Source organism: Chiloscyllium punctatum, chromosome 38, assembly GCF_047496795.1.
Source record: "Chiloscyllium punctatum isolate Juve2018m chromosome 38, sChiPun1.3, whole genome shotgun sequence".
NCBI lineage: Eukaryota > Metazoa > Chordata > Chondrichthyes > Orectolobiformes > Hemiscylliidae > Chiloscyllium > Chiloscyllium punctatum.
In genome coordinates, this window is record NC_092776.1 from 9,129,561 (window position 1) to 9,201,649 (window position 72,089).

The window sequence follows — 72,089 nt, forward strand, 5'->3', positions numbered from 1 at the left end:
GCACCATGCAGTGATGTTCTGACACAGATGCAAAGCTCAGATCAAAGTCACTGCATTATACCTGGAGGACTTTGTAGCAGCAGGGGAAGATTAGGAAGAGTCAGAATAATTAGACAGGGTGGGTGCAATAGCTTAAGATGCTGTACTCTTGCCTCCAGGATGAGATAAAAAAATTATGAAATGCTGCACATCTGGAGCTGCGTAACAGACCAATCAGTATCAGGCGGATGAAAGTTAGAGCATTCCTTCATCAGAAACAGGATAGCTAGACTTCCATCTGCATTGACAGGTTGCATTGAGGAGGCATGAGAGGATGGTGGTGAACTGCAGTTGGTAGACCCATAATTCTCTTCTTAGGGAGAGAATTCCAGGATTTTGACCCATCATTTTATCCTGATGAGCGCTGTTAGTAAACTGAGGAAACTGGATTTTTTGGTCTGCTTCATTGCCACCCAATTTCTTTTTATTAATTCAGGGATGTAGCTTCACTGGCTGGGCCAACATTTATCACCCATTCTGAATTGACCTTGAGGAAGTGGTGGTGAGCTGCTTTCTCTTCGGTGCAGATACACCCATGATGCCAGATGGAGGGACTATAGGATTTTGACTCAGCGACACTAAAGGAATTTCCTTCACTCTGGGACTTTTTAAACTTGAGAGGCTATTTCAGAGGGTAGTTATAAATGAACCATTGTTGCTATGGATATGGAGTCACATGGTAAGGGGATTTTTTTTAACCTCCTGAAGTACATTAGTGAACAAGATGGGTTTTCATGACAACCGTCATATGGTACCCACCAGTTTTTGTTTTAAGGTTTTATTTGAACTCAAATTTCACTATTTGCTATGGTAGAGAGGGTGTGAATCTAGGCCCCCAAGATTACTAGCCAAATGACAATACCATCACAGCAACCTTTCTGTTTCCTGTTTTGCAGGGTTAAGATGACTTGCTGGAGAATCTTTTTATAATGTTAGAAAAGGACACTCGGTGAAAATTGAGATCTGTCTGATTTCTTGCCCACTGGGTTCTATTGATAAATTCAACACTACATTTAGAACAGTCTGAAATGATTGCCAACACAAAGGGAATAGTAATTTAACAAACCAAACGTGTAAAAGGTATCCACCCTAGATAGCAAGAGAAAATGAAAAAGGGGGAATGGTTTAGCTCAGGCCTTATCGAAAAAAATTGATATTCCTAGAAAACAATTATTTCTCTAAAGTATTAGCAACATCAGAATTAACCACATTAATTCAGATCCAGAAATTGTTAGAGAAACTCAGCAGGTCTGGCAGTATCGGGGGAGAGAAAGCAGAGTCAACATTTCGAGTCCAGTGACCTTCCTTCAGAATAGAGATGCTGCCAGATCTGCTGAGTTTATCCAGCAATTTCTGTTTTTCTTCTGATCCTTAGCATCCACAGTTCTTTGTTTTGTTACATTAATTTGGGTAATAGCTTACAAATTATTGATATTAATGGCCAATGATAGCAGCAACACACCATTGGCCTAATGTTTAATAAATTGCTTGGTGTACCAACTCACTTTTCTCACCTTTGCCCTACGTCCCTTGACACCTTCATGCGATAAAGATTTATTCACCTCAATCTTGAAAGTTCCAATTGTCCTAGTGTACACAGCCTTTGAGAGAGTCAGTGCTAGATTTTTATTACCTTTTTTGTGAACAAGTGCTTCCTGATTTTGCTCTTGAATGGTTTAATTCTAATTTTTAAATAACTACTTCATCTGATCCTTCACTACTTCACCTGAGGAAATAGGTTCAGTTTATCAACTCTGCCAAATAATTCTAACATCTCAAACACCTTGATCAGATCTGCTGGCAACAATCTATACTTAAAACACTAAGAAAGAACATTATAATTTGAGAACAAATATAAACAAGCCAAGTCTCTGCAACTTGTTCTTGTAATTCAACCTGTTAAACCCTGGTAGTGTTATATTAAACCTACACTGCATCCTCTCCACTGTATTCTTCCTGAGGCGTGGTGTCCAAAACTGAGCAGAGTATTTCGGATGGGATCTGTTTAAATTTCCGTCTACCCAAATCTTTGCCAAGGAGCATTTAGGATAATGATAGCAATCTTCAGGATTGTACTACCATTGGAAAGTGGCAGACAGTAATCAGGCACTTCATAGCCTTCTAGACTCAACACGGATTTCAGAGTTTCCAATTCTTCCCACAGTTCACATCGTATTAAAGATTCTAATATTATTATGTACACCTCTCCAGACATATCCATTGTGTATTTACTTGTCCCAAAACCATCCCTTTTCTCTTGCACCATCACTTCTGCTCTTACTTCATCTCTCCTCTGTACCATCATATCAAAGATCTTCTCTTACACCCTCTTTCTTCCTTGTCCTGTTTTTTCTTGCCTCTGTAATTGCTTCTATTTATCACACCTTTTATTGTGCAACACAAATGCAAGATTGGTCAGTTGTCTCACTCAATTCTGTTTTGAAGTACAACAGGGCTATCACCCTGAACACTTCCTCACCAGTGTCCAGAGCTAAGGTGGGAAGTAGATTGGAGTGAGCACCCTTTGCTTCTCAATCAATGGTTTTGGATAAATCTTTGGCCAGGTAGGCAAGATTTCAAAGTGTTGCACAACTCCTTTGGAATTCTACCTCACCCAGGACAAATGAATCAACTCCACACTCTGAATTTTGAGCTGCACTAAAGGGACCTCAGTTGACAATATTGGTGCTCCTATATTAAATCCCTATTTCTGACCAATGTGCCCATCAAACACAATTTCTCATTGAAGTGTAAGATTTGGTGAATATAGCCCGGGCGGAGAAAACCCAGAAAACAAGCGCTTTTCCCAGAGCCAAATAAAGATTATAGCCATCTCTACACTATCTAGACACCACTGCAAGTACATCTAGCATCTACATGGAAGGACTAACCATAAAGTCAATTTCTATTAGACCTGATGGGACATAAATTTGTCTTGGGTATCACAGGCATTGATTGTGGTTTGATGTTCCATTTTCATTTCAAATCTCATCTCAATCCCAATTCCATTATACTCCCAGATAATCCATGTTGGTTTGCAAACCGACTTCTCACCAACTTCCCGGCTTGCAGCAGGGTCGATCTCACAGAAAAAAGTATTCTACATCCAAGAAATCAGTTTGTAAACTGGAGCCTTGGCTGCAGATGGAATTTAATTTAGATAAATGCGAGGTGCTGCATTTTGGGAAAGCAAATCTTAGCAGGACTTATACATTTAATGATAAGTTCCTAGTGAGTACTGCTGAACAAAGAGACCTTGGAGTGCAGGTTCATAGCTCCTGGAAAGTGGAGCCGCAGGTAAATAGGATAGTGAAGAAGGCGTTTGGTATCCTTTCCTTTATTGGTCAGAGTATTGAGTACAGGAGTTGGGAGGTCATGTTGCGGCTATACAGGACATTGGTTCGGCCACATTTGGAATATTGTGTGCAATTCTGTTCTCCTTCCTATCGGAAGGATATTGTGAAACTTGAAAAGGTTCAGAAAAGATTTACAAGGATAGTGCCAGGGTTGGAGGATTTGAGCTATAGGGAGAGGTTGAATAGGCTAAGGCTGTTTTCCCTGGAGGGCCAGAGGCTGAGGGGTGACCTTATAGAGGTTTATAAAATCTTGAGGGGCATGGATGGGATAAATAGACAAGGTCTCTTCCCTGGGGTGGGAGAGTCCAGGGCATAGGTTTAGTGTGAGAAAGGAAAGATATAAAAGTGGCATAAGGGGCAACCTTTTCATGCAGAGGGCGGTATGGGTATGGAATGAGCTGCCAGAGGAAGTGGTGGAGGTTAGTACGATTGCAACATATAGAAGGCATTTGGATGGGTATATGAATAGGAAGGGTTTGGAGGAATATGGGTCGGGTACTGACAGGTGGGACTAGATTGGGTTAGGATATCTGGTCGGCATTGATGAGTTGGACCGAAGGGTCTGTTTCTGTGCTGTACATTTCTATGACTCTATGACTGTGTTGTTGGTTGATTGGGTCATGATTTGCCCAGCTAAAAGGAGCCAAATGGGACAAAAAAAATGTATCTGCTTGCCCAGTAGCTGTTACTATATGTGTGTGGTCTCTGGAGAGATTGTGCAATGGTTTGAGGATATAAATAGACACAAACATTTTGAATCATGTTTGACTGTTCTTCACAACTGGCAGAAGATTTAAAAAGTTAACTCTGTTTCTCTCTCCACAGGTGTTGCCAGGCCTGCTGAGTTTCTCCAACATTCTGTGCATTTGTTTCAGATCGCCAGCATCTGTAGTATTTTGCTTTTATTCGGCTGGAAGAAGAGCAGGCTTGACAATCCTGTCAGTGAAGCCTTGTCCATCATGAGCTGACAGTTCCGGGGAAGACACTGCATCCATAGAACATAGAACATAGAACATAGAACAATACAGCACAGAACAGGCCCTTCGGCCCACGATGTTGTGCCGAACTTCTATCCTAGATTAAGCACCCATCCATGTACCTATCCAAATGCTGCTTAAAGGTCGCCAATGATTCTGACTCTACCACTCCCACGGGTAGCGCATTCCATGCCCCCACCACTCTCTGGGTAAAGAACCTACCCCTGACATCCCTCCTATACCTTCCACCCTTCACCTTAAATTTATGTCCCCTTGTAACACTCTGTTGTACCCGGGGAAAAAGTTTCTGACTGTCTACTCTATCTATTCCTCTGATCATCTTATAAACCTCTATCAAGTCACCCCTCATCCTTCGCCGTTCCAACAAGAAAAGGCCGAGAACTCTCAACCTACCCTCGTACGATCTATTCTCCATTCCAGGCAACATCCTGGTAAATCTTCTCTGCACCCTCTCCAAAGCTTCCACATCTTTCCTAAAGTGAGCAGGAGCAGGAGAATCGACGTTTCGGGCATGAGCCCTTGCCCGAAATGTCAATTCTCCTGCTCACTGCGTCCATTCAGCACAGCACCCCAACTTGATGAATCAGGGTGCCTTATCATGTATGTTGTGATGGCCCAGTGGCATTATCGCCGGAATGTTAATTCAGTGACCCAGGTAGTGTTCTGGGGACCTGAGTTTGAATTCCACCATGGCAGGTAGTGTAATTTGAATTCAATACAAAAGCACCTGGAATTATGAGTCTAACCATGAATTCACTGCTGATTGTTGGGGGAAAATCCATCTTAGGTTCACTAAACCTCTTTAGGGAAGGAAACTGCCATCCTTACCTGGTCTGGCCTACGTGTGACTTCAGACCCACAATGATGTTTTGACTCTCAACTGTCCTCTGGGCAATGAGGGATGGGCAATGAATGTTTGTCCAGCCAGCGATGCCACATCCCATGAATGAATTTTTTAAAACTCATCATTTTCCCCCAAAAGGTCATTGAGCTGCAATGATAACTCTGTTTCTTTCTCTATAGATGCTGTCTCGCCTGCTGACTATTTCCAATCTTATTTCTTGTTTTTTTTCTCTGGATTTCCAGCAGCCACATTATTTTGCTTCTGCATTTTATCTTGTTTGTTTTAACAGGGAGCATGAACGTGATAATTGTATCCCATTCAGCAAGAGGAAGTGGTGCTTTTAATGGTTCTGTTGTGGAATGTAAATTAAGAAAGATATTTGCGAGTTCAAACACTGCCAATGATTTTACATCCACAAATATTGACACAAATGCCTATAGTTTTGTGAAGTTTTAGAGGATGGGAAGAGACATTACTGTTTCAAAACAGAAATGCAACAAACAGTCGTTTAGTTTTTTTTGAAATATGATAAAATGAAACCCAAAAGAAAGCTGAAACATTTTCAAGGTCTAAGTAAAGGATTAGTGCTCACACTTTGCAACTGTGTAGAGAAGTTGTGCCGACTTTCACGCTGACTCATTGCACAATTTTTGTAACATTGTTCGGCACTCTCAGTTAATAGGACCCAGAAGAATCTCTCCTAGTTCCCTGGAACATTACATGCCAGAGGCTTGATAAAGGCGTCTTGCTAAATGCCTGATTGCTTGGGATTTTTGCATGAACAATAGAAAAGAAAAAAAATGTCAATCACACTGTAATTTGGCTCTTCAAATGACTACTAACACCCACACTACTCAACATTTAAGTGCATACTGTAATTTAATATCACTTAGATTGTACCATAAGTACTCACATATAAAGTTAAGTCTTTTCACAATATATAAGAAATAGGAAGACGAGCAGAGTATTTGGCCCCTTGTTCTGCCACGTAGTAAGATCAAAGCTGGTATTCAGCTATACCTTCTTGCACTATCACCAAATTGTTTAATCCACTCAGTATCTAAATATGTATCTCCCTCTATCTTGCATATATTCACTGACTTCACATTCCCAACAGTTTGCGGTAGAAGATTCCAAAGATTCACAATACTTTGAGCAAATGTATTTCTCTGCATCTTAATTCTAAATGGCTTGTCCCATGCTCTGATACTGAAATCTAGTGTTTTACCTCTCTCAATCAGGGAAACAAATGAAATAAGAATGGACTTGCAGTGATATATCACCTTTCATGCCCTTCAGATGGCCCAAGATATTTCACTGTCAATTACTAACCTGCAAAATACAGAGCAAGATCCCATTAAAAAGTGTTAAATAGCCAGTTCATCTGATCTAATAATCATGTATTCTGGAGATAGAGTCATAGAGTCACAGAGTCATATGGCATGGAAACAGACTATTCAGTTCAACCAGTCCATGCTGAACATAATCTCACAAAAATTATTCCCATCAGCCTGCTCCTGGCCCATATCCCTCCCAACGTTTCCTATTCATGTATCCATCCAAATGTCTTTTAAATGTTGTAATTGTAATCACATCCACCACTTCCTCAGGAAGTTCATTCAACACGTGAATCACCCTCTGTGTAGCAAATTTGCCTCTTATGTTTTTTTAAAATCTCCCTCCTCTCACCTTAAATATGTGCTCCCAGTCTTGAAGTTCCCTATCTTACGGAAAAGACAACTACCATCAACTATATCGATACCTCTCATTATTTTATAAACTTCTATCAGATTGCCTCTCAACCTCCTACGCTCCAGTGAAAAAAGTCCCAGCCTGTCCAGCCTTTCTTTATAACTCAAACCCTCCATATCTGGCAACATCCTGGTAAAACTCTTCTGTACCCTCTCCAGCTTAATAATATCCTTTCTATAACTGGTTGACTTAAACTGGATACAGTATTCCAGAAAAGGCCTTACCAATGTCCTGTACAACTTCAACATGACTTCCCAACTCCTATACTCAAAGGACTGAGCAATGAAGGCAAGCGTGCTAAATGCCTTTTTAACCACCCTATCCATATGTAAGGCAAAGTATAAAGATTTATGTTCCAGCACCCCTAGGTCTCTCTGTTCCACAACACCACCCAAGGCTCGACTACTAATTAGATAAGCCCTACCTTTGTTTGTTGTACCAAAATGATGCTTGCTGGCAGGACTCCTGCTGACTTTAGCAACACCACAAATACAAATAGACTCTCAGTTCGAATTCTTGAACCTGCAACCTTCCTAATGGAAGCTCAGGGTGCTATTAGTAAACAGTAACACAATATAAGCCAGTCACCTTACATCCAGCATAGAAACAGCTCACCACGTCTATGCCAACCAACAAACACCAAACTACACTAATCCCATTTACCTGCACTTGGTCCACAGCCTACAATTCCCTTACATTTTACGTGATCATCCAGATACTTCTTAAGTGTTCCGTACGTACTTGCCTCCACCACCGTCTCAGGCAACACATTTCATATTTCCACCAACAACTCAGATCTCCTCTGAACCACTTATTCCTCATCTTAAAACTCTCATCTTAGACATGTCTGCCATGGGGAGGAGATTCTCACAATTTAAATTACTTACTTTCAGTTTAGACTTTGTTCAGGTCTTGGAGGCAGGTGGAGAGGTCACGACGTGACATATTTGAGTGGTTGCTTTACCCGAAAAACTACTCAGGTAATGTCTCCCACCCATCCTCCTCCTCTAACCAAAAAAAATGCTCTGTGCATCAGTCAGTAAGTGACAAATGGTTTCTTTTGTGTTTCATTTTTTTCAGCAGTCTATTTGCGACTTTAGAATAGTGTGAATGGAGGTCAGGGCAGTTGAATGCTCCTCCTGCAGTGTGTGGGAGGTAAGGGTCACCTCTAGTGTCCCTGCTGACCTCATTTGTGGGAAGTGTACCCAACTCCAGCTCCTCGAGAACTGTGTTAGGGAACTGGAGCTGGAGCTGAATGAACTTCGGATCATTCGGGAGGCAGAGGGGGTTATTGAGAGGAATTACAGGGAGGTAGTCACTCCACAGCCACATAAAGAAGGTAGGTTACCATCAGAGTAGGAAAGGGAACCAGCAGGCAGTGCAGGGATCTCCTGTGGTGATTCCCCTCAACAAGTAGAGCGTTTTGGATACTGCTGGGGGGGATGACTTACCAGGGGTAAGCAATGGGGCACAGGTCTCTGGCGCAGAGTCTGTCCCTGTCGCTCAGAGGGGAAGGGGGAAGAGGAGCAGAGCTTTAGTCACTGGGGACTCCATAGTAAGGGGGACAGACAGGAGATCTTATGAGAACGAGAGAGATTCATGATTGGTGTGTTGCCTCCCAGGTGCCAGGGTTTGTGATGTCTCTGATCGTGTTTTTGGGAGCCTTGAAGGGGAGGGAGAGCAGCCCCAAGCCATGGTCCACATAGGCACCAACGACATAAGTAGGAAGAAAGGTGGGGATTTAAGGCGGAAATTCAGGGAGCTAGGGTGGAAGCTTAGAGCTAGAACATACAGAGTTGTTATCTCTGGTTTGTTGCCCGTGCCATGTGCTGGTGAAGTGAGGGACAGGGAGGGAGCGGAGCTGAACACGTAGCTGCAGGGATGGTCCAGGAGGGAGGGTTTTGGATTCTTGGATAATTGGAACTCTTTCTGGGGAAGGTGGGACCTCTACAAACAGGATGGTCTTCACCTGAACCAGAAGGATACCAATATTCTGAGGAGGGGAAATTTGCTATTGCTCTCCAGGGGGGGTTTAAATTAATGCAGCAGGGGGATAGGAACCTGAATTGTAGTTCCAGTGTACAGGAGGTTGAGAGTAGTGAGATCAGGAATAGGTTTATAACGTCGTGAGAGGGCACCGGCAATCAGGGTTTTGGTTTGAAATGTGTGTACTTCAATGCCAGGAGCATCCAGAATAAGGTGGGTGAACTTGCAGCATGGGTTTGTATCTGAGATTTTGATGTTGTGGCCATTTCAGAGATATGGCTGTAGGAGGGACAGGAATGGTTGTTGCAAATTCCAGGATTTTGATGTTTCAGTAAGAACAGAGAAGATGGTAAGGGGGGGGTGGGGGTGGCATTGTTAATCAAGGTAGTATCACAATATCTGAGATAACGTTTGAGGACTCATCTACTGATGTCGTTTGGGCTGAGGTTAGAAACAGGAAAGGAGAGGTCACCCTATTGGGAGCTTTCTCTAGGCCTCTGAATTATTCCAGGGATGAGGAAAGGATAGCAAAGATAATTCTCGATAGGAGCGAGAATAATAGGGTAGTTGTTATGAGGGACTTTAATTCCCAAACATTGACTGGGGATACTATAGTTCAAGAAGTTTAGATGGATCAGTTTTTTGTTCAATGGGTGACAGGCCAACAAGGGGCAATGCCATATTGGATTTGGTACTGGAGAATGAACCCAGCCAGGTGTTAGATTTGGAGGTAGGTGAGCACTTTGGCGATAGTGACCACGATTTGCTTACGTTTACAGTAGCAATGGGCAGAGATAGGTATATACCACAGGGAAAGAGGTATAACTGGGGGAAAGGCAATTATGATGTGATTAAGCAAGATTTAGGATGCATAGAATGGGGAAGGAAACTGCAGGGGATCGACACACTTGAAATGTGGCGCTTATTCAAGGAAAGCTACTGCGGGTCCTTGATAAGTATATACCTATCAGGCAGGGAGGTAGTTGTCGAGAGAGGGAGCCATGGTTTATTAAAGAAATTGAAGCTCGTGTCAAGAGGAAGAGGAAAGCTTATGTGAGGATGAGGTGTGAAGGCTCAGTTAGAGAGCTTGAGAGTTATAAGTTAGCCAGAAAATATCTAAAGAGAGGGCTAAGAAGAACCAGGAGGGGACATGAGAAGTTGTTGGCGGATAGGATCAAGGAAAACCCTAAGGCCTTCTATAGGTATATCAGGAATAAAAGAATAGCTACATTAAGATTAGGGCCAATCAAAGATAGTAGTGGAAAGTTGTGTGTGGAATCTGAGGACAATAGGGGAAGAGCTTAATGAATACTTTTCGTCAGTATTCAGATTGGAAAAGGGCAATGTTATTGACAATACAGAGATACAGGCTACATATTAGATGGGATTGCAGTTGACAACGAGGAGGTTTGAGCAATTTTGGAAGATCTGAAAATAGATAAGACTCCTGGGCCAGATGGGATTTATCCTCGGATTTTCTGGGAAGCCAGGGAGGAGATTGCATAGCTTTTGGCTTTGACCTTTATGCCATCATTGTTGACAAGAGTAATGCCAGAGACTGGAGGATAGCAAATGTTGTTCCCTTGTTTAAGAAGGGGACTCAGGACAATCCTGGTAATTATAGGTCAGTGAGCCTTACTTCGGTTGTGGGTAGGGTGTTGGAAAAGGTTATAAGAGATAGGATTTATAATCATCTGGAAAGAAATAATTTGATTAGAGATAGTCAACACAGGTTTGTGATGGATAGGTCATGCCTAACTAACCTTATTGAATTCTTCGAGAAGGTGACGAAACAGGTGGATGAGGGTAAAGTGGTTGATGTGGTGTATATGGGCTTCAGTAAGGCTTTTGATCAGGTTCCACACAGTAGGCCATTGCACAAAGTACAGAGTTTCAGGATTGAAAGTGATTTAGCGACTTGGATCAGAAATTTTCTAGCTGAAAGAAGACGGAGGGTGATGGTTGATGGGAAATGTTCTTCCTAGAGCTAAATTACCAGCGGTACGCTGCAAGGACCTGTTTTAGGGCCACTGTTGTTTGTCATTTTTATAAATGATCTGGATGTGGGAGTAGAAGGATAGGTTAGTAAATTTGCAGATGGCACTAAGGTAGGCAGAGTTGTGGATTGTGCCAAAGGATGTTGTGGGTTACAGAGGAACATAGATAAGATGCAGAGCTGGGCTGAGAAGTGGCAAATGGAGCTTAATGCGGAAAAGTGTGAGATAGTCCACTTTGAAGAAATAACAGGAATGCAGAATACTGGGCTAATGGTAAAATTCCTGGCAGTATAGATGAACAGAGAGATCTTGTTGTCCAGGTGCATCCCTGAAAGTTGCCATTCAGGTTGATAGGGTTGTTAAGAAGGCATATAGTGTGTTGGTGTTTATTGATATGGGGATTGAGTTTCAGAGCCACGAGGTCATGCTTCAGCTGTACATGACACTGGTAAGGCCGAACCTGGAGTATTGCGGGCAGTTCTGGTCACAGCATTATAGGAAGGATGTGGAAGCTTTGGAAAGGGTTCGGAGGAGATTTACTAGGATATTGCCTGGTATGGAAGGAAGGTCTTACAAGGAAAGGCTGAGGGAACTGAGGCTGTTTTTGTTGGAGAGAAGAAGGTTGAGAGGCAGCTTAATCGAGATGTATAAGATAATCAGAGGGTTAGACAGGGTGGACAGTGAGAGCCTTTTTCCTTGGATGGTGATGGCTATATACGAGGGGACATAGCTTTAAATTGAGGGGTGGTAGATTTAGGACAAATATTAGGGGTCGTTTCTTTACTCAGAGAGTAGTAGGGGCATGGAGTGGCCTGCTTGCTCACCGATGTCAAGGGCACTTACATGGGCATTGGACACACATGTGGATAATAACGGAACAGTGTAGGTTAGCTGGGTAACAGATTAATTTCACAGGTCAGCACAACATTGAGGGCCAAAGGGCCTGTACTGCGCTGTAACGTTCTACGTTCTATGTATACTGTCTATGTATATCTCAATCAGATCCCCTCTCTGCCTCCTCTGCTCCAAGGAAAACAAACCCAGTCTCTTCTTGTAACTGCGATTTTTCATCCCAGACAACATCCTAGTGAATCTCTTCTGCACCCGATTCAGTGCAATCACAACCTTCCTATAGTGTGGGGACCAGAACAGCACACAGTATTCCAGCTGTGGCCTTACCAATGTTCTGTAAAGTTTCACATAGAAGGTATAGACCCCTCACAGCATTCATCACAAGTGCAATTGGCAAACCTATCTTCAACCATCATTTATTGCATTGCTCTATTTGATCCAGCAGCATTTATATTTGGAACGGAGGTAGAGGAGTCATTGTCTATGTTAGTCACAGGACAGCCATGTGATTAACAAATTGAGTCATTTACTGAGTAACTTCACCAGGTGAAATAGAGTTATAGAACCATAGACGTGTTGGACCTGGAGGCAGGATTATGTAGGATTTGGCAGCTAACAACTTTGGCACGGTACCAACTTTGTCTTAATTAAGTTCTGGGCGTGAAGGCTCAAACTCTGTCTCCCTGCCCGACTGCCAATGAAAGCCCTTAAGTAGTTGATGAATGACCACTTAAGGGTTTTATCCCACCTTAACTGCAATCACTTCAAACTATGGAAGCCAACCCATTTGGTTAACTAATGTGGGAATGTTATCAGTTGGGTTTGGGTAGGGTGACACTCAGGAGTGCACGATTGAGGAATTGGACATGGTATAGGAGAGTAGCCACTGAGAGTTCACGTTTTCAACTCCCACTCCACTCAACACCCAACCCCAGAAACAGCCACCCACCTGAATCTCTCCTCAGTGACATTTACCTTTCCTGTGGACAGTCCTTCAAGCTGGGAGTCTGGAGGGTGTTGTACTGGCAGTAGCCACAACTTCACTGCGGCACTGCTGAGCTCTGAAGCTGCTGGATTTCTGATTGGCTGGTAGCTCTTGGCAGCCAGGTTTATTTTGTGTCTGGTCCTGATTCCAGTAGAAAGCCCGGTGGCAGCTAATCAGTTGCCTGATTGCTAGAAGATCTAGTTGGATTTTCCAACTTCATTGGCCTTGGGTTTCCCTCCTCCAAACTCTATGAATAGAGGACAATGCTGCCTACAATCTTTACCTTTCCATTACTCTTCCTTCCATTCTGAAAGAGATTGACACATGTTCCATTCATGCTGAGATCCTCTTACATAAAACACTCTAATGGTGATCCTATATATGGGAGCTTTGGAGTGGGGTCCAAGAAACTACTCAATGAGCATCAGAGACCAACAACAAAAACTTGGATTTATATCACACCTTTAATCGAATAAAGCATTGCACTACACTTCATAAATCATAATGTGACACCAAATCACAAAAGGAGATATTGACACACTTAACCAAAAACGTTGTCGAAGAGGGAGGTTTTACGGACTGTCTTAAATAAAGGAAGAGAAGTAAGGGCAAAGGGATTTAAGGACAGAATTACAGAACCACAGGTGGTGCACCCCTCAAATGTGAAGTGATTAAAGTATGAGCTGCTCAAGAAGTCAGGAGTGCAAACATTTCAGATGACTGTGGGTGAATTACAGAGAAACATGAAGGCAAGATGATGGAGGGGTTTAAAAATACAGATGTGTACACACATACATATACCACATAGACACAGACACATACACAGACACACGCACAGTAGAAAGTGACGACTGCAGATGCTTGAGGTCAGAGTTGAGAGTGCGGTGCTGAAAAAGCACAGCAGGTCAGGCAGCTTCTGAGGATCAGGAGAATCAACGCCTCGGGCATAAGCCCTTCATCAGGAAACATCGATTCTCCTGCTGTTTGGATGCTGCCTGACCTGCTGTGCTTTTCCAGCACCACAGTCCACACACGCACGCACGCACACACACACACACACACTGCAGGAGAAAGGAATACTGGCTCAATTTCTTCTTTCTTAACCAAAGAATGTCGAATCCAGTTGTACTGCTCTGACTGTGTTGAGCTACCGAACATATAATAGGCATCAAAACTGCAACCTCCCTCGTCTGAACAACTCAGAAACAGCACTGAACTTCAGAGAGCACAATCTCACATCAAGCAATTCATTCACAGTTTATAGAGATTAGGATATGATAGGAATATGTGGGCGTTGGTGAGCTGAGTAGCAATGTTGGGTGAGATGCTTGGCAAGGCCTATCCCAATGTAGGGAATAACTCACTGTTCTGTTCTTGCTGAATGTGAGGCACATTTCCTGTGGGCAGTGGGGAATTGTCAATTAAAGGTGATTATTGATGCTAAATGTCTTATTAATGTTGTGACTCACCTTCCTGACATTCAGCTTCCTATCTTACTGAACACACTGAACAAGTAAGACATGGAGAATTCTCCACCTGAAAGTGGCAGCAGATTCCTGATGAGGTCAGCTCATCATGGGTTGTGAGGAGCACCCATGTTGCTCAGCAGCAAACAGCATCTATTGGCACGGTCCATGGGCACCAGCCACATATACTCCTCATCCATGGGCACTGGCTTCAGACATTTGCCAACTCCTCACAATCCTCATGATAATGCCTCTCTGAGCTCCGTCACCCTCCAACAGCATGCTGAGGAAGTACAGACCCATATTACAGGATGCATCAGTAACCAGCTAGATGGCCACTCCACACAGGGTCAGGCCCCCAATTCATGGACTGAGCCAGGCTGCAACTCAGGGCTGCTTGCTGACTCCCTTAGTGCTCTCTTCTTGCACCAACTGCTAGCTGGCAGCATTCTTGCCTTGCCATCCCATCCCACGCCTGTTAGTCAGAGCCAAGGGCTGTCAGTATTGTCATATGGCCATGCTCTTTATTGCAGCCACACAGAGAGGTTACTTGTCATTAGGGATGTGGCTGGGGCTGGGGGAATGAGTGGAAGGAGCTGTTTTTATGAACAGCACACCGAGACATCGATCTAACACCTACAGCATGTGCCAGCTGACTGTGCGGCAAACACACCAAACACATGTATTCAAACACAAGGCCCTGTCGGAAAGTGGATGGGAGCCAGTCCTCAGTCCACTCAAGAGAGGGGGTGCTGCTGTCTGTAAGGGGGTCCCGGTGCCATCAGTCACAGGCACAATCCATACACAGTCCAAGGGGTTGGACTATGTTGTCCACTTGGACCATTTACAGCCAGGGGATCTGTCCAAGCACAGTCCGGGCAGTGGTCAGTCCTGTACAGCCAGTGTTGACAATCTAGGGAGTGATGTGTCATCAATGAGGGAGCTGCAAACACAGCGGTCTGGTCCATCATGTGTGGGGGCTGCTTGTCGAACTCAATCAGAGAGCTGGGGACAAGTACACTGTGTCTGTTCATTGTTCAAGAAGGTGTAAAGGGCTGCTTTATAGGCAGCAGGTGATTGAGAGGAGTGAAGGCTAGGGGTCAAAATAGAGGCATTTGTAGAGGTGGTGTCAAGCACAGTGATGAGGAAAATTCTAGAGAGTGTGGGGCAGGAGGAACAGCAATGCTAGGCTTCAGCAGGGGATGCTATTGGCAGTGACCACAGCTGTGCTCCCAACAAGGAGAACATGGAGGAGCAAGCTGGGCATTATTAAGGTAGAATGTCGGAGTTCAGGGGGCAGTGAGGACAGAAGGAGGTGAGGGTCAATGAGGTGAGTCTCTGAATGGAGGAGAATGGGTGCAAATGGTCCACAGGAGTTGTATGAGGTTGCCAAGAAGCGGGGGCGTTACATGGCAACCAGGCAGGGACTAGCACTGAAAACGTATACCATGAGTTTCATTCCATGCATCACTTCCTATTGTCTAAAAGTGAAATATGTCTGGGAAATGACAGGGACAGTGCCCAGGCTGAGCAGGGTCAGTGTCACATTGATGGGTGAATGAGTGGGATCCACATCTCTCTGGCACATTGAAGGGAAAGGGGCAAAATACCTGAAGCAGACTCTAGCTCCATTTTATTTGTAACCATTTCATCAGGGAGAATAAACATCTTAAGATTCAAATGCTGGTCAAAGGAAATTTTCACTACACCACTGGGGCTTGCAAATTGAACACTGGCATCTCAATGATGCTGAAGTTAGCAGTAATGATGCACAATGAGGACAATATTGGCCAGAAGTGACTCATTACTTAATGCAGCTTCCACGAGTATTGTAGGAAATGGAGATCATCATCTGTCATTGATGGTCTGTTCTGAATGATGTGTGTTTGAGGTGAGAAAGGATTTGCTGCATAGCAGATACTCTGATCTTAATGGAATGAGCTGGCCTCTCCGCCAATGCAGCTCCTTCATCAAGTTAGTGCCCATGCTGAGGCTGAAGCCAAATGAATGAGAAGGCATGGCTCCTGTTATTGGAGCCCAGCATGTCACACTGTGTGGAGGAACGTGTGCAGTCCCCATCAGTAGGCGATGCCACCTCTGACTGATCTGCCACTTCTGCTCTCCTCATGTTCCCAACAGAGGTCATTTCCAGCTGGGAGTCTTGCACACAGACGTGGTGGGGTGACGGGGTGGGGGGTGGGGGGGGCGGGGGGGGGGGGTGGGGAGGTGGGGTGTGGGATGTTGGCTATTGTGGCTGCTTTCCTCCAGATGTAGGAGGATCTGGTCCAACAGCAAGCCCAGGAGCAGCAGCAGACCGCTGAGGACCACCCAGCTGAGAGAGTTGGCACAGTAATATGGCCCTTGAGGATCCACAGTAGGACCAGAGCTTCTCATCCCCAACTCTGGATCAGGAAGCTTCATTGTTGACATAGACTCCGTGCATCCTGGGACAATGTGATGGAACTGTGGTAGATGCTGGAGGAGGACGTGGAATCTGTAAGAGTGGGAGGCCATCTTCTCCCAGTGGCTGTGGAGGTGACAGTTGTTCTGAATCTCTTCTGACTCCTTCCAGGGAGTGATGGGTGACCTGTGTGGGATCTCTCAGTCATAAACCCACAGATGAATGAGCACTGAGAGGGCCATGGCACAACATTGCGGGATTTGTTAATAGTAAGGATTCAGTTCGGTTATTGTGCACATGATCTGGCATCACTATTACCACTTCCTCAAGGTGTGCACCCACTACCTTAGCAGTAGCGAGACCTCCTATGTCCAGGAGTATTCTTGTGTACCTGTTATGTTTGAAGGTGCCTTACAAGGCTGGTTACTGGGGTACAAGGGCTGCCCACTGTGACCATGGCTCATGACTCCACTGTGTAATCCCTTAATTAGTTCAGATCACAGATACAGTGCTGTCCAGGCCTTGACCATGACTGTGGTGGAGCATAAGAAAGGCCTGGTGAAGATACAGACTGGTCTGGGGAAGGGATCTCCAATCCGGACACCATGTGCTGCAGCATCCCTGTGCTCTACCCAAATGGGACAGGCATCAAGGTGGTGTGGCTGATACCAAGGATCTTCAGGATCAGTCTTTAGAGGAGGAGGATGTGGACACTGAGGAAGATGAGGAGGAAACTCTCCTTGTTTGTGATGGAGCTCAACTGTGTTGAGCACTACAAAGCAGACAGGACCTGATTGACACTCAGTTCCAGTCAATGATAGCAGATGTCACTGAATGTTAAATTGCCTTTGGTCACCTTTATGTGATTACCTTTACAGGACAAGGATTGTCCAATGGGAACTAGGGGAAGAGTAATGGTTACTTAGTGATTATACCATGATAGGCTGTCGCTACAGAAAAGGTTAAACTCTGTGGCCCAGTGATTTTACAGTGACAAATGTGAGAGAATGGGGTTGTATTTGTGAGGGAGTGTCAGCCATGTTGGCTATGTGCCGTGGGCAGTGTGGCTTTGTGGCTGCTGTGGTGACAATGCCATGATATTGCCAGCGAGGGCCAACACTGGACTGCCAACACTTTTCTGGGCGCACAGCTGCCATTCAAATATGGCACAGTCAGAATTAATGGTCATGATTTGGAGATGCTGGTGTTGAACTGGGGTGTACAAAGTTAAAAATCACACAACACCAGGTTATAGTCCAACAGGTTTAATTGGAAGCACACTAGCTTCGGAGCATCGCTCCTTCATCAGGTGATTGATGGTGGTCTTTCAATGGATGTCCACAGATTGGCAAGTTGTTCTGATAATGGAGTGTGGTAGATTCAGGATCGAAGTGAATGAGAGAGACATCATGGAGGCAGCATAGGTCATTAATGCTGATCCTGGGCAAGATGATGTCCTGTCCATGCATTATTATATCCACCAGAACCACCAGGTGCCTGCCCAGAAAACAGGGCACCGATTTCTCTGAGTGCCACATCTGGGGAAAATGCCAGGAATGATGCAGTGCAATCTGGATTGCCAGTGCTTGTCCCAGTACATTGGGCTTCAAAACATAGCACAGCCGCAAGGTGACACTAGTTTTTCAGTGGCAAGTGGTTAAGGGAATGATGTCTGGTAAAATGGATTAGACTTGGACAAGAGGTAGTTAATGAGGTGAGTTTGGAAAGATATGCCAAGAAATCTCACTGGAATGCTGGAAAGATCTCCAAAAAACCCAAAGCAACTCTCCCTTAGCTAAAAACAAATATGATTTGTCTATTTTCCTACAGACAATGTTACAATAGAAGTGATCAAGCTTTGGTGAACAGTGTAGTTTATCTCCAGGGTGGGGATTGGACACTCTAAATGTTGGGTCTCCTTTATATGAAAGCATTTCTTGTTTGTCCTGCATCATGCTTATAGGAAGATAGACTGTCCAGTCTTCTCCCTGTATCAATAATAAGTTTGAAACAATGAGGGTATGCCCAATGACAACTCTCCTTTATTTTCATCATTTATTTGGGAAGGTGCCTGCCCTCCATTAGTTTCTCATGCCTCCCACAGATAAACAATGTCTTTAAAAATAAAATCACTCATCTTTGCTCATCTTGGAGTGTTTTCCTCATAACAATTGAAAGTCTAATATGCTGAGATGAGGTCAAACAAAAGTTCGCTGGATTAAATCCCGGGATGAGAGAATTGTGTTCTGAGAAGGAGGGACTGACCAGAATGGACCAATATTCTCTGACATTTAGAAGAATCAGAGACGATTTCATTGAAACTTATGTCAATCTTAGAAGGCTTGTCAGGGTGGATGCTGAGAGTTTGTTTCCCCTGGGCAGAGACTCCTTCAGAACTAAGGGGAATTGTCTCACATTAAAAGAGAAAGTGAGGTCTGCAGATGCTGGAGATCAGAGTCGAGAGTGTGGTGCTAGAAAAGCACAGCAGGTCAGGCAGCATCCAAGTGGCAGGTTCTCCTGATCCTCAGATGCTGCCTGACCTGCTTTGCTTTTCCAGCACCACACGCTTGACTCACGTTAAAGAATCAGAAGTTTCTGACAGAAGGAAGGAAAAATCCCTTCATTTAGAGGGTTCAAGTCTTTAGAAGTCTGTCATCCTGTCTAGTTATTGAATATATTCACGACTAAGGATGCTTTTACACTAATGTAATCTCAGCATGTGAAGAACAGATATGAACTTGTTGAGGTTGAAGATAAACTATGAACTTGTTAAATCATAGAATCCCTACAGTGTGCAAACAGGCCATTCGGCCCAACAAGTTCACACCGACCCTCCGAAGAGTAACCCACCCAGACCAATTCCTCAACTCTACCACTGTACATTTCCACTGACTAATGCACTTAACCTACACATCCCTGAACACTATGGGCAATTTAGCATGGCCAATTCACCTAACCTGCACACTTTTGGATTGTGGGAGAAAACAGGAGCACCCAGAGGAAACCCACACGGACGCGGGGTGAATGAGCAAACTCCACACAGAATGTCACCCGAGGCTGGAATCGAATCACTGTGAGACAGCAGTACTAACCACTGAGCTACTATGCCACCTGGTGATATGTTATAGCCATTTGACCTACTCTTGCTTCCCTTTCATACACTCATATGAAGATCCTACTGCTGATTTGTGTTTCCTGGTCAATTTCCATTGCTTACCCCTGGAAACAATGAACAGTCTTCAATCTGTGCTCAAGGCATAAGACTGCGAACACAGTAGTCTAAGCAATGCAAGTTATAATTCATGCCACACTCCTCAATATTCCTGCACATCATAGTGCCAGCTTAGCTCACTTGGAAACATTGTCACCTTTAGGTCACAAGGTTATGGGTTTAAGCCACAGTCTAGCACTTGAGCACATTTGTCAGATAATGCTGGATGACTGGTAGTCTTGTCCTTCAAATGAAATGCTAAACTGAGGCCCCATCCAACTGTTTCCAATGTCTGGAGACCATCTCAAGGTTTGACTTGAAGAGCAGGAAGGTTACCTGGTGAACAATACTTCCAATCAAATGTTGATCAAAATTTGTTTAATCCATTAAATGACACGCTCGAGGTAAGTACTTTTTAGCCAATGGACATTTTTGAAATACAGCCTCCTTTGTATAGTGGAAAAACACAACAGCCATATTGGAAGACACATTAAATTGAGGATCTAACTGTCCCCTGCTTGTTGTAGCACTGTTTGAATAATAGGTGTGTTTTCCTTGTGACCTAAACAATAGTTATTTCTCTTTTTTTTATTCACTCATGGAACCTGGGCATCTCTGGCTGGGTCACTATTTATTGCTCATTCATTGATGCCCAGAGGGCAGTTGAGAGTCAACCACTTTGTTATGGGTCTGGAGTCACATATAGGCCAGACCAGGTAAGGATGACCCATTTTGGTCCCTCAAGGATATTCGTTAACCAGACAGGTTTTTCTGACAGTTGACAATGGTTTCATGGTCACCATTAGACCCCTAATTCCAAATTCTTTTTATTGAATTCAAAATCCACCATCTGCTACAGCAGAATTTGAACTCAGGTCCACAGAACATTAACTGAGTTTCTGGATTAATAATCTAGTGATAATACCATTAGGCCACTGCTGTTCCATTAAAAAATGCCTCCTCATCCAAAATCAATTATTTCTGTATGTGGTACCTTACAAATTGCCACTTACCCTGCATTGCAGTTGTGATTAAGATTTTAAAAAGATACTTCACTAGCCTGTGAAGGGTTTTGTGATATCTTGAGATGGTGTAAGGAGCTGTATAAATACATATCATCTTCTCTGTATACCAGATACTGAACTAGGGCTTGACTGCAAAGCTTTCTAGCTCAGAAATGAGGTGATCATTTAGACATTCAGTGGCAATCCTTTCAATGTTCTCTGGAATAGAAAGCCATGAGGTTGTTTTAAAAAAAAAATCCGAATCAGTGGCAGACTTGCTATACCAGATATTCCACCAGTAACATGCCCCGTCAAAGACACACAATGCCCTTTCAAAACAAAAGTAGCCATGCAGATTATTCACTAAGGTGATAATTTTTGGACTGACTGTTTTTCCTTTTTTTTATTTTCATTTTATAGTCTGTGTGCAGGCAGTACACCACCCTCAAAGAATGAAATTGTAAACCTTTACTGTCTCTGCATTGATTATAACATTCTTGTACTGGCCTGCCTAGTGACGCTGTAATTATAACGCATTCATGCTGTTAACTGCAATTTAAGGAGCCAACTTGTTCTCCTAGCGAGCTGCATTAATCCCTGCAATCTTCTTTCTCAAAGCTTTTGAAGAGTTTTTAAAATTATATTTCTGTAATCACACTTGGTTTTTTTTTCATTAAAACTAAAACATCTAACTGTATGTATACAGAGATAATGACGTGTTGCCTTGCAGGAATCAGCTGCGGCTCATTGTTCAATGGTGATCACATCGATTGCGGTGAGACAGAGTAGCTATCTTTTACAAAATCAAAAATCGAGATCCTGTTAGAATTTCACTGTGCTCTCAATTTTCTCCTGATCACACCTAAAGGTATTGACTTCTGCTGGCCTTGACAGTCTCTTTTGCTATCTCATCCAATTTGCAATCTGTGAGCCTGACCAGGCAGCAGCTGGCAACTATTTGACTGGAGGAGTCATCACAGTGAAGTCAAATTCTATTCTCATCTGAATCCCAGCAGTTGTTTGAGGTGTGAAATAATAATGTTGTGATCTGTGAAGTGTCTGTCTATCTCTTTCGTGAGCTTGTATTAGTTTATGGGAACATTGCAATCATTAAATCCGAGCTCTATTAAATTGTAGGGCTGTTTTGCAATTGTTTTCCTCCTTGCTACCAATGTGCACCCACACCATTCCCTCCTCCCAAACAGGAATGACAACAAAAAGCTTTTGTGTTGATTGGGGCTCTAGCAACAAGGCTAAGAAAGCTACAATTTCACCATCCTCAGAGGAGAAGGAAGATTCCAGCCCAAAGTTACAGACAGGTTCAGCAAGCTGCAAGTATGGTGGACATCATTTAGCATAAGCTGAAAGCTACAAATGAAAACAGGAAAATTAGATGTATTTTTGTGTTCTTATCTGGTCTGACATTCCAAGCCTCATGCTAAAGAATTGCTGCAATGCCGGAGTTGTCACCTTTCTAATGGGTCACTAGACGAAGGTGACAATAAGATCAGGTTTGAAGGATAATAAGAGAGCTGTCCTCTGTGTCTTGGCAGATATTTATGCCTCAGTCAACAACTCTGGAACAGATAAACTGGTAGCTAATCAACTTGCTGTCTATGGGAGTTTACTCTGCACATATTAGAATCATAGAGTCATAGAGATGTATAACATGGAAACAGACCCGCCAGTCCAACTTGTCAACGCCGACCAGATATCCTAAGTTAATCTAGTCCCATTTACCAGCAGTTGGCCCATATCCCTCTAAACCCTTCCCATTCTATACCCATCCAGATGCTTTTTAAATGTTGTAATTGTAACAGCCTCCACTACTTCCGCTTGCAGCTCATTCCACACATGAACCACCTTCTGTGTGAAAACATTGTTCCTCAGGTCCCTTTTAAATCTTTCCCCTCTCACTTTAACATATGCCCTCTAGTTTTGGACTCCTCTACCCTGGGGAAAAGACCTTGATTATTCACCCTATCCATGCCCCTCATGATTTTATAAACATCTATAAGGTCACCCCTCAGCCTCCAACGCTCCAGGGAAAATAGTTACAGCCTCTCCCTATAGCTCAAACCCTCCAACCCTGGCAACATCCTTGTAATTTCTGAGCCCTTTTACATTTCACAACATCCTTCCCATAGGAAGGAGACAAGCTGGCACATCTCCCTATAATGCAACAGTACCTTCCATAACATCTCATTGGTTGTAAAGCGATTTGGGACATGTCGTGGTATTGGAAGTGCATAATATCGATTCAAATTCCAAAGAGAGCTTTAGGACCTTGTTGGGTTGTTTAGTTAATTGGCTAGAACCTGGTGCAGAAGGAAACCAAAGTGCGGGTTCAATTCTTGTTAGGTACTGTATAGCCATTCATGGAGGTCTGCTTCTTCACACTATCCTATGTTTGATGTGGAGCAGTGTCCCTCACCTATACAATAACTTGTCTCTAACAGAGAGCACACCATGGCTTTGAGATCTTTGCAGGAAAATGCAAATGTTGAGCACATTTAAGAGTAAAGTCACCACAGTCCTATTGGACAACAGGGCTGCTCTCTCATTAGAAAGAGCTGACTGGTGGTGGTTTAACCTGAGGGTTACCATGTCTCAGGCGAGGGAAGAGGTTGAGAAGGAGAGTCCCTTCATGGTAACCTCAGCTGGTGCAGGAATTGAACTCACACTGCTGGTGGTATTCCTTATCACAAACCAGCACCCACCTAACTGACCCCCCCTACTGATGCCTGTGGAGGGTTCCATAGTCAAATTGTTTTAGGTTTGTACATGAAGAGTGGATTTTAGTGGAGGTGTAAGCAGAAGAGATGCCAACGCCGCAAGAACAATCTCTTCAACTGGGGAGAGGGTTAAAATAAGACTGATTTCACAATGATGCTTTTACACACCCATTTTTTTGGTGAAATAATTCCATAATGAAACATTTAGCAGTGCAGCACTCTCCATTTTTATGTTCATTATCTACAAACTTGGCATGTTTTTCAGCAACTCACAAATAAACATTTAATACTGTGCTCGCCTTTGTTGGAGAATTATCTAGAAGCTCGATATAAAACTAATCTTTTGTTTGGAATTAAACCGTGACCGAAAGAGATACATCAAGCCAACTGTTACATTGTTGACTTCCAGCAAGATGCAATATTTAAAAGAATCTAGGATTAAGAGCTCTACAGTGCAGTGAGTAATCACATATAGATTACACCAGCATTTACACAAATATCGCAACTTGTGAAGAAACAAGATTGCTTGCACAGGCCTTGATTCCAAACAAGAAGACATTTATAAAGGTACATTTTTTTGAACACATCAAAACCTTATCAGACATATCTTGTTGAAACTTGAGGGAAAAGAAACAGAGAGATTGCAGAAGAATTGCATCAGGTGATGAGGTTAAAAGAATCTGCGAGAGTCAAGGTTCAGTTATGTCACAGACCCCCAGTGCTAGTACATTCCATCACTGTACTCTCCCCACATCAACAATCTCCTTCAAATTAAGTTCGTTTTGACTCAATCTGGTAAAAGATCAAGGATTGAATTTTCATTCATATAGCACCAAGTATCGTCTTTGGACCTCCCAGAACATTTTATAAGCAATGAATGTTTGAAGTGTTGTCGCTGTTATAATGTAAAAAAAATGCAGCAGTTAATTTGCACACAAATTTCCCAAAAAGAGCAATGAAATAAATAATGGGAATAGGTAAACAGATAATAAATAGTGAAATAAATAGCCAAAATTAGTGATGTTGATTAAAGATAGATATTTGTCCAGGCTCCAGGGAGAGCTTCCTGATCTTCTTCAAAATAGTGCCATGGGATCTTCAGAGAGCAGATGGGATTGAGACAAGGACTGGTATTTCCAAAAGACGGTGCATCTGATAGTACAGCACTCACTCAGTTCTTCACTGGAATGTCAGCCTTGATTTTGCACTCTAGATTCTGGAGTATGATTTGAACCCATGACCTACTAGGTTCCAAGGCAAGAGTGCTACCTGATGAACACATGACTGGTAGAGTGAGGCTCTCTTTCGCATTAGCAACACTGGTCACAAGGGACAAAGAACAACCAACAGCAACACTGAAAGTATTTAAGAAATGTTGCTTGTCCTTGTGAGCATCAAAGCATTACCCCTGAGACAGCTCCCAATGGAAATTGTTTTGCTTTATTTACACTATCAAAATCTCTCATATCTTTATTATACCTCCCCTTCAATTTCAAAACTTTTGACAAAAAAAATCCATTCTCCACACAGAAGTGAGTTTTCTCATCCGTGGGACCATTCTAGTAAATCGTTTCTACTTCTCCAAGGCCTTGACATCCTTCCTAAAGGGTGGTGCCCAGAATGGAACTCAATACTCCAGCTGAGAGCGAATCGTAGTTCCTCATTCAAGAAATAATTTCTGATCTGCACCTTCCAAAGTGCATTAAATGGAAGGTAGGAGAGGATTTATTTTGCAACAGATTGACTTTATTAAATATTAACCCAAGTTGAGACTTGTCTACCACAGGAGGTCAAAGGGTTTGTTTATTCAGAAAACTGTGGAGTCCAGATTCTATGTCACCATGGGGAATTCGCTCTGAATTGATCTCTAGCCTTCAATCCCCAGTGTTAGTATTATGAGTCCTATTCTTCTCCTCTGGCTCTTCCTCATCTCTCCAGCCACCACCGGCAATGTAATCCACTGCCAAACTCAGAAACCAGCATGCTACACTCTCCATTTCCTGGCAGAGTGGAACAGCTTTTCTTTTCCAAAGCAATATCCAATGTACAGACCTCCAGCCCAGTGGTCAATGCTTTTCGGTGAGTCCTGGTTTTTTTGTTGTATTCTTGATCTAAACATCCCTCAGTTTATTTGGACAATGAAACTCTTACTGCAGAAACCAAGTGAGTTGTGTCAATCCAATCAGTTGATGATGAATGAAAAGGACTTGAAGAGAGAACCATATTTTCTCTGAATCCACTGGACGTTTTTCGAGTGCAAGGTGAGTGTCTGCCTTTACAATGGCAAGGTTTGGGTGAATCACCTCACTGCACTCCATAGTATGGCTGTCTGCTGTATTCATTCAGGCCAAAAGGGAGGTGCCCAAAGCCCTTGCATACACCAGACACGGGTATGGCTGCCTGTCCCTAATACCTGTTGAAGCCTCTTTGAAAATGTGAGATTCCCTGAAAGCAAACAGTGGCATCTGGAAAACCTGGCTCCCCATTCCAAAGGGACCGACATGTTGGAACATGAGTTCTAATTGTATTAATTCAATTTGAGTTTAACTCGGGGCGGCACAGTGCCTCAGTGGTTAGTCCTGCTGCCTCACAGCGCCAGGGACGTCGGTTCGATCCCACCCTCAGGCGACTGTTTGTGTGGAGTTTGCACGTTCTTCCCGTGTCTGCGTGGGATTCCTCTGGGTGCTCCGGTTTCCTCCCACAGTCCAAAGATGTGCAAGCAAGTTAGGTGGATTGGCCATGCTAAGTTGCCTCTAGTGTCCAGGATGTACAGGCTGGGTGGGTTAGCCATGGGAAATACAGGATAACAGTGGTGGGCTAAGTCTGCTCGAGTCTTCGGAGGATCGGCGTGGACTTGATGGACTGAATGGCCTGCTTCCACGCTGTAGGGATGCTATGAAGTAAAACCCTGTTGTCAGTAAAATGACCATGAAGCTATTGGATCAGTCTCAATGATTCACAAATGTGTTGCTGGGAACCAAAATGTTGTCCTCAACAATACGCACTCCAGTCTAATACTGATACTGCTCTCTGAAGTGTACTAGCAAACCACTCAGTTAAATAAGACCAATAACAGTGGCTGATGAACAAGGCTCTATACCTCCATGTGCAATGAAGGGTGGGCATTAAAAAGCTGGCCCTTTCAGGAATACACACTTTCTAAAAAGGATTGTTAAAAAAAAAAGAACATTGTAATTAAAAGCACTGAGTGCAACGATATAAGTACTGCATCATGGCAAACCAGAAACATAGTTGTGCAGTGTAATACCACCTTGAATTTAATAACTACAAGTATACATTCTTCTTTGATAACACCATAATGTTTCAAAGTCTTTACTGTTTGTGTCTGTGGTACTCTCAAGCCTCAGTGGTTCTGAGAATTAAATGACTCAACTCAAACTGTTTACACTTTGGGAAACTCTGCCGTGACAATTTATTTAGAAAAAGAGAATAGGAAATTGTACTGCAAAAAAAATGTTAGTCATCCTTTATTCTGAATTGTTGCTAAGTCACCCAATTAAATAAAGGAATGCATTGTATTAGTGGGATTTGAAAAGAATGGCATCATAAGAAGGGATGGAAACAGATACCGTTCTCAGGATTAAATAACATGAAGAAATGCCACCTAATTGTTTTGATTTTATAGGTATGGTGACAGTTTGAGGTGCTGATGCTGAGCTCCACTGTGGTTGATGTCAAGGGGTAAATACTGAAGAAACATAATGAGAGGCCGTTTGAATGCATGATGCCAAATCTACAAACTCTCCCATGATGCTTCATTCTTGACATTTTGTTCTTACAGGTTGTGTCCATAACTATGACTTCACTCTGTGGGCCGAAGGGGCCATGGCATCCTCTGGCATTAAAATGTTTGCAGAGGATGGAAAGCACAGTCTCCTGCTGGAAGAAGTGAATGCTACACAGGGGTCTGTGCAGAGCTGCTTTCACAGTAATCCTATCACAGCAGGAGAAGGGAATTCCACCACCGCGTTCACTATCACTCCCTCACACCCTCTTGTAAGTTACAAAGCTGTTTTTTTTTCACTTGTCACACATTTTCATACCTCTTTAGGGAGATGGTGTACAGTTTAGCCCCTCTTCACTTTTCAACAATTCTCCTACAGTTTTTAAAGAAGTGAGTCTTGCTGGTGTATGGCCAATCGATGCAATATCATTAGCCAGTCCTCTTCCATGGGGCTTGATTGTAAGGCACTCAAGAACTCCACAGCCAATAGTTTCAACGAACAAAACAAAGAAACTACTTCATGAAGAGTTCATCTTCTGATCAAATTGGAGTCTCAAGCACAGCTTCAGGGTTTCTGCAAGGTATTCCGATCCTCAAGGAGCCCCACAACTCTGGGAACTGCAACGTCAATGTTGGTGCTGAAATGAGTGAAAATTCTAACACCCTGCAAGTGTACTTTGTGTTTGATTGATTGACATGGAAGCATGTCTGGGAGGATACACTGCACTTACCTAAACCCAGAAAACACGGGCACAGATTAGATTAGATTGTCTACAGTGTGGAAACAGGCCCTTCAGCCCATTCTGAGAAATCCACCCAAACTCATTCCCCCACCCTATATTTACCCCTGACTAACACACCTAACACTGTGGGCAATTTAGCATGGCCAATTCGCCAGACCTGTAGGTTAGGACAGATCAAAGTTTAGAGTCATTCACAACCTTTGCTGTCCTGTCTCACCCCACACCATCACTTCCATGAGCAGCAATGGCCCTGTCCAACAATACCTCCTTTTAAATATATTCATGCTTGTTTTCAAAGTCTCCATGGTCTTGCATTTCACTGTCTCTGTAATGTTGTCCAACTCTCTGAGATCTCTATGCAAGTCCTCCTCTGGCCTCTTATGCCTTCGCTATTTTCAACATTACAGCAATGACAGCTGTGTGATTGAATAACTTCCTGTTGCCTTTTTGCCCTCAATAACCCGATCTCTCCCCAGGTGAGGAACTTGGATTTTACAAGCAGCTGCCATTCCCAAGAAACTTCCCTCTGGAACTAACCTTGGGATATCCTTACTTAGGCTAGTTCCCCACAAGAATTCCCCAAACCAAGGCCAGCATTGAGCAACTGTGATTAAATTAGACTTGTGTCTCAGCTTTTAAGTATGACAATTATCCTCCAAACAGCCAATCTGTGATAATGCCACAGGAGATCAGTTAGATTATTAAAGTGTGATTAGCAAATTGTCAAAGATGGCAGAGTATATTGAGAAATTGTTTGAAAAGCAATAAGGATCATTGGCTTTATAAATGGAGGCATAAGAATACTGAAGCAAGAAAATTGGATGAACATTTATAAAGTTTATTATTTGTTTGTTGAATTTATTTGTTCATCCTCAAATAGAATTTTGTGTCCAATATATGGACACCACATTTCAGGAAGAAGTGAATGTCTTGGAGAGAGCCCAAAAAAGATTTACAAGAATGTTTTCAGGGGTGAGGACTTCAGCTGAGTGATGGATTGGAGAAACTGGTATCATTCTTCCTAAGGAAGACCAGAGTGAGTGGAGATTTGATCAAATTGTCTGAAATCATAAGATGTTCAGGCAGAGTAAATAGAGAGAAATTGTTTCGATTGGTAGAAAGGTTGAGAACCAGACAGTCACCCATTGGATGTGAATTCTACAAAAAGAGGAGGGGAAAGCGATATGGTTTGCCTCAGGGAGAAGTTAGGTTAGGTTTTGGAGAGCACAGCTTGAGATCATGATGGAGATGGGTTCAAGGGAACTTTTAAAAGAGAATTAGATAACCAACTGAAACAAGTAATTGTTCAAAGTTACAGGGAAAGCACTTGGAGTAGATCAAACTTGCAAGTATTCTTGCAGAGAGCCAGTGGGATACAATGGACTGAATGGCTTCCTTTCTGTGCTCAGATCTTTCCATAATTCTATATTTGTTCTCATTCTTTATTGCGACATTAGCATCATGGGCAAGGTCAATATTTTTTGCCCATTCCTACATGTCCTATATGGTGGTGACCCAACTTCTTGAACTGCTGCAGTCCAAGTGGTGTAGGTACACCCACAGCTTTGATGGCCCATTTTGACCCAGGGACAGTGAAAGAACAGTGAAAGTGTGGAAAACAGTTGGTGTGGGGCTTAGAGGGAACTTGCAGTTAGTGCTACCCCCATGCTCCTTCTGTGTGTGTTCTCTTTGGTGGCAAAGGCTGCAGTTACCTTGGAGGGCTGGTTTGCCATGTTGAATAGCACTAGCCGCATGGATTCAGTTTCTGCACTGGCTGAGATTACCATGCAGGACTCTCCTTCTTAACCTCCCATCCTCACCTGAGGTGTGGTGACTCTTAGGCTAAAGTACCACCAGTCATCTCTCTCTAATTGGAGAGTAGAACTCTAAGACTTCACTTCAGAGGTTGCAGGTTTGGAAAGTGGTGTTGAAGGAACCTTGGTAAGTTACTGTAGTGCATCTTGTTACACACACTGCTGCCATTATTTGTTTGCGGTGGAGGGAGTAAATACTTCGGTCGGTGGTTGGGGTTTGAGCTAGTATTTAGTCTGGACATTGTTGAGCATCATTATAGTTGGGCTATTCTCATCCAGGAAAGATAAGAATATTTGAGTACACCCCTGTGTTCTACCTCACAGCTGGCGGGTAGCTTTTGAAGTATAAAAGATGAGTTATTCACTCCGATTTTGCAATATTTATGTGGTTGGCCTCTTGAATTTCTGCTCAATGGTAGGATGTTGATAGTGAGAGAAATTCAGTGATGGTAAGATTATTAGACATAGGAGCAGGCCTAGGATTGTCAATCCATTGATTCTGCTCTGCCAAATGTTATTGAATGTCAAGGAAAGATTCTCTTTTGTTAGTGATGCTCATAGCCAGGCATGTGTGTGGTATGAATGACCTATGCCACTTATTAGCCCCAGGCACAATGTTGTCCAAGCTTTGCTTTGTATAGATGCAGATTGCTTCAGTATCTGAGAAGCTGCTCATCATATTGAATGTTAAACTTTACACATAGCACAAATGTGGACTTGTTGTTATACTTTACTTGAAAGATAAACACAGAATTGAATGCTCTTAGACTAACATCTTGAGTGGGGGTGGAGCTGTAAGTTTAGTCTCTCTGATGTGGCAGTCGGCCATGTTGAATGTGGTCTTACACTTTCTACAAACAAGGAGATAAAACGGGAGAAAGAACCAATAATAATTTTTTTACCTTCACTGGCATGTTTGAAATGTCAGAAAAATGTGCCAATTTAGCAAATGTCGAAAGACAATGAACTCCATAGATGCACTGTGTCTGCATTTTCTCACGCGTCTGCTGTGGAATTAGGAAGGGTATTTATGAGATGAATGACCTGGTTCAAAGGTTATGGTTTTATCATAAGATTGAGGTAAGGTCACATAACTCAGGAGTACTTATCACAAACATCATCTGATAAGAAGCTTCAAATCAACTGTGGTCTTGTTCTTGTCCTTGATATTTTTCTGTTATTCAAGGTAAGAAATATGTCAGTATTCGAAGTGAACACTTCCCACATTTTGCATCTAGGATCACTAGTAAGCATATTTTTGTCACAGACTTGACATAGTTTTGACCAGCACTTGACATGCCCACAAAGGTAAATTTTGTCAGGTCTGATGTCACTGATAAGGACCCACGTGTGTCAGTCTTGTAACGTTCTAGCTGGCTGGAAAGTTACAGAAAATGTGTAAGGCTCAAATGGCAGCCTCACTATCTTTAGCTGCTAATGCATTCATTTTTTAATTTCTCAGCGGCTGTGGGGTTCTGCCTGTGGAGAATAAAACAGAAAAACTCAATGCAGTTCCCTGTAAATTTTATCGTCCTAGGTTATCTCCATACTTAGCTATCTATATTGGGCAAACAGTGCTAACGATTTACTTGTACCATCAGCAATAGGCACTACTTAAAAGAAACATTGCCGTTTTGTGCAGTTCAATGCCTACAAGCTTACTTTTTCAGACCAATTCAAAATTTCTTTTTGCCTAACTAACATCTCACTTTACAATGTAAACAGAAGGATGTTTGAAGCAGTGGGAAACAGAAAAACAGGAAGATACAGATAGACCACAGATGTTGCTGAAAAGGCTTGCCTGATAGTATTCTAAATGCATCAGCCAACAGAAGTTGCCCAGAATCTCCCTTAACAATTCAGATGGTGAATAAAGGGGAACAACAATAAGTGTTCAAACCAACCTCTACTTCAACAACTTGTATTTATATGGCACTCTTAACATGCTAATACACTTTCCAGACTGCTATCAAACAATATTTAATTCTGAACCACATAAGTAGATATTAGACAGCTGTTAAAGAAATAAGCTGTAAGAAGAGAGGGTGGGAGAGGTTGAATGGTTTAGCCAGGCAATGCAGAGCTTATGCTACGGATTGCAATTCCTGCCTAGGTTTTTAAGCTCTGCAACTGCCTCCCTAAATCTGCTCACAGTGATGCTGGTTGAGGAATAAATCTTGGCTGGAACCCAAGGGCAGTCAGTTCTTCTTTGAAAGAATGCCTTTGGCATCGCTTACATCAAGCTGAAAGGGTAGGCAGGGCTCCCGTTTAAATTCTCATCCAAAAGATGGCACTCCCTCAGAAATGTAATGGAAGGGTCCACCTGTATTCTGTGCTTGAGTCTTTGGAACAAGACTGAATCCATAGCCTTCTGATTCAGAGGTGAGTCACACTCACTGATCTGTGCAGGTTTTTAACCTTGAAAACATGGTTATGGTTGTGGAAAGAAAACTGCATTTAAATAGCCTCTTTCACAAACCCAGGATATCCCAAACAGCTTTATAGCGAGGAAAGTAGGGTGGCACAGTGGTTCAGGGTGGCATGGTGACTCAGTGGTTAGCACTGCTGCCTCACAGCATCAGGGTCCTAGGTTCGATTCCAGCCTTGGGTGACTGTCCGTGTGGAGTTTGCACATTCTCCCTGTGTCTGTGTGGGTTTCCTCCGGGTGCTCCGGTTTCCTCCCACAGTCCAAAAATGTGCAGGTCAGGTGAATTGGCCTTGCTAAATTGCCCGTAGTGTTAGATGCATTATTCAGAGGGAAAATGGGTCGAGGTGGGTTAATCTTTGGAGGGTCAGTGGGGACTGGTTGGGCTGAAGGGCCTATTTCCACACTGTAAGGAATCTAATGTAAGTACTTTGAAAGAATCGTCACTGCTGTGATAGAGAAAATGCTGTTCAGTTTACATGATGTTCTTTAGTTTATCACTCCTGTGGGAACTTCAAATAGAGTCATAGAGTTATACAGCGTGGAAACTGACCCACTGGTCCAACTCGTCCATGCTGACCAGATATCCGAAACAGATCTAGTCCCGTTTGTCAGCATTTGGCCCATTGAGAAAGAGAGAGAGTGAGAGAGGGACTGAAAACGAGAATGAGAGAAAGAGGCAGAGAGAGAGAGTGAGAGAGAGAGAAAGCTGCACCAAGATTTAACATTTTTACTAATTTCTTCTAATCTTCAACATCAATCAAATATCAGAATATATATAGGGAGCAGAATTATTGAGATCAGATATGAAACTAGCCAACTGCCAAAAGCCAGTCCCTTTAAACTGTCCCATTCATTCTGTTATCCAGGCCAGGTTTTTCTATTGATAGTTCCCACTTGTTCAGAAATTTCTTGAATTCTGTTTTATTTTAATGAAAAAAGGAAAGTTACCTGGTTAATCTCCCCATCTCCTTTGAAATTCAGACATAAATACTGATGTCAAGCCCAGTCAATCAGAACCGTGCATTCCAAGTATCAGACATGAATCTTATTTTTACTTTTAAGATTACATATTTTGACAGTAGTCATGCATGCCCAACAGTGACATTCCACTAAGAGGATAAAGGCATGATGGAACCTCTACTGATACAGTGGTTGTCAAGAGCAAATGAAAACATGTTACCTTAAAACCACACATCGCTTGCACTTATTATAATATACAAAATTTCACAAAATTATTCTTCCATGGAATGCAAACACAGCAATCATTGACAACAATATTATCCCCAAATCAACATTAAGATCAATGGCCAATGAAGTTGTTTTTAATGGTGTTGGTTAGCTGAGGGAAAATTGGCCAAGATACCACAGAAACCACTACTTCAGTGCCTTAAAATCTTCATAAATGTGAGGTTATTCACTTTGGTAGCAAAAACGGGAAGGCAGATTATTACCTGAATGGCGATAGATTGGGAAAGGGGGAGGTGCAACGAAATCTAGGTGTCCTTGCTCAAGTTGCTGAGGGTAAGAATGCAGGTGAAAAAGGCAAATGGTATGCCTGCTTCATAGTGAGAGGATTTGAGTACATGAGCAGGGATATCTTGCTGCAACTTACAGGTCCTTTGTAAAACCACATCTGGAGTATTGTGTGCAGTTTTGGTTTCCTTATCTGAGGAATGTGCTGGCCATGGAGGGAGTGTAACAAAGGTTTACCAGTCTGATTCCTTGGATGGAAGGCCTGACAAATGAAGAAAGACTGCATAGGTTAAGACTATTTTTATTGGAATTTAGAAGAATGAAAGAGAATCTCAAAGAATTCTGTAACATTTTAAAGAGGGTTAAGTGCAGGAAGGATATTCCCGATGACTGGGTAGTTCAGAAGCAGGGATCACAGTCTCAGGATACACGGTAAACTATTTAGGACTGAGAGAAGGAGAAACTTCTTCATCCAGAGAGTGGCAAGCCCGTGGAATTCTCTGCCACAGAAGGTGGTTGAAGTCAAAACATTGAATGTTTTCTGGAAGAAGTTAGATAATAGTTCTTAGGGTTAAGGGATCTCAGAGTATGGGGAGAAAGTAGGAACGGGGGACAAATTTGATGATCAGCCATGATCATATTGAATGGTGGAGTGGGCTTGAAAGGTTTGAATGGCTTAATCCTGCTGCTATTTTCTATGTTTCTATGTTTTCTATCTGGTCAATCCCCTAAATAATCAGATAATCCAGACTCGTAAAAAATTGCTCTTGTGACTTTGCAACAGTCCTTCAAGACTGCTCTGCCATGTCAGTTTAGAAACTACAGTCAAAACCTTACACAGCAATTTAGAATCATATCAACTGGCTCAGGTTGTTACCATAATTTACAATTATTTAAATTTTACAACTAAAGTATATGCTTAAAAACTTTAATTATAAAATCTGCTTTATTAGCAAGCTATTATTTGTACATTGTGAATCTTTGGACTTTTGTATAAGTGGAATTGAAGACCCCATATTGAATGATGGAACAGACTCAGCAGACTATCTTGTCTACTCTTGTTTACAAAATCACAGACCCTTCAGCCCATTAAGTCTGCACCAACATATCTACACTCATCCCACCTTCCAGCACTTGGATCCAGCCTTGAATGTTATGACGTTTCAAATGCTGATCCAGGGACTATAAAATTTTGTGAGGTTTCCCATTTCTGCTACCCTCTCAGACAGCACTTTCCAGGTTCCCACCATCCCCTGAGAGAAAAAGTTCTTTTAAAATCCACTCTAAATCTTCAGCCCTTGACATTAAAATTATGCCCCATCATACTTGATCCTTCAACTATCTGTACCCACTTTAGAAGTGCTCCCTTTACTTTGTATTTCCTCATTCTTCCTCCCAAAATGTAAAACTTCACACTTCTCATTGTCAAATTTCATCTACAATGAGTTTGTGACACACACAAACACACACACACACATACACACACTCCCCCAACTATTACGGAAGGAGAGCTGAACCACTTTTACAGTCAGACAGGACAGGTGCTGGGATGAGCAGGGGCAAGATCAAATCGGCAATAGGTTGGAGGATGTTTGTGGCCGCTTGAGGTAACAACTCTTGCTATTTCTGATTCCACACAAGCTCTGAAGGTTTAATCTTTTTAATAAGGAAAGCCAATGAGGGTAATGCAGTTGCTATTGTTTATGTGGCATTTCAAAAGGCATTTGATGAAATGCCACATAATAGGCTTGCCAGCAAAAGTGAAGCTGGTGGAATAAAAGAGACAGTCGTAGCAGGGATATAAAGTTGGCAGAATGACAAGAAACAGAGAGTGGTGATGAACTGTTGTTTATTGGTCTGGAGTGGGGTTATAAAGCAGAGTTCCCCAGAGATCAATATTAGGATCACTGCTTTTTATGGTCTATATTAATAAGATAGACTTGAGTGTATGGGATAGAATTGTGAATGTATTGATAGCATAAGGCTTCTTAGTATTGTGAACTGTCAGTCATACAGTGAATGACTTCAACAGAACACAGAGGGACTGGTGGAATGCACAAACTCATTGCAGATGAAATTTAACAATGAGAAGTGTGAAGTTTTACATTTTGGGAGGAAGAATGAGGAAATACAAAGTAAAGGGAGCACTTCTAAAGTGGGTGCAGAAACAGAGAGACTGGGAGTACATGTCGTAGTCGTACAACCTACACATTACAACAGTGACTACACTCCAGAAATACAGTGAGATATCCAGTGGTCATGAGAAGTATAATATAAATGCAAATTTTCTTTTTCTCAATCTGTCTTCTCAAAACATTGAAGGTGACAGGGCAGATTGAGAAAGTGCTTAAAAGGATATAAAAATTCCTGGGCTTTAGAAATAAAGACATGGAGTAAAAGCAAAGAAGCCATGATGCACTTTCATAAACTCAGAGTCAGCCTCAGTTCGAGTACCGTGGACAATTCTGGGCATTGCATTTTAGGGAGGCTTTCGAAAGGGTACAAAAGTTAGGAGATTGGTTCCAAATAGACACAACTTCAGTTACAAAGGTATGTGAGAGAAACAAGGATTGTTCTCCTTCAGAAGGTTAAGAACAGCTTTAATAGAGCTGGTAAAATGAAGAGGGTCTTGACAGGGTAGAGAAACAAAAAGCTTTTCTCCTTGGTAGTGGTGTCAAGAACCACAGAACATTGATATAAAACAAATGACAAAAGAATCAATGGCAACATGAGGAAAACCTCTTCACACAGCAAGTTGTTAAGATCAGGAATGCACTGCCTGAGAGTATGGTGGAGATAGTTACAAGTTGGGCTTATGAAAAGCTGTTGAATAAGCACCCGCAGAGAGCAGGTTCCAGAGCAGCACAGAAACAACAGGAGCTCAAAGGGAGTAACTGAGTTGGTCTTGCAAAGAACTGGTTCAAACTTAACAGGCTACACTAAAACAAATCAATAATTCTATATGATAACCCCAAAAGGAGACCCAGTCAAGATATTTAAAAATTATGATGGGCTTTGTAGGGAAAAACATTTTCATCTTGATTGCATGGTCAGTAAGCTGAGGTCATAAGTTTTAAATTATTGTTAAATTAGGGGAAATGAAGAAATAGTTTCTACTACTAACACCCCCACTGAGGGTAGTTAATACATGATAACGTAATAGGATCAGATTCCATACTACTTTGCAAACAGTACTGGGATATATTCAAAGTGGGCTAGTTTGCAGGATTATGGGGAGGGACGTGTGTGACAAACTGGACAGTTTTTTTCACAGAGTCGACAAGGTCATGATGGGCCAAACAGCTTTCTACAATTCTTCTCTAAATTCTAGTCATAAATCCTAGTTCCTAGCTTTAGATTATGCAGTGTCAATAGCACTTCGCAAAGCTGGCCAATTAATAGCTTCCCATCATCTCAAATGGCAGTTCTGGTAAATATGTCTATATAACAATTTAGAAAGAGAAATTTAAAAAAAATACTTATGAAAGAAGTCAGGGAAAGGCCAGGGAAGTTTGACATTGGCATAGGACAATGAACTTAACAGCTTTCTGCGATGTATTATGTTTTATAGGGATAACTTTAAACTAACCCGCAAGCAGGAAACCTCAAAGTTGAACTAGATTGTCAGTTTACAACTCTGTCCATTCCGTTAAAGCAAATGATAAAACCCATTACAGAGTAAAATAGGTAAACTACTGCAATCTGGCAGATCCTTTGCAATAAGGTGGAGGAAAACAGGGAGGGTGGAGAACTGAGGGTAGAGGTCAGATAACTGTAACACTTACAAAATTGATATTAGTGACTCAGAAACTCCTATTGGGCTTTGCCAATTTTGTTTTTCTTTTGGTGGATATCATCCACTTTGCACTGCCCTCAGGGCAAATTTAATCCCAAGGAATTTTTCATATTGTTGGGTTTGAGATTTTCCAGTTCTTTACCCTTGTGAGTCAAACATTTTCTTTCTAGATTTATACAAATTCTGAGGATCTAACTGGGTTTTTACTTTGTTGTCCAGGTGTCATTTCTGGTGCGTATAATTCCCAGTCCAGATTGGTTCCTTGGAGCTAACAGCATCAACTTATGTGAGAATAATGACTGGAAGGAATCCTACAACTTGGATCTATTTCCTTGGGATGCTGGGACAGACAGCGGATTTACATTTTCATCTCCAAACTTTGCAACCATCCCTCAGGAGACAATATCACAAATAACCGCAAAGCATCCATCCCATCCTGCCAATTCTTTCTATTATCCACGTCTGGAAACATTGCCCAGAATGGGCTACTCAGAGTTCACTCTGCTCCCTGCAGTATTACCCAATCAGGCACCAGACAAAGGACCTGAGCCAACAGAATCAACCCCAGGAACAACCCAAAATGGGTCAGAACTTTCACAAATCAACAGCACGTACGCAGAGAATGGGACGAAGATTGAAGTTGAACTCTTCAAGACTGATGATGTCTTCAATGACGTATTTGAAAAGCCATTGGGAAAGGAACCTGGAAGTAAGTGGAAAGAGTAAACTGACAGTGAGTGGGGGTGTGCAGAGAGAATCACCAAATCTGTGCTCCTCTCACAGCTGGTTCTAATTTAAAGATTATTTCTTCCTCAACTCTTAATCCAAAATAGTTTTTCCACATCTCCCCCATTGAATTCATTGAATATTTCAAACAGATCACCCTGTCGATGTGGAAGTACAAGACAACCTGGTACAACCAGTCCTTATAATTTACCATCCAGGCCACTGAAGTACTTCAATTTTCTCTATTTGTGGTTATTGGCTAGGAAATTCCTTGGATCTTTCCCTACCATTAGTCCTAGTTTCTCATGCTCATGGAAACATCTTCCCAATGTCCACTCTGTCCAGCCTGTTCAGTATTCTTTACGATCCCCCCTCATCCTTCTAAACGCCATCAAGTATACTCAGAGTCCTCAAACTTTCTTCATATGTTAAGCCTTTCATTCCTGGGATCATTTTTGTGAACTGCTCCAAGGCTGGTACATCTCTTCTGAGTTATGAGGCCGAAAACATCTCCTTTTCCACTTGGAGACCCTGCAGCCTCCAGGACTGAACATTGAGTTCAATACCTTTACAGCCTGATTCCATTCTTCCATGTCTTATATACACCCCACACCCAGACCTGTTATAGCATGGTTTGCTGTTAGCACTGTCACTCATTCTCCAATACACCTCGGTCCATGGTCACATTATATGGGTTGCATTCAATAAAGCTCACCCATTTTCTCCTACTTTTCACTCTTATCATCACTTTGGATATTCTAAAGAAGGGTCACTTGATCTGAAACGTTAACTCTGCTTTCTCTCCACTGATGCTGCCTGACCTGCTGAGTCTTTCCAGCAATTTCTGCTTCTGTTTCTGATTATCACTTTCCTGGCTTTTCTTTTGTCCTGGCCTTTCCTATCTCTCTCTCTGGCCTCCATCTTTACCTACCTGATCACCTCTCCCCTTCACACATTATCCCTCCCAACCCCACTCCTACTTCATCTCCAGCATAAATACCACAATTTCCTCGCTGCTAACAGGTCAGATGAAGAGTCACTGAACTTGAGATGTTAACTCTGCTTTCTTCCCAGATGCTGCCAGACCTACTGAGTTTCTCCAGCAATTTCTGTTTTCGTTTCAGATCTCCAGTATCCACAGTTTCTTGTTTTATTTTATTTCCTTTGTGTTCCTCCTTTTACTGCTATGCTCAGACATACCCAAGAACTTCCCTGCAATGTTCAGGCACCATCCTAACCCCTGGGGTGCCTCCTAGCTAAATACCCATTGTTTCAAAAACTGACATTCATCAATTTTTCTGTGGATAACCAAGGTTATGTACATCCTGTTTTTGCTATGACAGCAAACATAGCATTGGAGAAATCACCAAAGTGAGGGGCCAAGGTACATTGTGTAGGATACCATTCGGGGCATAAACAATAAAATGAGGAGGTAAAAGGTAAATTGGCTAGTTGTACTTGATGAAACTAAGATTGAATTTTTACAGCTGGGAAGACTGTGAAATGATGGAAAGCTACTGGGGATCTATAAAAATAAACTTCACTGGATTTCGTTTTTTTCCCAGTGCTGTACATTCCAATGCATATAGCACTGATGCTGGACTGAATTCTAAATCTGCAACTTTGAACACAGAAGATCTGCTGGTGCCAAAGCAAAATTCCTCCGCAAGTCCCACTGTTAATTTCTAGAGGTAATACAAAACAGAGATTTAGTGGCTCCTGCAGACGAGAGCAGCACTTTCTCTCTCTCTTTCTTCAGCTGAGATTGTCAGTTTCATAGTCAAAGAGATTTGCAGCACAGCAACAGACCATTCGGGCCAACTCATCCATGCCAACCAGATAACCTAAATTAATCTAGTCCCATTTGCCAGCACCCGGCCCATATCCCTCTCAACCCTTCCTATTCATATACCCATCCAGATGCCTTTTAAATGTTGTAATTGTACCAACTGCCACCACTTCCTCTGGCAGCTCATTCCCTACATGTACCACTTCTGTGTGAAAAAGTTGCCCCTTAGGTCCCTTTTATATCTTTCCCCTCTCATCCTAAACCTATGCCCTCTAGTTCTGGACTCCCCGACCCCAGGGAAAAGACCTTGTCTATTTACCCTATCTACGCCCCTCATGATTTCATAAACCTCAATAAGGTCACTCCTCAGCCTCTGATGCTCCAAGGAAAACAGCCCCAGCCTTTTCAGCCTCTCCCTATAGCTCAACCCTTCCAACCTTGGCAACATCCTTGTAAATCTTTTCTGAACCTTTTCATCCTTTTTATAGGAGGGAGACCAGCATTGCACACATTATTCCAACAGTGGCCTAACAAATGTCTTGTACAGCTGTAACATGACCTCCGAAATCCTATACTCAATGCTCTGATCAATAAAGGAAAGCAGAGCAAATGCCTTCTTCACTATCCTATCTACCTGCGACTCTAGTTCCAAGGAACTATGAACCTGCAATCCAAGATCTCTTCTTTCAGCAACTACTCCTAGGACCTTATCATTAAGTGTATAAGCCCTGCCCTGGTTGACAATTACATAAACCAAGGGGCTGACCTCAGAAATCCAGGCTTGTACCTTCCACGGGAGACAGTCATGACTAGTTCCGGTAGCAGACTCCCATAAGGTAAATTTCTGTGGCAGGAGGGCCAGGAATTCAAATTTGACTCTTCCATTTTTATCAGGATGAGCAGGGGCCATTAGGAAGAGTTACATGACTAGAAATTTGACAAGTGACTCTGGGCTCAAATTTGGTTCCCTTCACCTGGTGTTTATTTGGCAGCAAAGTCCTTAATTTGGGGTCAGTTGCCTTACTGTTCTGTTAACACTTGTGTGGTCCCTGTTCCCATTATTGAAAGAAAGATTTAAATTTGCTTGTGAGAACTGCCCATCTGATTCTGGCCCTAATTTCTTTTTAAGATGTCACAAATAGGTCCCCAAATGCCATTTCAGTCAATCTACAACACCCACATTTGCAACTTGTTCAACGGGCACTGAGGAGAAGAGGGCCTGCTGCTGTGAATTATTTGTTTGAATCATAATAGAATCCTCACAGTGAGAAAAGAGGCCATTCAGCCCATCATGTCTGCAGTGACCCGCTGAAGAGCATCCCTACCAGTCCCAATCCTATCTCCAAAGGAACCACTTATCCTAAACATCCATGGACACTACAGACAAACCTGCACATCTTTGGATTGTGGGAGGAAACCAGAGTACCTGGCAGCTTGGACGCAAGATGGCGTCATAAATGGTCAACTCCTTGCGAGCTCTTGCATGCAGATCTAAGTTTCCTATTTCCTACAATCGTTCTACACTCTTTAAACTTAGTAGCATACTTTTAAAAAATACTAATGACTACATTTTATCTAAACTCACAGGTTTGAAGCTCCTCTGATGCTCATAGCCAGCTTACTTAGCATTTGCCTGTACCTGTGTTTTTGTTTTTGCTGCTGTTTACCTATTATTCACTATCTATGCTATTTAACTCTGTGATCTGCCTGTATTGCTCACAAGACAAAGCTTTTCACTATGCCTCAGTACACATGACAATAAATTCAATTTAAGAATTCCAGACAGATATGCTGAGCATGCAAATTCCAAACAGACAGTCAAACTGGTTGGAGTCAAACCCAGGTTCCTAGCACTATGAGGCAGCAGTGCTAACAACTGAGACAACATGTTGGGCCCTGGAGAGGCCTCTGGTGATTACAACAATATTATTGGGTTTGTCTGCTTTTTGTGCATGGGATATACCTGGACAATTTTCCACATTGTCAGATAGACGCCAGTGTTGTAACTGTACTGGAACAGCTTGGCTAGGGCAAGTTCTGGACCACAAACCTTCCGTACTATTAACTGAACGTTGTCAGGGCCCAAACTCTTTGCAGTATCCAGTGTCTCCAACTATCTCTTGATATCATGTGGAATTAGCTGATGACTGGTATCTGTAATGCCAGGCACCATTGGAAGAAGTCGAGATGGATCATCTACTTGGCACTTCTGGCTGAAGATTGCCGTGAATGCATCAGTCTTATTTTTTGCACTGATGTGTTGGCCTCTTCCATCATTGATGATGGGAATATTTGTGGAGCCTCCTCCTCCACTGAGTCATTCAATTGCCCACCATCATTCACGACTGGATGTAGCAGGACTGCAGAGCTTAGATCTGATCCGTGATTGTGGGATTGCTTAGTTCCCTGTCTATCACTTGAATCATAGAATTAAAGAGTCCCTACAGAGCAGAAAGAGGCCATGTGGCTGCTTATGCTGTTTGACATGCAAGTAGTCCTGTTTGGTAACTTCACTAGGTCGACACCTCATTTTCAGGTTTGTCTGGTGCTGCTCCTGGCTGGGGAAGGTGATGGCCTAGTGGTATTATCACTGGACTGTTAATCCAGAGACCCAGGTAATGTTCTGGGGACCCATGTTCAGATCCTGCTGAGGCAAATTAATTCAATAAAAATCTGAAATAAGAGTGAAATGATAACCATGAATCCATTGTTGATTGTTGGAAAAACCCATTTGGTTCACTCATGGCCTTTAGGAAGGAAACTGCCATCCTTACCTGGTCTGACCCACATGTGACTCCAGACCCAATGTGGTTGACCTTTAACTAATCTTTGGGATGGGCAATAAATGCTGGCCCAGCCACTGATGCCCTCATCCTGTGAATGAATAAAAAGAAATAATATCCACCTGCACTCTTCATTGAACCAGAGATGATCCCTTGGCTTGATGGTAATGGTTGAGTGGGGGATATGCCAAGCCATGAGATTGCAGATTGTTCTGGAGTCCAATTCTGCTGCAGTTGATGGCTTGTAGTGCCTAGATGCCCGGTCTTGATTCTGGTTGAAGTCTGTCCCATTTAACATGGTGATTGTGCCACATGACATCATGTAGGATATTCTCGATGTGAAGGCTGGACTTCAGCTCCATTACTTGCATGACTGCACAGTAGTGACTCTTACCTATACTGTCAAGGATAGATGCATCTGCAACTGGCAGATTGATGGGGATGAAGTCAAGTATGCCTCTCCCTCTTGTTGATTATCTCAACCTGCCACAGACCCAGGATTGCAGTTATATCCTTTAGGACATGACCAGCTCAGTCAGTAGTGTTGCTGTTGAACCACGTTTGGTGGTGGACATTGAAATCCCCCACCTAGAATACATTTTTTGCCCTTGCTACCCTCAGTGCTCCTCCAAATGTTGATCAACGTGGAGGAGTACTGATTCGTCAGCCCAGGGAGGATGGTGTAAGGTAATAAGTAGGAGCTTTCCTTGTCCGTGTTTAACCTGAAGCAATAAGAATTCATGGGGTACGGAGTCAATATGGAGGACTCACAAGGCAACTCCCTATTGACTGTATCCCATGTGCTGCCACCTCTGCTGGGTCTACCCAGCCAGTGGGACAGAGCCTATCAAGAGATAGTGAGGATGTGTCTGCAGTATAGTCTGTCAGGTATGACTCTGTGAGTATAACTATGTCACGCTATTGCTTGGCAAGTCTGTGAGACAGGGAGAAAGTGAGGACTGCAGATGCTGGAGATCAGAGTCAAAACATGTGGTGCTGGAAAAGCACAGCCAGTCAGGCACCATCTGAGGACTGGAGAATCAACATTTCAAGCTTAAGCTCTTCATTAGGATTCTGGGGGAGGCCAACGGAGGCTGAGAGATAAATCGGGGAGTGGGGTTAGGGGAAAGGTAGCTGGGAATGCGATAGGTGGATGAAGGTTAGGGGTGATGGTGGTAGGTCGGAGAGGAGGGTGGAGCTGATAGGTGGGAAGGAAAATGGACAGACAGGACAGGTAGGACAGTTCAAGAGGGGAATGCCGAGTTGGAGGGTTGGATCTGGGGTAAGGTGGGGGAAGGGGAGATCAGGAAATTGGTGAAATTGACATTGATCCCATGTGGTCGGAGGGTCCTAAGATATAAGATGAAGCGTTCTTCCTCCAGGCGTTGGGTGGCTAGAATCTGGTGTTGGAGGAAACCCAGGACTTTAATGTCCTTGGGGGAGTAGGAGGGGGAGTTGAAGTGTTCGGCCACAGGGCGATTAGGTTGTTTAGTGCGTGTGTGCCAGAAATGTTCTCTGAAACATTTTGCAATTTTGCAAGTTGGCGCCCTGTCTCCCCAGTGTAGAGGAGGCCATATCGAGAGCAACAGACACAGTAGATGAGGTGTGTGGAGGTACAGGTAAATCTCTGTTGGATATGGAAGGATCCTTTGGGGCCTTGGATGGTGGTGAGGAGGGATGTGTGGGCACAGGTTTTGCACTTCATGTGGTGGCAGGGGAAGGTGCCGGGAGTGGAGAGTAGGTTGGTGGGGGGCATGTACCTAACAAGGGAGTCATGCAGGGAGTGATCTCTCCAGAACACTGATAGGAGTGGGGAGGGAAATATATCTCTTGTGGTGGGGTCTGTTTGTAGGCGGCAGAAATGACAGAGGATGATGCATTGTATCTGGAGGTTGGTGTGGTAGCAGGTGACGATCAAGGGCGGAGGTGCATGAAGTGGAGGATATGCACTGGAGGGCATCATTGACCATGTGGGAGGGGAAATTGTAATACTTGATGAAGGAGGCCATCTGGGATGTTCTGTTGTAGAATTGGTCCCCCTGGGAGCAGATGCAGAGGAGGTGGAGGAATTGGGAGTAAGGGATAGCATTTTTACAAGAGGTAGGGTGGGAGGACGTGTAGCCCAGGTAGCTGTGGGAGTCGGTGGATTAGAAGTAGATGTTCATGTTGAGTCGGTTGCCAGAAATGGAGCTGGGGAGGTCCAGGAAGGGGAGGGCAGTGCCCAAGATGGTGCAGCTGAACTTGAGGTCAGGGTGAAAGGTGTTCATGAAGTTGATGAACTGTTCAACCTCCTCATGGAAGCATGAGGTGGTGCCAATTGAATAAGCGAGGAAAAGGCAGGGAATGGTGCCATTGTAGCTGTGGAAGATGGACTGTTCCATCTACCTGATGAAGGGGAAAGCATAGCTGGGGCCCATGTGGGTGCCAATGGCTACCCTTGTGGTCTGGAGAAAGTGGGAGGATTCAAAGGAAAAATTGCTCAGCCAGTTGAATGAGTGTGTTGATGGAAGGGTACTGATTGGGTTGGCGGGAGTGGAAGAAACTGTGGGCTTGATGGCCTTCATCATGGCGGATGGATGTGTACAGGGTTGGATATCCATGGTTAAGATGAGGCATTGGGAGTCAGGGTCCTGAAAGTCATGGAGGAGGTGGAGGGCTTGGGTGGTGTCTCGAATAGATGTGGGGAGATCCTGGACCAAGGGGGACAGGACGGTGTCAAGGTATGCAGCGATACGTTCGGTGGGGCAGGAGCAGGCTGAGACGATGGGTCAACCAGGGCAGTCAGGCTTGTGAATTTTGGGTAAGAGGTAGAACCAGGCGGTGCAGGATTCCCGGACTATGAGGTTGGAGGCTGTTAGTGGGAGATCACCTGAGGTGACGAAGTTGTGGATGGTCTGGAAGATAATAGTTTGGTGATGGGTGGTGAGGTCATGATCGAGGGGGCAGTCGGAGGAGTTGTCTGTGAGTTGATGTCTGGCTTCAGGGGTGTAGAGGTCGGTGCGCCAAACTATCACAGCGCCTCCCTTGTCTGCTGGTTTGATGTTGAGGTTGTGGTTGGAACGGGGGGAGTGTGAGTTTTGGCACTAGCCCCCAGATGTTAGTGAGGAGGATCCTGCAGGGTTGACAGGGCTGTTTCTGCCATTGTCATTTTCGATGCCTGGGTCGATGCCACGTGATCCATGTGGTTTCATTTCTTTGTTGAGATTTTGTAGCTATTGATACAACTGAATGGCTTGCTGCGCCATTTCAGAAGCCTGTTGAGAGTCAACTGCATTGCTGTGGGTCTGGAGTCGCATGTAGGCCAGACCAGCTGAGGATGGCAGATTTCCTTCTCTGAAGGACATTGGTGAACCAGATGAGTTTTCTCAACAAATGACAATAGTTCCAAGGTCACCAGTAGATTCTAAATTCCAGATTTCTTTTAATTGAATACAATTTCCACCATCTGCTGTGGCAGGATTCAAACCTGGGTCCCAGAACATTTGTTGAGTTTCTGGATTAAAAGTCTAGTGATCGAACCACTATGCTGTAACCTCCTCTAATCTTTAATTCCTAGAGATTTCAAGGCAATCATTAAGAATTTTTTAAAAAATTGTTAAGAGGACATAGATGCTATTGACCATTCTTAATTGCCCTGGAGATGGCGAGCTGCAGTGCTTAGGGTGTAAGGGTAGCCACAGTGATGAAAGGAAGGGAATTTCAGAATTTTCACCCAGTGAGTGTTAAGGATCTGTGATACAGTTCCAGTCAGCATGGAGTGTCACCTGGGGAGAACTTACAGGTCCCATTGTTCCCATTAGTCTGCTGCCTCTGTCCCTCTAGGTTGTTTTGAATGTGATATGGAAGGAGTCTTTGTGAGTTGTAATGTATCTTGTGGATGGCATGCACTGTCTCATCCAGCATGGACAAAATGGATCAAGTAGTCTCCTCCTGTGTCATCTAGGAGAAAGTGAGGACTGCAGATGCTGGAGATTAGAGTTGAAGAGTGTAAAGCTGGAAAAGCACCGCCGGTCAGGCAGCGTCCGAGGAGCAGGAGAATCGACGCTGACTCCTGATGGAAAGCTTATGCCTGAAACATTGATTCTCCTGTTTCTCGGATGCTGCCTGACCAGCTGTGCTTTTCCAGCACCACACTCTTCTCCTGTGTCATAACAGTTATATGATTGATTCACTGTTGCCACTGTCTCTACTCCCAGCTGTGAAACACCAGGTGAGCCCCAAGTGAATAGAGGAAGTGCTTCAATGCTACCCTCAGGGTCTTACTGGGGAAGTGCAGCATTCCCACAGACACCTAGGAATCACTAGACCAAGACCGTCCAAAGTCGGGGAGGTGCATTTGGGAAGGCGTACAGCGTCTGGAGAGTAGCTGTCCGGAAAAAGCAGGAGCTGGGGGAAAACAGAGAAAGGAAGGTGCTGTCACATCCTTGCCCCACCCACCCCTTTCCGTGACCACCACCTGCCCCCCCAGTGTAACAGAGCCTGGGGTAGCCTCATTGGTCTGTGTAACCTCCAACAAACTCACCCTGAGAGTCATCCTCGTCAGTGAGGGACCCCAATGATGATGATATGTGTCATTGGTGGAGGAAGTGAATGTTTAAGGTGGTCTATAGGGTGCTAATCAAGCAAGCTACTTTGAGCTGAATGGTGCCTGGCCTCTAGAAGGTTGTTGGAGTTGAACTCATCCAGGCTAGCACAGGTCAGGGCTGTGTTGGAAATGTAGTTAGTGGACAGAAGATGAATTACTTGCTGCAAGTTTCCCAGTCTCTGATCCTCCCTTGCAGTCACAGTATTGATATGGTGATCCAATTCAGTTTCTGGTTAGTGGTAGTCCCCAGAATGTTGATAGTTGGAGATTTAGCAATGGTAATACCATTGAAAATGGGAGATGGTTAGATTCTCTCTCTCTTGGTGGAGATAGCCATGATTTGAAACTAGTATGGTGTAAATGTTGATTGACACTGATCAGCTGAGTTCTGCATTAGGATTCAGGTTGCTTCGATATCTGAGGATTTACAAACTGTGCAGAAAAATCATCAGTAAACATCCCCACATATATTGTGAGTACGTTCGCCAAGCTGGGAAGTTGGTTTGGAGATGTTTTGTCCCCTTTCTAGGTCACATTCTCAGTGTTGTGGAGCCTCCTGTGAAGCACTGCTCTAGTGTGTCAGTTGGAATTTATTTGGTTTCGTTCCACTGCTTCCAGTTGCCAGTTTCGAGTTGTTCACTGGCCTAGACCCTATTGCAATGTGTTTATTGATTGGACAACACAACAATAATAGGACAATCCAAACAGAGGACAACCAGAGAATTTCTAGAAGCATGGCACTAATCCGCAGATCCATCAATAAACACATTGACCTAGACCCAATATACTGACCACCGCAACAAACAACTAGAACCAGCAACCGGAAGCAGCAGGAATGAAGCCAAATTAATTCCAGAAGACATAGCACAGCAGTGCTTCACAGGAGGCTCCACAGCACTGAGGATGTCTACTAGAAATCATCTGCAAACCAACTTCCCACTTTGGTGAACATACCCATAACCATGGCAACTGGCATCTGAGCTACAAATCTTTACATAAACCTTGATCCCCACATATGAATCATAGAATTCCTACATGGTGGACATAGGCCATTTGGCCCATTGAGTCCATGCTAACTCTCTGAAGAGCATTCCACCCCAACCCACTCCTCTCTCCATTCCCGTAACCCTACATTTTCCATGCCTAATCCACCTAGCCTGCACATCTCTGGATGCTATGACCTCCCCACATCTCATTTTGAAGCAGCTGAAACCTAATTAGTTGGGCTTAAGACACTCCCCTGTTGAACTCCTGAGTGATGTCATGGGACTGAGAAATCTGACCTCCAACAATCATGACTATCTTCCTTTGTGCCAGGTATGACTTCGGCCAGTGCAGTTTTCCTCCAATTCCTGTTGGCTTTAGTTTTGCTTGGGCTCCTTAGCAGTCAAATCCGTTCTTGATGTCAAGAGCTGTAACTTTCACCTGACCTGTGGATTCCCACTCTTTTGTTCATGTCTGGACCAAGGCTGTAATGAGGTCAGGAGCTGAGTGGCTCTGGCAGAACCCAAACTGGGCATGTTATTGCTGAGTAATTGTTGTTCGACATCCCTATCACTCAACTTCCATCACTTTCACAATGATTAAGAGTAGATCGATGGTATGGTAAAATTGGCCGGATAGGATTTTTCCTTACTTGTGTAAAGGACAACCTGGGCAACTTCCCACATTGCCAGTAGATGTCAGTGCTAAAGTTCCTGCAATTTACAGTGGGATATGGCAGGATCACAAAACCTAGATTTGATTCATTTGTTATTGGATCACCTAGCTTTGCTTATTGCATGCTCCCTCAATGTTTGGCATGCAAGTAGTCCTGTAACTTCACCTCATCTTTAGCTATCCCTGGTGCTTTCCTTGCATGCTGTCCTTCACCAAACCAGGGTGTATTTCTTCTAGTTAACTGGCAATAGTGAAGTGGAGGGTATGCCAGGACATGAGGTTACAGGTTATGATTGAGTACAGTTCTGCTGTTGTTGAATCCATTTGATACCCAGTTTTACGTTACTAGATCCACTTGGAATCTACTTGAAAAAGCATAGTGGTGGTGCCACACTACATGGAGAATGGTACCCTCACTATGAAGATGAAACTTGTCTCCAAAAGGATTGCGTGATAGTCAGTCATAGAATCATAGAATCCTACCAGATGGATGCACTGATGACATATATAGATTGATCAGGATGAAATCAAAGAAAGCTTTTTCCTCATGTGGGCTCCCTCATCATCTGCCACAAATCAGGTTTAGTAATTATGTCCTTTAGGACTTAGTCAACTCATTCAATGAGTGGCACCATTGAGTCACTCTTGGCAATGGACTCTGAAGTTCCTCATCCAGAATACATTCTGTATTTGCTATCCTCAATGCTTTATACAATTTTTAAAAAGTTCATTGGAAGAGGGCACTGCTGGCTAGGCTAGCATTTATTGCTCATCCCTAATTTCCCAGAGGACAGTTAAGAGGCATGCACGGGTAGTGATTCCTAAGCTAAGAGGGGCAATAGATCATAATCAGCAGGTGGTTTCCTTTCCCATGTTTGGCTTGAGACTTTGTGTCTGTTGAATCCCCATTTACTTCCTTATGCTGAGGAACTAGTGGCAATGAGAGAAGGTCAGCAGTTGCCAATGTAGAGAAATATTCAGCATCAATAATGCCTGTGGAATTCGCTATCACAGAAAGTGGTTGAGGCCAAAACATTATGTATTTTCAACAAGGAGGTAGATATAGCTCTTGTGGCTAAAGGGATGAATGGATTTGGGGGGAGGGCAGGATTTGGGTAGTAAGCGATAATCAGCCATAATCATATTGGGTCAAGGAGTCAAATGGCCTACTCTTCCTTCTACCTTCCATTTCTATTTGAGATCTAATGTCAATGTTTGAGGACTCTAAGGGAAATTCTATCCTGACTGTATACCGCCATGCCAAACCTCTGCTGAGTCAGGGATGGTTACAGTGATGTATGAGACACTGTCTATTAGGTATATTTATGAAAAGGTCACTAATTCTAATGCCTGACCATGTCCCATTCCACACAGTGCAAAAAGGAGTGTAATTGTCTTTTCATTCTTAACATCTGAAAAATGATGAGTACAAAAAAATCACCAAAAAACAAGCACTTATTCCCACTGACAACTCTTATCTCTTCCTTGATGTTGGGCAGCCTTACATGCTTTCTGTTGTACTAGTATTTGTACTGCACCACTAATGGTGGGCTGTCTAAACCCAGGGATTATCAGACAACATGCATAAACCAATACATTAACACAAGGTTATCAGCAAACAGCCTCAGCAGGCAATTAATCCACCAGCAACAACCTCCAGGAGAACCAAACGATTTCTTTTTTAAGTCCCCATTCTCTGATTTATATTAGGTTCGCCACCTTAAGCATCCCGTGAGAAACGGATGGGCAAGTGTTTTATCAATCTGCTCACACACAGTCTTGACATAGGAGCATAGGAACAGGAGTGGCCCGTTTAACTGTAATAGCCTGTTACTGCCGCATTCAGTAAGATCATAATTGATTTGTGACCTAACTCCAGACACCAACCTTTACTCAATATCCCCAATACTGGTGGTTAACAAAAATCCATCAATTTCAAATTTAGGGATGTAGGGAATTAACATCTGACCTAGCATTAACTGATGTTCATGGAATAGAGTTCCAAATGGATCCACTATTCTTTTTTCTGGAAGATTTGCAAACTATTCTCTGAAGTCCTGGCTCTAATATTTAGGCTTTATCCCTTGGAGACTGGACATTTGACCTTTTTGGGAAGCCACAGCTAGGAGTAAATATTCACGTGCCCTACCTCAACCCCCCACCCCACGTTGGCCCTATGTGTTGCTATGCCACTATACTTTAACCTTTCAACATAAAATCAGTAACAATTCTAATAATGCCATACAAGTATAAATCAATTTTAAATCTACCTGATTAAGATGGATAGTCTGCTCTCTTCTCAACTTTATTCCCAGATCCTAAGCTCTCTGATCCCACCCAACCTGATTTCCACTTACACCTTTATATTGTGGAACTAATGTTGAGGTGACTGAAGACAAAAAACTGCTGGAAGTCACAGTGGATCAGGCAGCAAGCCAACGTTTTCAGTCCAGATGACTCTTCATCAGTGCTGACATGAGATGTGGAGGGGGCAGCATTTATGCAACAGTGGGGGAGCAAGGGGCAGGGGGCCACAGGGGTTGAATGCTGGGGGAGAGAAACTGCTCATAGTGCAGATTAAGTGATTGGAATGTAAGAATGGCAGAACAATGGTGTGTCTAACTACCGAACAGGAAAGAACAGAAACTCCCATTGGAGTGGAGAGATGGGAAAGAGGACATGATGATAGAGAATCCAACAAGTGAAGCTAAAAGGGAGGGAGTGGGAGTGGGTACAATATCTGAAGGTGGGACTAGATTGGGTTGGGATATCTGTCAGCATGGATGAATTGGACCAAAGGGTCTGTTTCCATGCTGTATATCTCTATGACTCTATGACTCTAAGGTTGTAAAGTGCCTATTCTGAAGATGAGATATTGTTTCTTCAGATTGCGCTATGACTCACTGGAGCATTGCAGCATGCCGAGGATAGGCACGTGGGCATGCAAGCAGGACACTGTGTTAAAATGATCAGCTATGGGAAGGTAGGGGTCATGCTTGTGCATGGAACACAGGTGTTTTGCCAAGTGGTCACCCAGTCTGTGTTTGGTTTCCCCAGTGTAGAGTAGGCCACAATGGGTACATAGAATGCAATAGACCAGATTACAGGAGGTACAGGTGAAATGCTGCTTCACCTGGAAAGGCTGTTTAGGCCCTTGATGTTGAGCAGGGAGGAGGTGAAGAGGCAGGTCTGTTGATGATGGAGAGAATTACCCAACAACAATAATAATTAACCTCTGATTGAACTCAAGACCTAGTCAGACCAGCAGCCTGTACGAATATTGGAACTTAAGGAAATGGGATAATTGTTATACGTTCCTCACACCCCATATTAAGCATGAGCAATACCACTGGTGATCAGCTGGTGTAATATAATATACAATTCCAGTTTTGGTCAGTTTTACCACATATTTGTATTTTTGTTTCAATGTAGCAGGCAATTTGACCCAGAACTGTGACATTTGTGCACTGTATTCATGATATACCCGAATAAAGAAAATCAACTCAATTATTCCATTCCATTCCAATTATTCCAATTGACACAGTCCAGTTGTTGGATAATACCAGTAAATGACATCCAGCATTAATCAAAACTTACAAGAGCACAGCCAATGCATTGGATTCCATTTCTTCCTTGGATTAAAATTTATATACTGGCATTAAATCAACCCTTGCTGTCCAATATAAAAAGGCATGTAAAGCTGCCGTGACTCTCTTTTAGCATCATGCAACATTTTAAACACACTCTTAGAGAAAGTTAGATGCTTTCGAACAACATAGATAAATGAACTTCACATTAGCACTTGTATTATTCAGTGACCAAGTATGTAAAACATCCACAACAATTCAAAAAAGTACCAGAATTTTTAATCTTTTTACATATGCAAAAAAGGTTAAAATTTACATGCAAATGATATTCAAATGAATACTGAGATTAAATACTTGACTGAAGTGTCTATTACTTGTTTTTTATTTGATCTGAAACCCAGTTACCTATTTGGATTCCCAATTGAGCACATGTACTTATGGCCAACATATTTAACAACCTGGATTAAACTGTGCTATGTGGATTGGGTATTTAAGAGATGATTCTACACAGCATGGTAATATTTCAACATTCAATGGCAACAAATTAGCACCTGACTGGGAGGTGAAGCCAAAATGCTCACTCATGCACTAAGCAGTAATGACTGAATATAATCATGTAATGTAGCAGTTGTAATGTAGCAGTAACCCAATGTTTTTATTTTTGTTACTCTTCAGACTCCCAGGAAAAGAAATTAACTAGGACACCTCTGGACTGCGAAGTCTCTGCCTGGTCTCCCTGGGGTCTGTGCAGCCACAGCTGTGGGATTGGCATCCGAGAAAGGACACGGTTCATAATACAGCACCCTGCCAATGATGGGGAGACCTGTCCAAGCTTGCTGACCCAGGAAGAATGCAAGGAATCTCCTTGTCAGACTCAAGTGGCAGATAGCAACATCACTGTTTCAGAGCCAGCAGAAGGAACTGCAATGTCATACCTGGAGACAAACCTGAATGAAAGCGCGGGCTCCAACTCACTGGAAGAACCGCAGTCACTACACAACGAAACAGACAATGTCATAGCATCATCTCATCCTGTTGATAGGCAAGTCCAAGAAAGTGAACAGTTTCTGAAAATCATAAGTAAGTTATCATTTCTCTTCTTTCTTGGAGCTTTTTGTTCTTGTACCTGCCACCAGGACAACTAATATAGGCATGAGCACATCAGAAGGTTCAATCCCCAAACCTGTGAGGAGTTAGCCAATCCTACCAATTTACACAACAAGTTGCAGAAACAGCATTACAATAAAAAGCATATAATCTGTTCTATTGATGTTAGTTGAGAGGCTTTATTCCCCCATCAATTACATCTATCTGAGAGGGCAGATAGGGGCTTAATTTAATGTCACAACTGAGAGACAACATCTCTGACTGTCTCATACTCCCTTTGTGCTGCACGTGAGTGTCAGTCTAAGTTTTGCGCTCAAGACTCTGGAGTAGATTTGGAACTCTCAAACTTCTGAATCAAAAGTGAGGGTGCAACCTCCTGAGCCACAGCTGCCATGTCGAAATTTACTATTTCCCTCTTCACATTACATACCATGTCTACTGTCCAACTACATTCTAATTTTACCAGTTTCATCAACATTGGCCAAATAACCATCCTCCATGTGCAGGTTTTGCCCATGAGTTATTAGATCACTGAAGTGTTCAGCCAGTACTGAATTTTTCCTCATCTGATATCTGTACAATTGCACTTTCAACAGAGATCACTGAAGAGCAAAGGGGCACAGGAATCTGAGGCAGCCGATTAGCACACAGTAATTGTGGTTGGCTCATTCATCAAGGATGAAGATTGAAACAGGAAGACTCTATTTTTCAGCCTTATGATTCCATATTAGGAAATATATTAACCTATTGAGCAATGGATGCGAAATATAGTTTTCCATAAACATTTCCCTTTTCCAGTGTTGACCACTGATCTAGACAATTTACAATTTAGGAACTAAATGTTAATCAAACACAAAAAGAATTGAAAGTAGTTGTTCAGAAATACAAAACTTGAGTATTGCGGAATAAAGTCAGATTTTGTTGAAGCTTTTTATCTTTCATTCATCAGATCAATTCACAAGAAATACCAATGTAACAAGACTTAAAAGCAGAAGCAGGCCATTGATAATCCTCAACTCTACTTTCCTGCTTGTTTCCTATCTGCTTGATTGTCTTACTGATTACAAAACCACCTCAGCCTTAACATCCAACCTCAGTAGCCTTCTGCAGTAAAAAATTCTGCAGATTCACTTCCCTTTGAGAGAAAACAAATCTCCTCATCTTTGTCATAAATTAGCAACCACTTATTCTGAGATTATGTTCTCTGGTCCTAGACTCTACCACAAGGGAAAACAACTTCTCTGCACCTACTCTATCAAGCCTCTGAATAATATTGTATGCTTCAATAACATCACCTTTCATCCTTCTAAATTCAAATCAGTACAAGCCCAACCTATTCACCCGTCCCTCCACACCCAGGATCAACCTTGTGAACCTTCCCTAGACTGCCTCCAATGCTTGTAATAGTCAAATTTCATTTGCTAACCTATCAACGCTCCTTTCTCTTCCAACATAAATGTTTTCTTTTTACACTGGTGAATTGACCTGATGGGTGCAGAACAAAACGTTTTGACAAAATGTGCTTATTCTTTCAGCAATACTCAAAACTAAAAGTCTCAAGAAAAGTATCGATGAATCTGAAAGACTCCAACTGGTAAAAATGCACAGTGAATTTATCAGCATCTGAAAAGGCAGATGAGGGAAGTATTGTTTATGTAACACGCGGTGAGGAGTTACAGTGCAATGGCTGCTGGGCTAGAATCCCTACAATGTGGAAGACAGCTATCCAGCCTATCAAATCCACACCAATCCTCCAAACAGCATCCCACCCAATTTCTATAACCCTGCAACTCCCAAGGCCAACCCACCTAACCTAAACATTCTGAGACACCATGGATAAATTAGCACGGCTAATCCAGCACACCTTTGGATTGTATGAGGAAACCCACACAGGCAAGAGAGAATGTGTAAACCTCCCAAAGATAGAAGAAAGTGAGGACTGCAGATGCTGGAGATCAGAGCTGAAAAATGTGTTGCTGGAAAAGTGCAGCAGGTCAGGTAACATCCAAGGAGCAGGAGAATCAACGTAGAATCAAACTCAGGTCCCTAGCACTACAAGGCACTGGTCTTAACCACTGAGCCACCATGTCACCTAGCTGTGGAAGCATGTTTTAAATGCTTTCTCATGATGTGGGGTTAGTTAGCTAGGCCAGCTTTTGTTGTCCATCCCTAACTGCTCTGAAGAAGGTGGCAGTTAGTTACCTTCTTAAACCAGTACAGTCAACGTGGCATTGGTACACTCATAGAACTGTTTGGGAGTGAGCTCAAGGACTTTGACACAAATATATTTAATAGTAGCCTACAAAGGAACTTAGGTAAATAATGAAAATAGAAAAAGTCACAAGATTTGAGAAAAGAACAGGGGAGTAGGATGGTTGGATTATGCTGAGTAAAAGCTGGCTGACCATATAGGCTACCTCTTCTGTGCTGTATTCAATGATTGTAGGAAATAATTTTTTACCCTGGTAAATTGCAATTCTTAATGCCTCTGAACTCATCTATCATCTCAAAAATGGCTGAGGAAATTTCTGTTGACAGATATAAGTCCATTTTCAGAGGGTGCAACATGTTGCAAATTTTACACCGCATACCAAATACTAACAGCATTTGATTATCTCAAGCAGGCTTATTTGTTTAATTATTCACAAGTGAAATGGATGTATAGAGCACACTAGAGGGATAACTTTGACCATGACTATTACTCAGTCAGCCACCCATTACCTATCACATTCAAACCAATTACCTGATAGGAACCTTTCCCCTCATTAATTCTGCAGTTCCAAACTCGTCAGTACTTTCAACATGAAAACCAATAACTGGAAGTCAGTATTTCAGAGTTGTTTATCGCTTTGGGGTTTTGAAAAAAAAATTCATGAGGTACTTGAATTGTTGTCATGGGTTGTCCATCACTAATTGCCCTTGAACAGTTGAGAGTCACATTTAGAACATAGAACATAGAACATAGAAAAATACAGTGCAGTACAGGCCCTTCGGCCCTCCATGTTGTGCCGACCGAAGCCTACCTAACCTACACTACCCCAATAACCTCCATATGCTTGTCCAATGCCCACTTAAATGACCATAAAGAGGGAGAGTCCACCACTGCTACTGGCAGGGCATTCCATGAACTCACAACCCGCTGAGTAAAAAATCTACCCCTAACATCTGTCCTATACCTACCACCCCTTAATTTAAAGCTGTGTCCCCTAGTAACTGACTTCATTAGCGGAAAAAGGTTCTCACTGTCAACCCTATCTAAACCCCTAATCATCTTGTACACCTCTATCAAATCTCCCCTAAACCTTCTTTTCTCCAATGAGAAAAGCCCCAAGTGCCTCAGCCTTTCCTCATATGATCTTCCTACCATGCCAGGCAACATCCTGGTAAACCTCCTCTGCACTCGTTCCAATGCCTCCACATCCTTCCTATAGTATGGCGACCAAAACTGCACACAATACTCCAGATGAGGCCGCACCAGAGTCTTATACAACTGCAACATGACCTCAGGACTCCGGAACTCAATTCCTCTACCAATAAAGCCCAGTACACCATAAGCCTTCTTCACAGCACTATTTACCTGGGTGGCAACTTTCAAAGATCTGTGTACATGGACACCAAGATCCCTCTGCTCATCCACACGACCAAGTAGTCTACCATTAGCCCAGTAATCCATCTTCTTGTTACTCCTACCAAAGTGAATGACTTCACACTTAGCTACATTGAATTCCATTTGCCCCCTTACTGCCCAGCTCTGCAACTTATCTATATCTCGCTGTAACCTGCCACATCCTTCTTCGCTGTCCACAACTCCACCGACTTTCGTGTCATCCGCAAACTTGCTCACCCAGCCTTCAAGCCCCTCCTCCAGGTCATTTATAAAAATGACAAACAGCAATGGTCCCAAAACAGATCCTTGTGGAACACCGTTAGTAACTGCGCTCCAAGATGAACCTATACCATCAACTACTACCCTCTGTCTCCTTCCAGCCAGCCAATTCCTAATCCAAACCTCTAATGCACCCTCAATGCCATACCTCCGTAGTTTTTGCATTAGCCTGCCATGGGGTACCTTATCGAATGCCTTGCTAAAATCCATATACACCATGTCTACTGCTTTACCCTCGTCCACTTCCTTGGTCACCTTCTCAAAAAATTCAATAAGGTTTGTGAGGCACGACCTGCCCTTCACAAAACCATGCTGACTATCCTTGATCACATTTAAGCTAGCTTTCCTAGAGGATAGCATTAGCAAGCCAGATGGACTTTTTAACAACAATCAATGATAGCTGTGATGGTCATCATTACTACTGACTGGCTTTATTTTCCAAATTAATGTAACCAAATTCAAATTCACCGCAGTTACAATGTTGAGCTTTGAACCCAGTCACCACACCATTAGCTTGATTCTTTGGATTATCTGGTAAACACTATTTCCATTACACCACCATTTGCCTTAAAGTTAGCTCAGCTTACCTGACACTTGATTCAGTTTATATTTCTTTCTCTCACCCTACAGATGAAAGCAGGTGGATCTCCAAGGCTGGAGCACCATTCAATGAGAGTATGCTAGCATTGCAAAATGCTTCCAGTGACCAGCCTTTCAACTCAATTACAACATCAGAAGAGGGTGGATAAGAAGCATCCCACTCTTCAATCACCAGATCCCATGTTGGTTATGATTAACTTTGTAGCTGAAAGGAATAAAATTGTTTATAAAGCATTGATGTAGAATCTGATTATATATTAGCTTATGAGGAGAGACTGAGTCGAATGGGACTATACACATTGGAATTTAGAAGAATGAGGAGGATCTTACAGAAATATACAAAATTATGAAGAGAATAGATAAGATAGAAGTGGGGGGAGGGTTGTTTCCACTGAAACTAGAACTCAGGAGTTTAACCTCAAAATAAGGGGAAACAGATTTAGAACTGAGTTGAGGAGGAACTTCTTCACCCAGAGGGTTGTGAATCTGTGGAAATCCCTGCCCAGTGAAATAGTTGAGGCTACCTCGTTGAATGTTTTTAAGGTGAATTTAGATAGATTTTTGAACAGTGAAGGAATTAAGGGTTATGGTGAGCAGGCAGGTAAGTGGAAATGAGTCCACGAAAACATCAGTCATGATCTTATTAAATGGTGGAGCAGACTCAACATGCCAGATGGCCTACTCCTGCTCCTGATTCTTATGTTCTTATGTGATGTTGCTTAAATGAGAACTGAGGAGCACATGGCAAAATCAGAGACATTGGCACCGGACACATTGTATAGATGATCCGTGAGATTTTACTCTCATGGCATAGTTTTGCTGAGCAGGTTGAGAAGCTGTCACATAAATGTTTGATAGGATTGAGGCCATGGTGCTGAGGTTAGATCAGTCAGAGGTAAGGTTTAGATATTTTCCTAATCAACCTGTTCAGATTGGTAACGACATACCTCTGGAGCAGGTGGCACTTGAACCCAGGCTTCCTGGCCCAGAGATAAGGTGCCACTATCACTGCATTTCAAACACCCCTCTGGATTTTTTTCAATATCAACCTGCTATTGCACACCTCTGGAGCAGGTGGGACTTGAACATGGGCCTCCTAACTCAGCGGCAGGGACACTACCATTGTGCCACAAGAAACACAAGAGGAAGTGGAGTTAATTGTAAATATCTATGTGAGTTTGTGTGAGTTTTATAGGCTTCCATGGAGTTCTCTCCTTCTCAACATTGCTGTTGGCCTGAGGTGTGGTGACTCTCCGATTAATTGCAGATTTGGGTGAAAAGAGGCCATTTACACATGACAGCAATGATTTTGCAGTAACAGAACTAACTCTACAGCTGTACAATAAGAAACACTCTGTTCCAGACTGTTTCATTAAGAGTGCATTTCATGACTGGGAGGTGCTTGCCCACAGCTTCACTTCGGTGCCCTTTTACATGAAGGTTGTGTAAAAATAATTAGGCCATTGAATTGTGGCAACTGTTATTCAGAATAAAAACGTCTTTGTTCTACGTTGTATGAAGAAACATGAGCTTCTCCTGCATTCAGAGGTTGGGGAGGTGGTGGGAGGTGATGGAAGCAGACTGACTTCGGCAGTTACTTTTTCTCCGATATTCTGATGTGTAATTGCTGCTAATCAGATCACAAACTCAAGTTTGCAGGGCTGCTTCCCATTCCGAGTGTAGCCACCAGCTGGGAGCAGCGCGCTGTTTTGATACTGGAGCCTAGGCGCTATAAATCATGTCACTGGATTAACAGTCATCATGAGAATTCCACACATACCGAGTAGATCAGCTTGCAGTGTAATAGCTGGCTCTCAGCAAGGGCTGACTGATCTGTTGGGGTGTCCATTCACCTTTGGCATCTCGGTCAAAAACTCAATTAACTTGTCCTTAGAGGGTTCAGTTGGGGCCACCTCTCCCAATGTGCAGTAAGAACCCCTCCTTTAGTCCTTCCTTTCTCTGTAAGTGGCCATGATCCCTTGGGAATGCTCTCTCACTGGACACACTGGGTTAATGGGCTTAACCTAAGGATCACCATTGCCTCAGGTGAGGGTCAAAGTTGAAAAGGCAGGGTCTTCACTGGAATTGAATCTACGCTTTCGGCATCACTCTGCATTGCAAACCAACTGGGCTAACTGATCCCCACAGTGGATGCCCTTGTCTGTACCTGTCTCATGGTTAACTAATTATTCAAGCTACAATCAATAAGCCAACAAGTGTCTGGTGTTAGTTCCTCTCTGGCTTCCACTCAACAAGACCTCTGGTCCAGGACTTCGGTTATATTAATAAAACTGGCTTCTACCATCTGGAAGGACAAGGGTAGCAGATACATGGAAAATCACCATCTACAAGTTCCCCTCCAAGCCACTCACCAGCCTGACTTGGAAATGTATCACTGTTCCTTTAATGTCACTGGATCAAAACCCTGGAATTCCCTCCCTAATGGCATCATAGTAGTCCCTACACCATGTGAACTGAAGAAGTTCAAGATGACAGCTCACCGCTTCAGGGCAACGAGGGACAGAAAATAAATGCTGGCCTACAAACAAATTTAAAAATGAGAGAAGTTGAGGCCTTTAGCCCCAATTTTAAAAGAACACTCGCAGGAAGGGTTGGGTTCAGATTGGATTGAATTGACTATCTTCCTCAATTTATGCTCCACTGGGCTTCAATCTGTGTGAAATGTTCATTGCAACTTCTGTCAATGTTTTTGCTTGCAATTGAAAGGGAATATGGCTCCAGGGAGCATCTGGAATTCTGCCTGCAGTTTACATGCAGGAGGCTTCATTCTTCATGGGTTAGCAGCTTTCCTTCAGCCGTGGAGTAGATGACGTTATGTTTCTGACTTAGTCTCAGCAGCTCTTGCTTATATTCCAAATGCATCAATGGCTTCAGACAAAGAATTGGGCGGATACAAACTGATATGTATAAGGTGAGGAAAGGAAGAGACTTTTGAAAGACACAATTCCAGTTTCACTTGTAGCCCAGATTGTTTCCGAGCATAATCCATCAACAGAAACTTCAGACAATATAAAATAGCAACCACCAGAATCAAAGGAAGAAATTTCATTTTTGTAGCACCTTTTAAAATATTCAGGACATCCCAAAGTGCTATACTGCCAATGAAGTACTGCTGAACTATAATCATGGTTGGAATATAGGAAATGCAATAGGCAACTTGCGCTCAGTGACCAGGATGTCTATTTTTTGGTGATGTTGGTGGACAGAAAAATATTGTATCCTTCCTAGTCCCAGTTCTTGTCACCACATTCCTACAATGTAGTGAGATCCGGACAGTAGTAACATGTAAGAATACTGGAGAAACTCCACCAGAAATGCCTCTACTGCATTCTCCAGATTCAAATAGAATAAACGCTAGAGACCTTCTTGAAGTCAGCTATCCAGGCATTCAGGCAAGTCTCCAATAAAAACAATTACAGTGAAGTGGACACTGTGTCTGGAAAGCTAAAACATAAAAAAAAGAGAATAGGAAAAGAGATCTTTGAGCTTGCTCCACATTCAAAATGATCATAGAGCCATAGAGTCATAGAGATGTACAGCATGGAAACAGACCCTTCGGTCCAACCCGCCCATGCTGACCAGATATCCCAACCCAATCTAGTCCCACCTGCCAGCACCCGGCCCATATCCCTCCAAACCCTTCCTATTCATATACCCATCCAAATGCCTTTTAAATGTTGCAATTGTACCAGCCTCCACCACGTCCTCTGGCAGCTCATTCCATACACACACCACCATCTGCGTGAAAAAGTTGCCCCTTAGGTCTCTTTTATATCTTTCCCCTCTCACCCTAAACCTATGCCCTCTAGTTCTGGACTCCCCAACCCCAGGGAAAAGACTTTGTCTATTTATCCCACCCATGCCCCTCATAATTTTGTAAGCCTCTATAAGGTCACCCCTCAGCCTTCAACGCTCCAGGGAAAACAGCCCCAGACTGTTCAGCCTCTCCCTATAGCTCACATCATCCAACCCTGGCAACATCCTTGTAAATCTTTTCTGAACCCTTTCAAGTTTCACTGGCTGATCATCCAACTGCGTAAACTTTTCCTGCTTTCGCCCATAGGTTTTGATCCCTGGTACACCTAAGCAGGCATCTCCCTGCCAGGTCCTCTTTTCTGAACTCTCAACTGGCCAGCATTCCAGAGGAGGACAAAATAAGTTCTGTAAAGATTGTCTCAAGCCCTGCCTGAAGCTCAGCAGCATTGACATTAATGACTCAGAGGATATTGCTACCAGTTGATCAAAATGGTGACAATTTGACCATCAACCTGTACTGCTCTTCAAGTCACAACACCTAAGGACTAAGTAGAGCAACGGCAGAGAAGAAACAAAATAAAGAAGCAGATTCTACAGTCTGGATCATGGGATGCCCCGCCCCATCTGTCCAAAGATCTGCAGGACAAAAATCGGTGTGTTCACTCATATGAAGATCCACGGCAGAGACACAGAAAGCCGACTAGGCAACATCCATCCTCTAAGCAAGGGACAGGCGTTGAAATATTGGGTCAGGACATTAAACAAAATGTTCATACTTTTCTTGAGAATTATTCCACCTAAAAGTGCAGTTCGAAAAGCAGTACCTCCTACAGAGGAGCACTCTCTCTAGGTCTCAATGGAGTCCTGATGAAAGGCTTTTGCCCGAAACGTCGATTTTCCTGATCCTCAGATGCTGCCTGACCTGCTGTGCTTTTCCAGCACCACACTCTCATCTCAATGGAGCTTAGATTTATTCTTAAGGATTCTGGGGTGCAGCTTGAATCCCTGACCCTTTGACTCAGAAAGCAATGTGTTCACCATTGATTAAAATCCATTGCTTTATCAGAACATCACCAGGTTCCAGGCTCCTGATGAGGCAGTTTGATTCCTCACCTACATACACAGTTCTGCCATTGAAGTCCCATCTGCCTATTACTAACACAGGAAATGCTGGATTAAATATTCTTCTGTGCTTTATGTTGGATATTACACAAAGGAGGTTATGATTGAAGAGTGTATGACAGATTATTAAAGTGCTGAGCAGGTGAGGTTTGTCCATTTAGTTAACTAGTGGTGAGTGATTTTAATTAGGGCTATTGTTCACCTTTCATTCTGGCCCTTCAGTGAGGCAAGAGAGGAATAATCACATCTTTGAAATGGAAAATACAACCTAATCAATATTAGTCAAGCAAACAAACACCTTGGCAGCCAGAGCTGAATAGACAATTGTATGTTTTCACGGGCAATAGCTTTCAAATAGTCAGTAGCTTGCAGCAGCTTGCAGTTGAAATGCCTGAATTCAGCTCTGTCTGGAAAACATAGGATTGTGATTTGTTCATCTTACAGCGCAGCGTTTAATGAGTTGCTTGTAATATGAAGAGTGATAGATTCACAATTCACTAACGTCCTTCGGGGAAATAAATCTGTCCATACCTGGACTGATCCATATATGAATTCAGACCCACAGCAATCTACCTGAATCTAATAGCTCTCTCAATTGGCCCAGCAATCCGTTCATTTGTATCTATCCACTACAAAGACAATAATGGGAGGGCTCTCTATGTGGGAATCCTCCCACTTTCCATCAGGGATCTGAGGTGGAGGGTGTTGCCCGCAGCAGTCCCACCTAACTGCAGGTTGCTGTGATTCACGGATTCCTAACCCATCTGTTTATTTTGCAGTGCTGTGGAATCCTTGGACCAAGTATATTTTAGGTTGTGGGCAATTGCATCCCCTTTTTAGCTACTTGAACAATCTTTTGTTGTGCTTTGGTTGCACTTCAGCCCCACGTCCAGATCTTTGAGCATCTGGTGCAAATCAGAGAACTGTGTTGTGTGTCTGCTCCAGGGCCTGGCCAAATTGGTTATGGACAGGTGCAGGTAGTGGGCTGTGGAGGGGTTTCTTGCTGCTGTCTGTCTGCCCCTCTTTCTTGGTTACCTTTGTGACTGGGTATCCTTGGAAAGAGAGCACGTGGTGTCCACCAATACTCTCTGGAGTTCCAGATGAAGGGCTTTTGCCCGAAGCGTCGATCTTCCTGCTCCGTGGATGCTGCCTGACCTGCTGTGCTTTTCCAGCACCACTCTGATCTAAACTCCTGTTAGAGAGGTGGGCACCTCAGGAAGTAGAGTGCTTTATTTTCCCCTCCAACTCCATTTTGATCTAGCCTTTCTCCCTATGCCCCCCTCATCTTCCAATGGTTTACATTGCCCTAAACAGGCCTTGCACAAACTTATGTGCATTATTCAATTGGAAGTACAGGTAATTTATTGATGATAATAGATGAGGAAGAAACCACAGATGATTTAGTGTTGGGGAGAAAAAAAACGTTATGTTATGTGTAAATGCACTCTGGATATGTATGGAAAAACAAAGATAATGTGATAAACCCAGACTGTCTACCTGATAACAAACTATGCACTGGACCCAATGAGAGAAATATTAATTCCAGTCAATCGTGCAGCATCTACTCAACTAGCATCTAAGGACTTGTGACAACATAGGGAGACCTGCAATTTAGCTGAGTCAAGCCACAGCCTGGCATAGTTGTACTGATGGAACAAAACAATCCAACTAACATCTCATATTCCTCCATCACTGTTTCTGGGAATGTTCCATCCCATCAGCAGGATAGACCTATCAGAGATGGCACACTCTAAAGTATACGACCCTGGGACTCTTAAATATTGACTTTGGACTCCGTGAAGTCTCATAGCAGCAGGTCCAACAATCCATTTGACTAACTGATGAATCAGTACTCGTTCATGTTAAACACTATTTGCAAGAAGCACTGAGGTGCACAGAATCCATTGAGTGTGGGCCTTTAATTCTCATCACAATGACTTTGCAGGACTAAGATTGACTGAGATGGCCGTGCCTTAAAGTACATAGTTGCAAGTGAAGCTTGCGGCAGGAAGGAATGAATAAAAGGAAAAAACCTACCTAACCTCATACTCTCACCAATATAATTGTTGCAGATGCATCTGTCCAGGCATTGGCTGGAATGGTAACTATCCACTCCTTATTGAGACAAGGATCAACCTCCATCTTGTTTGTGCTGAAAGATTCAGAACAGACTCAGAGGTCAGAACTGGCATCCATGAGATGCTGGGTAGAGGCTGAATAGGCTGGGGCTGTTTTCCCTGGAGCACCGGAGGCTGAGGGGTGACCTTACAGAGGTTTATAAAATCTTGAGGGACATGGATACGGTGAATAGTCAGGGTATTTTTCCCAAGGTAGGGGAGTCCAAAAGTAGAGGGCATAGGTTTAAGGTGAGAGGGGAAAGATTTAAAAGGGACCTAAGGGACAGATTTTTCACTCAGAGGGTGGTGTGTGTATGGAATGAGCTGCCAGAGGAAGTGGTGGAGGCTGGTACACTTACAACATTTAAAAGACATCTGGAATGGCATATAGTTAAAAATCACACAACACCAGGCTATAGTCCAACAGATTTATTTGGAAGCACTAGCTTTCGGAGTGCTGCTCCAAATCAGGATTGGCATATTAGTAGGAAGGGTATCGAGGGATGTGGGCCAAATGCTGGCAAATGGGATTAGATTGATTTAGCATATCTGGTTGGGATGGATGAGTTGGACCAAAGGGTCTGTTTCTGTGCTGTACAACTCCATGACACTATGACAATATGATAATTCTAAATAACTTTTAGACATTTTATCTTCACCCTAAAAAGACTTTGAATTTATCGCACATTTTTTGCATTTCAAGAACATCCCAAGATGCATCACTACCAATGTAAATCTTCATTTTGTTAAATGAGCATTAAGCATGATTGGTCACAACTCCCCTGGTCTGTTTCCGTGCTGTACAATTCTATGGCTCTATGTAGCACGACATTCTGCACCCTGGTTTGATTGCCTGGCCTGTGCTGGAATAGCTTAATCTGACAGGGATGGGATCTGCAAAATTGGACTTGTTGAGGTTGAATTTCTTTGGGTTTTGGGGATGGCAGTGTGACTGCAATAGAAAGCCCAGGAAAAATGACTATGTTCCAGATCTCTAGCTGGTAGAGTTCAGGGAGACAACCAGCAGAAGCCCTGTGTAAGTTCAAACCTTAAACCTCCAGGCTAGACAGAGAAAAAAATAAGCCTAAATTCTTACCTCTGATTAGTCAATAGTGTATTAGGTGAAAGAAGCAACATCAAGCCTAATTGTTATTCACCCCAAGAGTAATTAGTTTGCTGACATTTACTAACTGCACCCAAGATGAAGACCTTTCTAGTATAGCAGAAAGCAATTAGTCCCACTGACCCCATGCCAGCTTACGAACTACCCAGTTACCCCTTCATCAAAAATAGATTCCTCTCTCCTTGTTACAAATAAATACGATGAGCACTGAAGTAATCAATGTTCCTAGTAGGGCATCCTTGCCTTAGAAACCTTCTGGCAATATATCTGTACTTGCAAAATCTTATCATTCCTTTGATGTGGGGCATGTGGAGGCTGCTAGCATAACTAGTGTGAAATCAAGTCCTCAGGATTTGTGAGCAATATGTTGATTAGAAAAAAAAAGTCTTCCTAGTTTCAGTGTCTGCTTTCTTTGTTCCATGATGTCATGAAGTATTTTTGCCTGCACATATTTTTCCCAAGCAAGCTGTAAACAATGTTGAAGAGATAAGATTATCAGCTGATTATATTGAATTTGGTGTGACTAACAAGGGATATACGCTCACAACATAGTCTCTACATCCCTACCAGTATAAGAATCCGCCCAGGTGAAGCCTTATCACGTACAGCTACTTGATATAGGGCAGAAGCCTGAGGCCTACAGTTAGTCAGATATTTAACAAGGATTAAACACAGTACAGATTAATCTGATAATTGATCTGATGTTAGCCAGCACACAGATTGAAGCAACAGAGACTGGGAAAGATAGGGAGATGTCATCTATGGCCTGCACGCACAATCTATCGGCCTGGTTTTGTGAAGACAAGGTTGCCTTTAGTGCTTGATGGGAACTCGATGGGTCAGAAGCCAGAGGTCAGTTTATGACTGCTTATCCATTTGATTAAACTGTAAAGGAGTATGTGGGGGAGGGAGGCAGAGTGAAGGGAAGCAATTTAGATTTTGTCGACCAGATTCTCATCATCAGGAGCTATATTGAGAAGTTGAAAAATGGTGTCTGCTGTTTATACTATTTGACATCAGAAATTAATCAAGGATAGGTTATCGTAATCTGGAGTAGTGCAAAAATCTATGCATTTCTCTAGAAATTGTGCTATTAATACTGCGGTGTAAACCATAAAACAATTCTAAATACACATTAGCAATAACATTCCCCTGCATTGGAGGCCCCAAGTTTAAAACACAGACAGAGCTACCATCTGTTTGTAGACCCTAACAAGGCATTTCTTTAAAATGGCAGCTTTATGATTAAATCCTGAAATTACAAAATCAAACATTTTATCTAACTTTATGTTTTTTCTTTCCTGATAATATACTCTTTCAATGGTTAACATATGTGAATTTTGAAAGTATTTTATATCTCTGAGCCAGAATGGAGTGTTCGTGCTGATTTTCCTGACCTTTCACCCCCAGGACTCAGCCATTTAGATCCAGGCACAAGGATTGTAAGAAGGCGTAGAGATTTCAGTTGCCACAACAGCAAATACCAGTGTTTCTGTGTCTTGGAAGGAACAGTGCTACATTCCAACTCCAAATAACAGTGAGCCAAGAAAAGTGCCCATGATGTATTTTATGAGCAACAGAAGTAGGACACTCTGGCCCTCTCTTGAACAATCTATTATATACACATTCTCTGGGAAGCATTCCAGATTTTCCTTCTAAATTACCTGGTTTTAATATTAAAATATTATCCCCTCTGTCTCCTTTGTTAAACGAGATAGTTACCCCATAACTACCCAATCAAATCCTTTTATCTCGTTAAACAAATTGATCAGGTTACCCCTTAACTTCCCATACTTCAGGCAAGACAAACCAAGTTTGTCTATCCTCATAGCATTCAACATTTCTACTGAATCATCTTCAAGGTCAGTATGTTCTTCATGAGGTGTCATGCATGCATAGAATCACATGATGTTAGATGAATTATGATGGACAAAGGAAATTAAGAATTGTATAAATTTTTTAAAAAAGGTGCATTAAGTGGCCAGAAATAGTGATAACTCTGAAGTTTGGAAAGTATTTAGAGTACGGGGGTTCCCCAATTTACGAACATTTGACTCGTGAATGCTCATGCTTATGAATGCAGTCACACATAGAGATGTAATTTTGAAGGTCAAACATGCAAACATTTTCTGTACTTATGAATGGCAACTTTATATTGTCCTGCATTGTGTTCCAACTTGTGTACAAATCAACTTATGACCAGATTCAAGAACAGAACCTATTCATAACTTGGGGACTGACTGTAGAGCAAAGGAGGACCAAGGATAAGGAAATGAAGAATTGAATACAAATACAAGCTAACAAACATAAAAATTGACTGTAAAAGCTTCTAAAGGTACATAATATAGAAATGTTTGGCTGAGACAAATGTAGGGTCCATTAAAAACAAAGTCAGGGGAATTTATAATGGGGAATAGAGAAATGGCAGAGAAGCTAAATGATTACTTTGTGACTGTTTTTACTGAGGAAGATTTAATAAATCTCCTAGAAGTAGAGATCCAAGTGATTAGGGAGAATGAGGAGTTGAAAGAGATGAGTTTTAGCAAGAAGCTTGTAATGGAGGAATTAATAGGTCAGAAAATTATTAAGTCCTCAGGACCTGATGTTTTATACCCCAGAATGTTGAAGGCGGTGGCTATAGAGATAATCAATGCATTGGTAATCACCTTACAAAATTTCATAGATTTTGATTGGAAGATTGCAAATGTCACCGCTTTAGTTTAGAAAGTAGCAAGGGAAAAAAACACAGGGCCCTGCAGACCCATCAGCCATATATCAGTATGAATGAATGGTTTTATTGCTGCTTGTATGTTACAGTAAGATTGCAATAAAATACAGTCAAAAGCTTTCATTTGTCGCCACGATTCAGCACCATTTTGAATAATTTAAGAATAAGGGAAAAAAAAGGAAGATGTAGCTTCAAGAGAGTAGTCCATCATTCCTGAGCCAGCTTAGCACCATCAACAATACCTGTGCTGCCAGCCCTCCACTGCTTTGCTGCCGTCTACACCAGACTCAACCAACATCGGAGTTGCCAACACTGAGAGAGAAAAAAAGAAAAAAGGAAAGCGATTGGAGCAGATGAGCTGTGGCTCAAGAGTTCTACTCCAACACCATCTTGTTCAGTAGGAGGGAAAATACTAAAATCTATGATAAAAAATGTGATAAATGGATGAAAATGTTCTGTTTGAGCACAGTCAGTATGGATTTATGACTGGAAAATCATGTTTGATGAGATTGTTGGAGTTTTTTTGAGGATGTTAGTAATAAAATTGGTAAAGATGAGTTGATGGATGCAGTATATTTGGATTTTCAGACGGCGTTTAGTAAAGTCACCCACGCAAGGAATGAGGTATAGGTTGTAATATATTGTTGTGTGTTAAGTATCAGCTAATGGACAGAAAACAGAGAGTAAAAATAAATGGATCATTCTCACATTGGCAGACAGTGACTAGTGAAATGCCACAAGATCAGTACTTGGACCTCAGCTGTTTACAATATATATTTATAATTTGAACATGGAGGCCAAATGGAATATTTCCAAATTTTCAGACGATACAAAATTGAGCAAGAATGTGTGTCATGAGGAAGATGAAAAATGTTTTCAGGAGAATTTGGACAGGCTTATGATTGAGAAAGAACATGGCAGTTGGAATATAATGTGAAAAAATGTGAGGTTATCCTCTTTGGCAGGAAAAGCAGATGTGCAGAATATTTGAGAGGTTGGAAAGTTTAGATATCCAAAGGGACTTGGGTGTCCTTGTCAATAAATTACTGAAAGCTGACATGCAGGTGCAGCAAGCTAATAAGGAAAATTATTGAGAGAGTATAGGAGCAATGAAGTCTTCCTTCACTTGGACAGAAGCTTAGTTGGATCACACTTGGAGTACTGTGCGCTTTTGGTCTCCTTATCTCAGGAAAGATACTATTGCTTATTTTAGATTTTGAGCATCTGCAGTTCATTGTTTTATTTGTGATATTAATGCATGGAGTGCAACCAAGGTTCGCCAGACTTGTTCTCAGGAAGACGGGATTATGCTATGAAGAGGCGTTGGGAAAACCTGGCTTGTGCTCTCTAGAGTTTTGAAGAATAACAGGTGATCTCATTGAAACCTACAGAATATTCAAAGGGAGAGACAATGTAGATGCAGGTAAGATGGCTCCTCTGGTTGGAGAATCTGGAACCTTATTTATAAATAAGGTGAATTCCATTCAAGACTGAAATGAAGAGAGATTTTTATTAGTCCAAGGGTCATGAATCTTTGCAATTCCAAACCCCAGAGGACTGTGGGAGCTCAATCCTTGAGTATATTTAATGTAGAGGCTGATACACCTTTGATTATCAATGGTGTAATGGTTATAGGGATAGTGTGTGTAAAATATATTGAAGTATTTGTTCAGCTGTGATCATATTAAATGGCAGAAAAGGCTTGATGGGATGAATTGTCTACTCCACTTCACATGTTCCTATATTCCTCTGAGGGGAAGAAAACTTCCTCCTCATCTCCATCTTAAATAGGAGTTTAGAAGGCTGAGAGGGGGTCTGATTGAGATGTATAAGATTATTAAAGGATTGGACACTCTGGAGGCAGGAAGCATGTTTCCACTGATGGGTGAGTCCCAAACCAGAGAACACAGTTTAAAAATAAGGCCATTTAGAACAGAGTTGAGGAGAAACTTCTTCACTCAGAGAGTGGTGGGTGTGTGGAATGCTCTGCCCCAGAGGGCTGTGGAGGCCAAGTCTCTCAATACTTTCAAGAAAGAGTTGGATAGAGCTCTTAAGGATAGTGGAATCAAGGGTTATGGGGATAAGGCAGGAACAGGATGATCAGCCATGATCATAATGGTGCTGGCTCGAAGGGCACAATGGCCTACTCCTGCACCTATTGTCTATTGTCTATTCCTTATTTTTAAGCTGTGTCCCTTAGTTCTAGTTGCTTCCATTAGAGAACCTTGTTTCATTTTGGGGTTGGATCACCGACATGGGAAATAGTCACCTAACATAATTAGTCAACTGTCAACCGGAAGGCGTGCTCACCATCCAATTAAAGACTGAGAGCTGGCTTCCAATGCCGGGAGAGCCAACAAGAGGTCTTCCAACATTGGGAGGATGACACCCTACCAGGAGAGGGAAGGGACTCTCAAAACCAATGCACTCCCCTCAACATTCCCAAATGATTTGGAAATCAAAGTGACCACCTCCACTGGATTGTCACAGTGGAGGATTTAAAGCACTCTGGCTTTGCACCCACCCTCCTGGTCTGGGGAGACCTCCAGTATTGTACGACGCGTTGACCTGCCAGTGAGAATGGAAGGCCTCACTACTACAGTTGAAGGCATCCCTTGAAGGCAGATCCCTGACCTGGCCTCATTGAAAACCAACATACCATTCTCCCACAGTGATTTGTATATCTTGTGGCCTCTGGTTCCTCTTCCTTTGCCATTGGTAGTTCTGGCCCCCTGATTAAGGGATATCATAATCAGTTCCTCTAAACACTGGATAATTAAGTTGTGAGTTATATAGCTGCAAGTTTATGAAGCATACACTGATGGTATAGTGCAACACTAAGTGAATGTTGCACTGCCAGAACAGGTGTCAATCT

The 72,089-nt window shown here is 42.8% G+C and overlaps 1 protein-coding gene across 2 annotated transcripts; it reads left to right on the forward strand.

Annotated features, from left to right (window-relative positions):
* The first annotated feature begins 25,456 nt into the window (after window positions 1-25,456).
* Window positions 25,457-58,546, forward strand: LOC140463701 (spondin-2-like). Of its 2 annotated transcripts, none has more exons than XM_072558048.1 (5): window positions 25,457-25,705; window positions 27,429-27,643; window positions 37,845-38,334; window positions 53,430-53,834; window positions 58,378-58,546. In XM_072558048.1, the coding sequence occupies exons 1-5, from the start codon at window positions 25,522-25,524 to the stop codon at window positions 58,494-58,496; spliced, it is 1,413 nt and encodes a 470-aa protein (XP_072414149.1). In that variant the 5' UTR covers window positions 25,457-25,521; the 3' UTR covers window positions 58,497-58,546. The 2 variants fall into 2 exon arrangements, with proteins under 2 accessions (XP_072414149.1, XP_072414150.1); XM_072558049.1 differs by lacking the exon at window positions 58,378-58,546 and adding an exon at window positions 55,397-55,502.
* Window positions 58,547-72,089: the final 13,543 nt, after the last annotated feature.

Excerpts from the sequence above, each read along its gene's own strand:
- LOC140463701 (XM_072558048.1), top strand. The coding sequence starts at position 25,522 with ATGAGTCCTATTCTTCTCCTCTGGCTCTTCCTCATCTCTCCAGCCACC. Across the intron at positions 27,644-37,844 it reads TCACTCCCTCACACCCTCTT|GTGTCATTTCTGGTGCGTAT; the intron begins GTAAGTTACAAA and ends TTTGTTGTCCAG. Across the intron at positions 38,335-53,429 it reads ATTGGGAAAGGAACCTGGAA|ACTCCCAGGAAAAGAAATTA; the intron begins GTAAGTGGAAAG and ends GTTACTCTTCAG.